Below are 72,089 nucleotides of genomic sequence, written 5' to 3' on the forward strand. Positions count from 1 at the left end.
TGTTGAGGAGATCTTAAATACAGAACAAAAAAGGCCAACCGGACACCAGTGGGATCCGAACCCACAACATCCTGATTTCGCGTCGGTTGCACTACCAATTGAGCTATGGTGGCCTAGGCCTTCTTTGTTCAGTTGGGTTCGGATCCCACTGGTGTCCTGTTGGCCATTTTTGTTTTGTACTTAACATCTCCTCAACACGTACTAAATGTACGTAACACGACCTAATAGGTTGAAAGTCGGTTTCGGATAATGGAATTGTTTGGTGAAAATCTCAAAAGGTCCCGTGGTATTGGCTGGAGTAACGCCACGGTAGTTAATGAGGTAGGGGTAGTTTGTCTAGCACCCAGGAGATTGTACAGCTTGCGCCAGAATTTAGTGGGAGGGGTGTGGACGGAGTTGAGGTTGGTACAGATTTGAGCCCAGGTGCGACGGAAGTGGGCTGCAAGGTAGTTCCTGATAGTGCCCAAATTTTGGCGGTGGAGGCGAAGGATTAAGAATCACGGGATGGCATGAATTCTCGGAGATAGGATTGAGAACCTACCCTGCGAACCATGTGACCTTGCAGCGGTAGGAAAGCTTGCGTGTCCCAATGAAGCAGACAGCCAAGCAGCAGGCACAACCATATTGGATGGGTATCTGTCGAGAGACCATACTAACGAATGGCTCATCACAAGGGGGTAGCAGCCTTTCGGAAATTACAAGGGTGATAGTCTAGACGATTGACGGTATGGCCTTGTTATAATACACAACATGCGTTGCTACTGCTACATGGCTGAAAGCAACGCGAAATTACAGCCGTAAGTAACTCCCGACTACATGCTGCTCTCTCTGTATGCATGATGTACGGACGATGGCTTCTTCCCGGGTAAAATATTCCGGAGGTAAAATAGTCCCCAATTCGGATCTCCGGGTGGGGACTACACGAGAGGGAGCAATCATGAGGAAGATGGATACTGACATTCTGCGAGTCGTAGCATGGAATGTTAGAAGTTCGAATCGTTGTGGTAGGTTAGAGAATCAGAAAATGGAGTTATTAGGCTATAGATAGATAGACTAGGCAGAATAAAGATGGATAGACTAAAGTTAAATTTAGTTAGTATAAGTGAAGTACGTTGGCAGGAAGAGCAGCATTTTTGGTCAGGCGACTACAGAATTATCAACACAAAATCGAACTGGAGAAATGTAGGAGATGGCTTAATAATGAATAAGAAAATAGGGCATCGGGTAAGCTACAACGACTAGAACAGTGAATGCATTATTGTTTTCAAGATAGACACAAACCAATGCCCACCACAGCAGGTGATGAATAACTAGAAAGCATATATGAAGAGATAGAAGATTTAGTACAATATGTGAAAGGTGACGAGAATCTAACTGTGATGGTAGACTGGAATGCAGTGGTTGGCCAAGGAAGAGAAGGTAATACAGCAGGAGAATTCGGATTGGGACAAATAAATGAAAGAGGAACTCGTCTGGTTGAATTCTGCACCGATCATAATTTAGTCCTTGTTAATACTTGGTTCAAACACCACAAACGACCGCTGTATACGTGGACGAGACCTGAAGGCACTGAAAGGTATCAAATAGCCTTCATTATGATTAGGCAGAGATTCACAAACCAGATGTTGGACTGCAAAACTTCCCCAGGCACAGACGTTGACTGCGACCACAACTTGTTCGTCGTGAAATGCCGGCGTCTCTGAAGTCCGTAAAAGGAGTTAGTGGGACGTAAAGCAATTAACATTATTATTTATTATAAATTTGGTTAAAATTGACGGGAACAAGATATAGAATGATAGGACGCACTTTAAGTCACCCAGGACTTATTTAGTTGGTTTTTAGAGGAAGTGTAGGCGGCATGAACGGTAGGGGTAGACCAAGGTATGAATATGACAACCAGATTGGAGCAGATGTAGGATGCAGCAGTTAATAAAAAATTTAAAATATTAGCACAGGATAGAGTGACAAGGAGAGCTGCATCAAACCAGTCCTTGGACTGATGACGCAAACAACAACAGGATTGGGGAAGAGTCTGGAGTTGAACAAAGAGAGGAGGGATTCTAGGTTGTGATGGTGAGTGGAGGGTTCTAGGAATGCTGCAATCTGAAGCGGACTAAATAGCGGAGGGGGTGAATGTGTTGAGGGAATATACGGAAGCATGGTTAGAAAGAGGGAGAGTAGGGTTCTTTAGGGTTAGGGACAGTTGGGTACGATGGGAGGGCCAGTCGGCTTTGGAGAATTTGAAGAATGGTATAGGTGGTGAAAGAGGAGGCGAGGGTTGTTGTCACTACCTATACCAGGATATGGATGAGTTGGGGAAGGTAAATGGGGGCGTTGGTGGCGTCTGGAGTGCTATTGACAGCGCTTCGAGTGCGGGCATGAGGGATCAGTCTCTGTCACTGAGGAGGGTTTGCAGGTTGCTCATCTCTCGACCGGAGCGGAAGGTAAGGTTAAGATCGGCTTGGAGAAGGAAGTGAGAAAGTACATCGCCAAGATGGGAAACGAACTTCAAGATTAGGGAGACGTGGGAGCGAAAATAGACTGTTGTGATTACGGATTCGGGGAAGGAAAGCGGGTGGGGTGTGGGTGTGGACGGGGAGACTGGATAGGGTGGCTATCGATGAGCCCCAATGGCCTACGTCATGGGGGTGATCATTGCGGTAGAAGGTAAAGCCGGGAAGGTGGGCATGCTGGTGAGGACCTAACAGGTTTTCATTGAGAAGAAGGAAATGGAAGGTGTACTGGGTGGTAAGGGCTTGGAAGTGGAGGTATTTGGTGCGGAGGGATTGACTGTTTAAGGAAAGGGGGAGTAGAAGACCTGTTTCTGGATCGGACCTGGGACCCCATTTCAAGAGGGGTGAAGTGGAAGTGGGTGTTAAGTCTGGAGTGGGAGGTTTGAATGTGAAAGTTTTTGCTTTGTTTGGCAGCCGTTTGAAGTTGGTATAGGACCATGGGATGGTGGTAGGGGAGGAAGTTTAGGAGAGAGGTGTTCAAAAAACAGAATTCGAGAGGGGAAAGAGAGCGTGGAGCTGGTAAGGGAGTACCGATGGTGCGGACTGGGGCGACTAGGTCAGGGTGGTTCTATGGAGGGGTGGGCTTTACACTGGTGGCAGTATGCTGGGTGAGGATCACCTCAGTTGTTACAAGTAGTATAAATGGAGAGTTCGGCGGCCGCCACCGCAGGCTCTCGGGAAAGACCTCATCCTCACGCTGGCTAAGAGCACGACCCTAAAATCACCTCCACCACCTTGGAGGGGCTTAACCTAACACTTTATGCGTAAGAGAGCTACCCTAACCTCAAGGAAGGGCCTAACCTCAGTTTTACGGCCGGATGCCCTTACTGACGCCTAAGAAAGTGAGCCTAAACTTACAGCCGCCATCTTAGAGGGGCTTAACCTAACTTTTGACGCCCAAGACAGCAAGCCTAACTTCATGGAAGGGCCTAACCTCAGTTTTACGGCCGAATGCCCTTTCCGACGCCAATTGCACGAGATGGCGGATAAACATGACTCCTTACGCGATTCCTTAAGGGTGCTTGCGCAAGAACGTTTGATGCGCAAGACAGCAAGCCTAACGTCATGGAAGGACCTAACCTCAGTTTTACGGCCGGATGCCTTTCCCGACGCTAGTTGCAGAAGGTGGCGGCTATACATGGCTCCTTATGAGACGACTTAAGGGTGCTTGCGCAAGATGGTTGTTGCAAGATGGCTGCTATACATAGGCTCTTATGAGACTCCCCTGGGATGCTTGCGCAAAATGGCGGCTACAAGATGGCGGCTATACATGGCTCCTTATGAGACGGCCTACGGGTGCTCACACAAAATGGCTATTATTCACTGACGCTTACGAAGAAGAAAGCTAGCTTAGAGGCTACTGCGCAAGATGATGACTGCAGTTATGCATGCGGTGGAGGGCAATTTGAAATTCCACGTGCTCTTCGAAGCTACGTTCTTTTTGACAGCAGCCATCTTTATTTAACAGAGCACCGTGCTGCCATCTTTAGCTACTACCTTTGAAATGTGGTGACGGCAATTTGAAAAATTCCACGTGGTTTTGATAGATGTCAGCCGCCATCTTTAAACAACAACGCATCGTGCTGCTATCTTTACAGCACTAAACCTCATACCTCTGAAATGTGGAGGTGGGTAATTTAAAAAATTCCGTTAGCTATTATCTTTAAACAGTAAACCTTTAGTGCATTCGCGAACCTAACCTCTCATCTACTATCTTGAATGAGACTATCCTTAGTTTACGATAAGATGCCCTTCCCGACGCTGATTAGCTCTTAGAGGTTACTACACAAGATGGTGGCTGCTGTTATGACCTTCTCCTCTGTTAAGGTACAAGTTTAAACATGCATCGCGAAGGCTAGAGTGAGCACGTGCTGCAGCAATGACGTTCTTGTGCATGTTTAGACTTGATTGTTTTTTCAAGAGTAAGGTGGCAAAGGAATGCAATAAGTATGCATCATGGAAGGAAGAGTGTGCATGTGCTGCTGTGATGACGTCATCATAGTTGTGCATGTTTAGATTTGCAGATTACAAAAGAAGTGAATGAAACATAACAAAACTAGAATCGAACACTGTACTCGATGTCGTTAACTTCAACATGAGTTTAGAACATTGTTTGATGTGTTCAGATCACTAAATAAGTAATAACAAGACTAGAATCGAACACTGTACTCGACACAGCATGTGTTTAGAACATGTCAGGATACCTTTGTTCTATGAAGAACAGATTACCGCACATTTTTGTAGGGCTAATAGGCTAAAGGGCTAAAGGGCTAATGGGCTAGAAGGCTAATGGGCTAAAGGCCTAATGGGCTAGGGTGCCTCTCCTCTCTTTATCCGGGCTTGAGACCAGCTCTGCATCTAGAGGCGGAGTTAACACCCTAAGGAAGGGAGAATGTTGGAAAATAATCTATACGAATATAGCTACTCGATCGACTATATACTACAGAAGGATGACTTATGTGACGGTAAGCGCTGGGATTGTAGGAAGGGGTTTAAGCTGTTGTACTGTCCAGAAGGAGTTATTACTTAATAATACCTACACGACGTAATTCTTGCTCTATTTCAAAACTATCTGCTTTGTACCCTGTGCAACCAGCATCATGATAGGCTCTTAGCAGTTGCAAAGGTTTTACGAGTAGGTTGGGGTCCTTACAGTATCTTATGTCTACATGGGGTAACAGAGGCTTGTTGTGAATTTTGAGCCTTTATGCAGACAGTTGATGTCTAGGGACTTGTTTTGATGTAATACGTGCTTTAGCAGAGCGTTTCTAGGTACAAACTTAACTTGTTTCGTTAGCAATGAAGCGTTGACATTTTCCTCTTCTTCTTCTTGCATGTCTTCTTGAGATGTGTGCACTGCGACAGAACGTGTAGTAGGCTTAGAAAATGAAGTAAAATCATCAAGCTGTAATGACAATGAATCATTGAGATCTTCTTTTCCTTCTCTTATTCTACTTTCCCTTTACTACTGTTTTGATCAACATCATTATCCTTATTATCATAATCATGATCTTGCCTCTCTTTATCTTGAAGTTTGTGCTTAGTAACAGAACTTGTAGCAGGCGTAGACAACAAGGGAGAAATAAAAATTTCTCGCAGAGGTGTACTTTTTAAAAATAAATCATTGTTCGCTTGACTACGGCTGATCTCTTTGTAATTTCTTCTCAATGAAGCTACATTACACGCGGCTTCATGACGTTGAGCGTTGTATGCGTTCTTGAACTCTCTTCTACCATGTTTATTGAAAAATTGTCCTACATGATATCTCATGACGTCCCTTGTGATAGCTTCGGGAAAATGCTTTTCCGCACTCTTTGCAAATATACCTAGAAATAGTTTCTTCCATGACGGACTTTTATCTTCTGCTAAGAGATTCTTCTTTAAATCTGCTAGACACTTGTTACTCACTTCTTCGATGAAGAACCAGCACGGCACGTTAGCCTCTAAGCTAGCTTTCTAAGGCGTCTCATAAGGAGCCGTGTATAGCCGCCATATTGTGTCCGCCATCTTGCGCAAGCATCCTTAGGACGTCTCATAAGAGCAGCAGCCATCTTGTGCAAGCACTCTTAAGCCATCTCATAAGAGCAGCTGCCATCTTCCGCAAGCACCATTATGCGTCTCATAAGGAGCCATGTTTAGCCGCCATCTTGCGCAAGCACCCCAAGGGAGTCTCATAAGAGCCTATCTATAGCAGCCATCTTGCGACCACCATCTTGCGCAAGCACCCTTAAATCGTCTCATAAGGAGCCATGTATAGCAGCCATCTTGTGCAACTAGCGTCGGGAAAGGCATCCGGCCGTAAAACTGAGGTTAGGCCCTTCCTTGAGGTTAGTCTAGCTCTCTTACGCATAAAGTGTTAGGTTAAGCCCCTCCAAGATGGCGGATGTGAGGTTAGGGTCGCGCTCTTAGGCATCAGGAAGGGCATCCGGCGTTTATAACTGAGGTTAGGCCCTTCCATGAGGTTAGGCTAGCTCTCTTACGCATAAAAGGTTAGGTTAAGCCCCTCCAAGGTGGCAGATGTGAGGTTAGGGTCGCGCTCTTAGCCAGCGTGAGGAGGAGGCCTATCCCGAGAGCCTGCGGTGGCGGTGGTGGTGGCCGCCGAACTCTCCAGTTATACTACTGTTACAGTTCGGAGGGAGTTGGGCATTACGGCAGAGGGAAGTGGGATGAGTCTGTGAACAGTGACCACACACCGGATGTTCGGCGTTGCAGTGAGAGGAACGGAACTGTGTTGATTGTAAGCCAAGCACCGTTCACAGCGGGGGAGCTGTGGAACGGGGACGCGAGATGGTTCCATCGTATGTTGGTGTCTGAAGTTTGAAACTCCATTTGCAACAACACGATCATAGCCGGTCCGGAGGGTTTCCTGATACGAAAAGCCTTCCTAGAGGGAACGCCTTCTGTGTTTAGTTCTTGTAGTATGATTTCTTCGGGGATGTCCGAGTCCACCCCACGGATTACGCGACTGATATGGATACGACAAGGGGGGCGGGGGGGAGAGGAGGAGTGCTTTGGTTACGGGGGAGGAGAGAGGTTTGAGCGGCGAAGAGAAGCCTAATTGATATGCTCCTATGGTGTGGGTGCGACGGTGTGCGGCTTCCTTCCCCGTTAACTTTGATGATCACACCGTTCGATGTAGGAAGAATGTCGGTGACTTCGTGACATTGCGGGTGAGTGTGGTGAATATGATCCATGGTGAGCGGTGAGGAAGGTGTGGGTACAGACTGCGTCACGAATTAAACGTGCACTACTCTATCGCGAAGGCAATTCGTACGGACGTTTTACTTTTAACTTGAGCTGCAATGCCAAACTTACCCTTAGCTTCTTAATTTTCTGTGCTGAACTCTGGTGACGAAAATTTCGTACACTTAGTACAGTATTTGATACTGGAAGCACATCATACCAAGTACCTAGGGTTTTAAGTAATGTAGCCAAGATTGTCAATACTGAAAGTGTGTAACGTCGGGCTCTTGACGTGCCTTGCAGGTTCACGGTGCCGAATGCTTCGTCAGTGAACTGGTTGCAGGCTTTTGAAGTATGTTTAGGAGTTTCTTCGTGGTGCTGAGAAATTATTTGGAGTCTTAATCCTCGCAGGAAACCAACGTATTTCTGTCTCATCTTTTGAAATATCGTATCTCTATCACACAGTTTAGTTTTTAGGTCTAAGGTCCACTACACGGCCATATGTATTATCTTCAAACAAGAAATATATGGTTTCTTCATTAAATAACGAGAGAAAAATAAATGTTTGTGGCTGTGTCAGTTCTGTAGAGAACTGTTTATTTAATGAACAGTCATGAATTTGCCCTCGGTGAAATGGCCTTTTCACAAACAGTAACGTCAGATATTGACACGGAATGTAAAACATACAAGGGATATCTGACAGATTGTTTCAAATGTCCATCAAGTCAGCTTATGCACTTTTTACTGCAGTCTAGGTCTCATTTCATATCGGGCGCTTTATCCTGAAGAGCTTCGTTCGACCAATGGCGTCAACACCAGTGTGGTCCTTTACTACATATACATTCTCCAAATGCGAAGTAGGCGTACAGCCATTCTATTACGTTGATATGGTGTCTGTATTGGCCTGAGTTTGTCCTTAGCGCGAGCAATATTATGCTCCACTGAGCGATGCGGTCACGTGTGAACTGAGAAGGAAAATGACAATTTGTAATAGTTTTCGTCCAAGTGAACGATTAGAAATAATAACACAAGATTTAGTTGGGTTTATGATTGTACTTTAGCCTAAAATTCAGACATATTATCATATGTAATGGCAGCTCTGAAAGCCTGAATCATATATTACCCTGTTTTACACTTGTTAAATGCACGGTACTTATTTATTTTAATGTTTATACTTTGAGCAGGAACTGGTCACGTTGAGCGGCAAAGCCGTGGCGCACAAGAAATGAGGGACGCCCTAGGCCTCGCAAATCTAATACCGTCGGGGTCGGAAGAAAACGAATGTTGGCCAAGAAAGGTCAGATAGTCAAGTTGAAAGGGATGAGACTGGAACAATTTTAGACTCAGCTATGTTCCCCGTGGTCCCTAAGCCAGGCTTCACACTTTAGAACCCACGCGATTCCCTTTCCGTTGCCTCTTACGACAGCCAGGGGATACCGTAGATGTATTGTACCGCACAGGAGTTCCCAAACCACTGACACACATAGTGTGGTAGTAACGGGACAGCGAGCTGACGCCACCAGCCGGGATGATTACGATTTCATTCGTGTTTTACTTCCTTATGACAGGACGATGAAAATCCACGATGTGATTGAGAATGGGGACACTCAAGATGGGTCTTTATCCCGTATACTCTAGTGTGGAATAACAGAAACCTCTCTGTTTTTTTCTTCAAAGTGTTCAGTTACCTACTGAAACAATCCCTAGCCTACCAACATACACTTTCATAAAACACCGAAACTAATTTATAAGAAGAGACAATATTACTCCTGTGACCTGTATTTCTTTCATTTTGTGGCAAGCAGAACCTGGATGCATTTTATACACTAAGTTGCAGTTTTACATGTGATCTCCGCCACAGTGATAAATGATTTCTACAGATGGAATGAACCGTTTACATCAAATGGGGAGGCGTTGGAGAATTTCAAGGGAGGGGTGATGAGAAATGGAAAACACACATGAATCTGCTAAACAGTGACAAGACGTAACAATGGAAAGAATCTACTACAAAAAATTGTCTTCGCCACCGCTAAATCGTACACGAATAAACAAGTTTATATTAAAATTATTATACTTAACGAGCTTCTTGATGACACAAAGTCTTCCATTAAATTTAAAAAGTGAACTGAAGAGCTTGATTTCAGAACATTTGTCATCCTTGATAACCGAAGTTGGACGCTATTTTCCAGAAATTTCTTCACACAGCTGGCATTATCAGTTGACACAAAATAGAACTGGACTTGATTCCTAATTCCGTTCAGGAGCAGGCAACCGACCTCCAATGTGATTCCGTAGCAAAAGATGAGTTTCCGAATTTGACTGTTCAAGAATTTTGCTTAAACTATTTTTCAGTATACCCACAAGTTGCTATTGAAGCTGCAAGTTTGTTGATTCATTTTCCATCAATCTATCTGGGTTTTCTACCGAGCGCAGTTAGATGTTGAAAATGATCTTAGGTGTGCACTGTCACAGTTGGAACTGTACCGGGAGATACACCTCAACGACGCGCATTCAAATAAGCGCCTTAATGAACTCCTCTATCGGTCAAAAAGTGAAACTGATAACACAAAAATTTGGAACTATAATGAGAAGATGTCTCCACAGAAATATTAAGCAATTTTGTTATTGTGGAGTTTCCTAAACTGACTGAATTTCTCCTTGTTTTGTTGGCTATACATCAAGACGTTTTAACAGTTTTCTACAGATGACACTACTAAAAACTACGATCATGCACATGGAGCAAAGTGAAAGGACTTATAATTTAAAGAAGTTTTGTATTTCTAGGTTGTCCATAACTGACCTATGTCCATTTATTTTTGGGTTGGCAATACTTCCTTTTCTTTCCGCCAGATTTGAATCTAGCCAATCACTAATTTTTGTAATTAATTTTCAACCAATCCCGCATTTCTTGTTGACTTTGAATCGGCCAATAAAATTAAGAGGGTGTGTCCTGATTAGTCTTGCATGATCTCGAACCTTCCATGAGGGTTCATAAACTGTGGCTTTTCACGTTTTCTCGCCAATTGCTCATCGACTTTCTGAGTGTGTGTGTTTAAGCAGGAGGCGGGCGGCCTCCTTCGTCGGCAGCTAGAACATCTACAACGTAAGGGACACAGAAATCTATCTTTCTTGCTGTATCCGCAAATTATTCCGAGGGGAAGGACCGAATCTTTAGTTATGTAACAAACTTTTCTAAAATGTAAATCTTCATTCGACCAATGTAAAAATTTCATAAAGCTTTAACTGTAAATCTGGGATAGAGAGTGAGTTACCCTCTAGAGCTCCCCTTCATCTTGGTTTGAGCTGACTACGTTTTTGTAACTGTTTTTATTCCTTTCCGTAATGCATTAATTTAACCTTTACTCATGTCATCTCAGTAACTTGGGATTAGCCCCTGTATCTCTGGGCAAAGAGCCCCATTAGGATTTTATTCTTCATTATCTGGGAGTGCAAGTGTACGCCTCCATTCATTTTGTGTTTGGGCCAGTTATCTAACCTGTTATTTTTCCATGAAGGCTCAGTAGGTTGGGTAATAAATAGCCCTGTAAAGTTAATTTCAATGGTAAATTGTGCCTAGAGAGGCCAGAGAGTGCAAGAGTTGGATGAATGTTGGAGAACCTGTAAGCTCTTTTCTAAGTTTGCTGTAATTTTGAGGAGTGCCTCTGGAAGGCCGTAAATTGGTTCGAACAAAGTGATCTTGAATTGGGGGGTATCTGCCTAAGTTATACCACTTTGAAATTGTAAATTTGTAAATTAAAGGCTTGAAGCCTGGAATCTGTAAAATTCACTAATCTCGGATTTTCCTAGTTTTGTTTCAAGATTGCTATTTGTACCTGTCATGTTGTTATGTTCACTCAGTGAAAAAGATTGTTAAGTTTGTTTTCGGAATAGAAATATAACCTTTTAAAGTTTTAATTCAATTTTGATATCGTAGTTAGATCCATTGAAGCTCACACTTCCCTTCATCGCTTTCTTCTCCACGGTAAACTCGGAACAAGAGGGAGCAGAGCGTGGTTGAATGGGTTTAAAGTAAGCCCTTTTGTCGGCTAGAATTGTGACAATAATTTACGATACCTTCATTTGTTGAACATATGTATTTGTGTATGGGGACCTTACCTGCAATTCTCGGCCATTGTTTGCATTGCCGTTAATTTATGTGCTGGAACTGTGGCAAATTAAAAAGCTTATTATGCCCATTGTTACGTCGGTTGCTTCGAAATTCTGATTGGCTCAATAAGCAAAATTTTGACTTGAGCGTGCGCAGTGTCGATCTTCAACTGAGCGACGCGCGGCTTGACTTGACTGAACGCCAGTCTGTTCCCGGCAGCTCGCCATGATGGATACGTTTGGAGGAGTTGTGTACAAAATGCGATTAAAAGTTGTTGGAGTGGAGTTTGATAAACTAGGCTAATAGCCTCGTTAATTAAGGCATTGCCTTAATTGTAGCGCAATAATTTTGTGTGTTTCATATTTACAGTTTTTTTAAAATTAGTGTGACCGAACTATCTGAAGGAGGGTTCTTCATTACAAAATGGGCTAGAACGTAAGCTATTGGATTACAGTATATTAAATTGGACACCCAAAAATGTAAGTACAAGTATCTACTTAATTGTTTCGAAACTGTTCTGCTGTGGATTATTTGGAGAAGAACGTGTGTATCAAGCTATCTGCGACAACTATTATATTAGAAGAAATGTTTTGGCAACGCTGTTAATATTACTTCGTCTCTACTCCGCTACTGTAATTGAAATTAGGCCTATAGTTTATGGACCTGGCGACCACCGTTTATTCATTAAATTAAGCTGGAATTTCTTCTTCATGGACATTTTAATGATATAAATTGTATCTGCTAAATATTATAATGTAACTGAACGTGATTTTGGTAATGTTCTATATCCAAATTATTATAACGGAGTAATTCTGGAACATGGTATATGCGCAGCTGAGAGACCTATTATTCCATTACTTTAATTTAACTGAGATTATCGTTGTGCTGCTTTTTCTGATTCTTATTATTATTATTAATAATTTTGTTTGTGGATTTCTTTCTCCTTTTCTTGGTTCATATTTGTGGCATCCGATGGACTGTTGACAATGTTTTCAAAGACGTTATGTACTAGTATTGTTTTCGTAATGCCTCATTGTTTAATTACTTAATGGGATGGTTTATTTCCGGTCTTATTCGGCCATTACCGTTTTCCAAGGCCTCCTAAAATGAAAATTGTGTAACCGGCATTTAAATCCTTTATTCATATTTTGGTTGGAAGAAATGTTAAATTTAAAAGACTATACATAATTATGGTAATATTCTGGTTATAATAAACTGGAATTTGTTCCCTATTTCTTGGTGATACTTTTGCCCTCCTCAGTTTATTCGCGTCCGTTTTTCTTTCCTTCTTCTTTCATTATTGCGTGCCATGTTTTTATATTATCTCCAGTACGCTAATTTTGTGGGGGCTTCGCCTATTGTCTCTTTAAGTCGGATGTTGGCTTCGGTTTTGGGAAGCTGTATGCTTTGTGTGTACAATTGTTTGTTTTCGGTGGAATTTTAAGTGTTTCCCTTCGTAATTTGTAGTTTATTTGAGACATATTTTTATTCGGGTTCGTGCGATTTTCTCTTGTGTCCTTTCAATTATTTACGTGTGGTACTTTTTGGGGTCTGCTATCGTTGCCTTAAATATTGAGTGTCTTCCCGTGTTTCGGGGTGATTGAAATCCTTGTGTACAGGTTCCGGAAGCAAATTCCAGTTTATTGTGATTAATTGTAGCATACTTACTCACAAAGGAAAGCTGGCCAGTTATGTAATTAATATTTAATGCACGGATCCGTTTTAACATTTGTCATTCATTGATTCTAAGGCAAGCTGTAGCTTGTAATCTGAGTGTGTTTTCACTATTTTAATTATCCTAAAAATAGAAATTTCTCTCCTAATTTAATGAGTTGAATTATTACAATTTTTATCTTTCTTCTATTTATTTATTTATTTATTACTACATAAAAAATATTTTACGTTGTTATCCGAGTGCGCACTCATAGTATATTTTGCTTTAAAAATTGATTTTAATCTATAATTTAAAGACATAATTTACAAATTTATTATTTGTTCTACAGTTTTCATTCCTAAATTCTGTTTAAATTTTTCCTAATTTTAAGTAAAGTTCAAGTTATTTAAACATTAATCTTGCTTTCATTTAGCAATCTTGACCTGGCAACCCCTCAAGTAGTTAGCTCGATCCAGTCCTTTCCCTTATGTTCTGTGCCCTCCACGCTGGTTTTTTTAATACTGCTCCTGCTCGATGGTAAGTATTTTGCTTCTTGTGCTCATTTGGTTATATTTATGGGGTTTTATTATCATTCCTGTTTTTATCTTTGTCGGGTTGCAGTAGTGTTTTGGTAGCAGAGCGTGGTTGTTGTTGTTGTTCTAACAACTTGATAAGTTGCCCGGGTCAATGTTGCTAGCTGCCAAAAGAGACCAACCTTTTAAACTTAAAAATTGTGTTTCATGTGTTTCATGTCTGATCGAGACTTCGTTGTCGCTGCCGTCTTGGTCTTGGAGTATGGCGTGGCCTGTATCTGTGCACTTGCTGCTGGTTTTATTTACTATGTTCCGTGGTCATGGAATCCTGTTGGTTTAGGGGTCTGCTTATACTGTACCTGCCATGTAGGGGTAAGTCGAGACCATTCTCACCTTTATTAATAATTAATTTGAAATATTTACTTGATCTGCTTTCAGATTTGAATAATTGAATATTTCTTCCACATTTTACCTTAATGATGTGAAGTTATTTGATCTTGTTATCTGCAGCTGCTTGGTATACTATAGATCTTGCTGAATTGCTGTACCTGTTCTTGGTGGGATTTACTTGGATTAACTTGTGTTGGGTTTTGGAACTGCTGTTGTGACTCTGATTTAATTTCTAAGTGATGTTTTTATTCCAGCTTCATTCGTGGTCCAGATGGAGCGTTACAATTTGTATTGTAATTACATTTTCTCTTCCAGCGACTGCGTACCCACCTCACTGTTTGGCCTGAACATGTGAAAATGATTTACAATTTTGACCCATAGTGACTCTCTCCTTTCACCTTAATTTTTTTTTCCGGTCCTGCCTTGTCTAGGTTGCTACGTACCTTGTGTTATTGTTGTGAGTTTTAAGTGATGTGGTGAGTTCTCATGTTGTTGATTTTTGCTTGTGTAGGCGGATATTGGTTCATATCTGGGGCATGTGCTGTGGGATTTTCTTCCTATTTTGCCTTATGTGGTCTTGTGCATGTCCCGTTCTTGGTATGGTGTTGTTGTAGTTCTGTATTGAACTCGTGAATGAGTATGTCATATGATTATGCTGTGTTGATGAGAATCTCACTTGGATTTGTTGTGTTTAATGCTATTAGTGTAACCTTGGGCAGTGTTCTTGTTGTCATGTGCTCTGAAATGAGTGTCCTGGTTGAACGGTGATAGGCTACGTCTGTATGGTTCATCTGAGATTATATTATCTTTTTAATTTGATGTGTCCATGTCAGGTAGTTCCGTCAGTTCTGTTGTGGAGTGAATTTCTGTACCTGATGTTATTCATGTCTTAGTCCTCTCGGTACTACTCATCACCTTTTATTCACCTTTTTCTGCTGTGTGCATGTTCTTCACTCATGTGGTCTTAATTTATTTGTAAATTTGTGATTTCCTTGACCTGGTTAATTGTAGTTATTGTGTATCAGATTCTTCCCCTTGCATATTTTCTGTCAGGTGGCTGTATACTAAATTCTTACTCTGTGTTTCATTCTCTGCTGCTTATGAGGTATGACTAGTGTCACCCATGTGTGTGATTTTCTGGTGCTGGTTAATGATGTCAGTTTTGGCCATGTGCTTGAGTGAATTTTTCATTCTTCCTAATTTTTCATTGCTAGTCCTGGTGGGTTACTGCATGTGTTGATTCTTGGTCATCCTAATCTCTTGTTGCTCATCCTATGTGTAGTTACTGGTGCTTCATGGTTGTTGTGTGGATTCATTTCTGAGTTCTGGTGTGAAGTACAGCTGGCTTATCGCTTAAACGACCCCTAGTTTTTATTGTGTCTTCATGTTTTGAGTTTGGTTATGAGTCTCGCAATTGTTGTGTGGTTACTGGTGGTGTTCATTACCTAATAATTGTAGAATTTGTTATGAAGTTAACCTTCTGCATTCAATCTTCCTTCTTGTTCATTTTCTATGGGTTATGGGAGTGTATTTGGTAAATGTTGTCATTTCGTGAAAGTATACTGACCTGATCATGTCTACGTTTGATGTCCAGCGATATGAGAGCTTATGTCTCTTTTGATTTGTATCTGTGGATCAGATGTTGTGTGTGATCTGGGATTATTATGAAAAATTTGTGTACGAGAAATTTGTCTTGCACTTGGTGGTTGTCTTTGTGTAACCTCTTCCGGTTAAGCTCATTTACATAAGGTATTCCTTAGTTGGTGCTTTTGCTAGTTTCCCATCTGGTTTTGTAACCTAAACTCTTGTAATTCAGTTGTTTCTGGCTCTATCCTGCATGTTTTCGCAACTCTATATTGTTGCCTGGTTGTCATCTGACTGTTCTGGGTTCTATTCCAATGAGTATGGGATCATTTGGGGTAATTCCGGAACTGTCGCTAAAATTCCTTGTCTGTCGTTGGTAGAATGGGACCCAACTGATGGATTGGAGGTTCTTCTCCATCAACTCATGCGCTTTGTCATCGTGTAATTTATCATTTCTTCATCGTTTATGTTTTATTATATCCCGTGTATTCCGACTGGATGGCAGGGTGTCTGTGGTGATTGGCATAATCACACCGGGTGGACTGTTGTTTTGCCACCATATTATTAGTCCTGGGATACCCAGAGGTTCTTCTGAACACTTGATGGTTGTGATAATACACCTGTGTTCAGTATATTAAAAATATTTATATTGAGATGTAATTTTCCCTGAATTTTGGCCCTTGTTATGCTGCGTAGAGCTGGTTCTGGTTGATGTAATGTCATTTCCATGTCTTGTCAGTTGTTCCCTACTGTCTTGATTGTAATTGTTAGTTGTCGTGTGGTTTTTGACCTTGGTAATGGTTGCATGGTAATCTCTTGCGGACACACTTTGAGATCTCCCCACCAACTATTATTATTCATGCACAGTCTCCAGTTATTGCCATTGCTTGCTTCTTATTCTGGGTCGATTATCCATGTGATTGCTATGTTATGGTTGCGGATGGTTGTGTATACTGTAATTTTTCTGCCTCTTCGTTACCTGTTTTCCTAATTTTGTGATCTGGGTTATCTGATTTCTGTAGATGGTTTTCATGTAGGTGTATCGCTAGGTACCTCTAGCATATACTTTTGCTTTGTAACCCCTTGTACCCCTTGGTCTTTTATCTTTCCTGTTCATTATCTTGGGACCCTTCTGGTATCTGTACTCTCCTGTAGAATTATGTAATGTGTGGAAGAATGCTAGTATTTCATGTAAATGAATGTGTAAACTATAATGGTCTTCGACCTATCAATTTGTTGAGTCTATCAAATTTTACTTAACTTGCTGGGACTAAAACCACTGTAACTTGCCACTGGATTCCATGAGCCACCTTAAATATTCAAAATTATTTTTTCTGATCTGTCTGGGTTAGTCTCGATACTTGTATGTTGAAGTCTTGGAATATTTCAGTGAAGTTTTTTCCATTTTCTTAATATGCAATTCTTACTTGAAGGTTGGGTTGTTAATACTGTAGCACATAAATTTGTACTTCAAGAAAATTAGTGTATATTAGCATACTAGGCAACTAAATAATGTAAAGTCACTTCATTATTTTGGTAATCCTTCTGATGCCAATACCGACAATGTGGTCTGACATAGTTACGTAAACGATGTTACATCTGCGTTTAACTTCAGCTCAAAATTGGAGGAATCATCTCTGGTAATTTTAGGTATGTGGAACTTGCATTATCCCTCGAAACATACTGAAACATAACAAAAGTGTCTTGGAAACCTAGCTGGAAAATTTTTGTGGTCCCTAACATGTGTGGTTGAACCATTTTGGTTCATTGCGGTCTGTAAATATGCGCTTGGTCTCTCGCTTTTGCTCCTGTGTGTGGTGTTTCAGTTTTAATCGCGCGGCGTTACACCCATGCATCTGCTGAACGGAGAACTAGTGTGTTGAACACCTATGGTTGCTTACTACGCTATGTGCTGGTGTGATTGAACTACGTTATGTACTGTCAACTTGTGTGGTGTGTGATGTGACGCTGGCCCCGTTGTATCTCTTCTGGTCACACTTAACGTGTTTATCTATTGGTATTTGGTGAAGTACTGCTATGCTTCAACCAAGTAAGACCTTTCCATGTTTACTTTACTTAATATGTTGGACTATCACCTTCTGTAATCAACGTGAGATGATGTACTTTGGACATTGAAATTCTACCATGTAATATTGTATCCCAACGTCTTGACCCTTCGCCTCCCCGTGTCTTGGTGCCTCCAAAACACTACTGCAACCCGACAAAGATAAAAACAGGAATGATAATAAAACCCCATAAATATAACCAAATGAGCACAAGAAGCAAAATACTTACCATCGAGCAGGAGCAGTATTAACAAAACCAGCGTGAAGGGCACAGAACATAAGGGAAAGGACTGGATCGAGCTAACTACTTGAGGGGTTGCCAGGTCAAGATTGCTAAATGAAAGCAAGATTACTGTTTAAATACCTTGAACTTTACTTAAAATTAGGAAAAATTTAAACAGAATTTAGGAATGAAAACTGTAGAACAAATAATAAATTTGTAAATTATGTCTTTAAATTGTAGATTAAAATCAATTTTTAAAGCAAAATATACTATGAGTGCGCACTCGGATAACAACGTAAAATAATTTTTATGTAGTAATAAATAAGTAAATAGAAGAAAGATAAAAATTGTAATAATTCAACTTATTAAATTAGGAGAGAAATTTCTATTTTTAGGATAATTAAAATAGTGAAAACACACTCAGATTACAAGCTACAACTTGCCTTAGAATCAATGAATGACAAATGTTAAAACGGATCCGTGCATTAAATATTAATTACATAACTGGCCAGCTTTTCTTTGTGAGTAAGTATACTACAATTAATCACAATAAACTGGAATTTGCTTCCGGAACCTGTACACAAGGATTTCAATCACCCCGAAACACGGGAAGACACTCAATATTTAAGGCAACGATAGCAGACCCCAAAAAGTACCACACGTAAATAATTGAAAGGACACAAGAGAAAATCGCACGAACCCGAATAAAAATATGTCTCAAATAAACTACAAATTACGAAGGGAAACACTTAAAATTCCACCGAAAACAAACAATGGTACACACAAAGCATACAGCTTCCCAAAACCGAAGCCAACATCCGACTTAAAGAGACAATAGGCGAAGCCCCCACAAAATTAGCGTACTGGAGATAATATAAAAACATGGCACGCAATAATGAAAGAAGAAGGAAAGAAAAACGGACGCGAATAAACTGAGGAGGGCAAAAGTATCACCAAGAAATAGGGAACAAATTCCAGTTTATTATAACCAGAATATTACCATAATTATGTATAGTCTTTTAAATTTAACATTTCTTCCAACCAAAATATGAATAAAGGATTTAAATGCCGGTTACACAATTTTCATTTTAGGAGGCCTTGGAAAACGGTAATGGCCGAATAAGACCGGAAATAAACCATCCCATTAAGTAATTAAACAATGAGGCATTACGAAAACAATACTAGTACATAACGTCTTTGAAAACATTGTCAACAGTCCATCGGATGCCACAAATATGAACCAAGAAAAGTAGAAAGAAATCCACAAACAAAATTATTAATAATAATAATAAGAATCAGAAAAAGCAGCACAACGATAATCTCAGTTAAATTAAAGTAATGGAATAATAGGTCTCTCAGCCGCGCATATACCATGTTCCAGAATTACTCCATTATAATAATTTGGATATAGAACATTACCAAAATCACGTTCAGTTACATTATAATATTTAGCAGATACAATTTATATCATAAAATGTCTGATGGAGAAGAAATTCCAGCTTAATTTAATGAATAAACGGTGGTCGCTATGTCCATAAACTACAGGCCTAATTTCAATTACAGTAGCGGAGTAGAGACGAAGTAATATTAACAGCGTTGCCAAAACATTTCTTCTAATATAATAGTTGTCGCAGATAGCTTGATACACACGTTCTTCTCCAAATAATCCGGCAGCAGAACAGTTTCGAAACAATTAAGTAGATACTTGTACTTACATTTTTGGGTGTCCAATTTAATATACTGTAATCCAATAGCTTACGTTCTAGCCCATTTTGTAATGAAGAACCCCCCTTCAGATAGTTCGGTCACACTAATTTTAAAAAAACTGTAAATATGAAACACACAAAATTATTGCGCTACAATTAAGGCAATGCCTTAATTAACGAGGCTATTAGCCTAGTTTATCAAACTCCACTCCAACAACTTTTAATCGCATTTTGTACACAACTCCTCCAAACGTATCCATCATGGCGAGCTGCCGGGAACAGACTGGCGTTCAGTCAAGTCAAGCCGCGCGTCGCTCAGTTGAAGATCGACACTGCGCACGCTCAAGTCAAAATTTTGCTTATTGAGCCAATCAGAATTTCGAAGCAACCGACGTAATTATGAGCAAAATAAGCTTTTTAAATAGCCACAGTTCCGGCACATAAATTAACGGCAATGCAAACAATGGCCGAGAATTGCAGATAAGGTCTCCATACACAAATACATATGTTCAACAAATGAAGGTATCGTAAATTATTGTCACAAGAATTGAAACCAATCCGAACTCTAAGAATTTTCTCGGTCGCTGGATTTTTTCCTAAATTTGTAAGTTCTCTATCATCTTGTCTGGCCCTCGCGAAGTCCTCATCCCGGGTACTTGCGCAAGGAGGAATTAATTTATGAATTACTCATTAGAAATGTTCAATCTGGTGGCACGGTTGCGGCAGATACCACGAAACTTAAAGAGACATTAGAATTACCAATTTGAATCCCAATTTAGGGGGGAGAAGGAAATTGATGAGGCTCTCTCCACTATCACCGACAAAACCACCGAGCTAGCATCTGTAGTAAGTTATTTTGAAGTAAGCGATCCATCTCCTAATCAGCTTAAAAGAGTACAGGAAGGATTGTTCCATTTTTATAGGTTTAGAGACCTATTGTCGCTCAAGTTAAAGAAGATCACGCTCAGGAGGCTAGTAATCTCGTTGAACACCTTTCAAAAATGTCAAAAATGACTGGGCTAGCTGCTTCCAAAACCGATCAAGGCCCTTTAGTCAACTTGCCTGCTGAAAAGGATTCCTCCAAAGGTGTAGAAAGTAGGAAATCTGTGGCAACTCAACAAAATTCTGCCCCGTTTGAAAATGAGTCTGATTGTCGTACACAAATTCCCCCTTTCTTTTTAAATAATGCGGTGTTAGAGACCTCTCAACCTTCTAGGCCGTTACCTATTATGTCACCTGGGTTTAGTAGTTTGCCTCATCCATTGGCTATGTTGTTCAGGGGAATTTAAAAGTTGTTTTATAAACTCTATTAACGATGTCCTTTCATTTCTAAGGTTCTTATCTGAATTTCAAATCACGCTCTAGCGTTTTCTCTCTCTCATTCTCAAATTCTTAAATTTATTTACCCTTACTGTATAGGTGTCCTCTCGGACAAAATATTCAAAGCTATAGCTGACCAATCTTCCATAGAAGACTTCCACGCCCATCTATTAGCTAACTTCACTTCGATTCGAGCCATGTCTTCATTAATCCAAAATTACTATTTCAGAATACAGCGGCTGGATGAAAATCTTGCAGACTTCATCCAAGATATTAAGTTTTACACCAGGGTATTTGCTCTTTATTTCTCTGAAGATCAAATTGTGCAGACGATTGTTGAAGGCATTTCCCCGCCCTGTATGTCGTATCTGTGTTTCGCGCCGCGTCCTCAAAACTTTGCATCATTGGAGGCTATGGCGGCTTCAGCCGAAGGAGTTAGGTATGCCGACACCTTACGAGTCGCTAAGGAACCCCCTCCATCTTCTAGTAGTCTTCGGCCTCCTCCTCGCCGAACTTTTTCCACCCGCAAATGCTATGCTTGTGGGTCTACGGAGCATCTCGGTAACAAGTGCCCATTGATCAAATCCAGTGGGACAAAGAATGGGGCAGGGTCATCTCAAGGATATTTCAAATGTGGTTCGTTTACCTACCTCGCCAAAAATTTCCCTAATGCTAATAGCACCCCCTCCTTCTCAAATTTTGGTGCAACCTCCGCGAACTCCAATAATCTAAAGTGACTAGTGTCATCGGATGAGTCGGCATGTTCATATTCCCATGGCTCAGCCCTTGTTAAACCCAACTATAGCTTGGATCAGTGTAAAACATCTTCTAATCTATCATTTGAAGGTCCTAAAGAATGACTCAGGTTTGCGGCGGAGACCCCTGCACTTGTACCTTATCTTAAAATTGAATTGCTATATTAGACTATGGGAGTGTTTGTTCTATTACACTGACTGACAGAGCAAATGCAACACCAAGAAGGAGTGGTCATAACTTTATGCCAATTGCAGGGTAGACTGACGTCACTGAGGTACGCTCATGATGTGAAATGCGCCGCTGTGCTGCGCACGTAGCGAACGATAAATGGGACACGGCGTTGGCGAATGGCCCACTTCGTACCGTGATTTCTCAGCCGACAGTCATTGTAGAACGTGTTGTCGTGTGCCACAGGACACGTGTATAGCTACGAATGTCAGGCCGCCGTCAACGGAGGCATTTCAAGCAGACAGACGACTTTACGAGGGGTATGGTGATCGGGCTGAGAAGGGCAGGTTGGTCGATTCGTCAAATTGCAGCCGATACCCATAGGGATGTGTCCACGGTGCAGCGCCTGTGGCGAAGATGGTTGGCGCAGGGACATGTGGCACGTGCGAGGGGTCCAGGCGCAGCCCGAGTGACGTCAGCACGCGAGGATCGGCGCATCCGCCGCCAAGCGGTGGCAGCCCCGCACGCCACGTCAACCGCCATTCTTCAGCATGTGCAAGACACCCTGGCTGTTCCAATATCGACCAGAACAATTTCCCGTCGATTGGTTGAAGGAGGCCTGCACTCCCGGCGTCCGCTCAGAAGACTACCATTGACTCCACAGCATAGACGTGCACGCCTGGCATGGTGGCGGGCTAGAGTGACTTGGATGAGGGAATGGCGGAACGTCGTGTTCTCCGATGAGTCACGCTTCTGTTCTGTCAGTGATAGTCACCGCAGACGAGTGTGGCGTCGGCGTGGAGAAAGGTCAAATCCGGCAATAACTGTGGAGCACCCTACCGCTAGACAACGCGGCATCATGGTTTGGGGCGCTATTGCGTATGATTCCACGTTACCTCTAGTGCGTATTCAAGGCACGTTAAATGCCCACCGCTACGTACAGAATGTGCTGCTGCCGCTGGCACTCCCGTACCTTCAGGGGCTGCCCAATGCTCTGTTTCAGCAGGATAATGCCCGCCCGCACACTGCTCGCATCTCCCAACAGGCTCTACGAGGAGTACAGATGCTTCCGTGGCCAGCGTACTCTCCGGATCTCTCACCAATCGAACACGTGTGGGATCTCATTGGACGCCGTTTGCAAACTCTGCCCCAGCCTCGTACGGACGACCAACTGTGGCAAATGGTTGACAGAGAATGGAGAACCATCCCTCAGGACTCCATCCGCACTCTTATTGACTCTGTACCTCGACGTGTTTCTGCGTGCATCGCCGCTCGCGGTGGTCCTACATCCTACTAAGTCGATGCCGTGCGCATTGTGTAACCTGCATATCGGTTTGAAATAAACATCAATTATTCTTCCGTGCCGTCTCTGTTTTTTCCCCAACTTTCATCCCTTTCGAACCACTCCTCCTTGGTGTTTCATTTGCTCTGTCAGTCAGTGTATTTTGGCTGAATGGTATTCCAAATTAAAGACTGTTTGTAAGTCTCTTGAATGTCGTTTATCTTCGGTACAATGCGTTTCGGCTAATTCCTCTCCATTAGAACTTTTAGGTTTCATACTTGCCAAAATTCTTATTTCTAAATGTACCTGGAAAATAAATTGTTTGTGGCTAAGCACTTGTCTTGCTCCGTAATATTGGGAGCGGATTTCATGTCTTCTACTGGTCTGGTGCTCGACATCCAGAGCAAGTCGTGCACCTTCGAATTTGCTAATGATTGTAAAATTCCTTGCTAAAATGTGATTCGGTCTCATGTTCATCTGTTTCGCCTACACAGGATAAGATGTTGTTAGACCTTAGACTTCTACCTGAGGAGCAGGCTGAAAGTATTCGTAAATTGTGTCAGTCATTTCCCGATGTGTTTTCCGATACTCTTGGCGTTACTGATCTTATCGAGTACAAGATTGAGGTTACGGATTCGATCCCAGTTGGATTTCCACCATATAGGTTATCTCCACCTAAAATGAAGGCTCTCAAGGAGATCATCGACCAGATGTCAAAGGACGGTATTATTCGACCCTCTAAGTCGGCGTATTCATCGCCTATTTTTCTGATGCCGAAACCCCAAGGTGGCCTCAGGCCTGTGTTTGATTATAGGGCTTTAAATCGGAAGGTGGTGCTACAATCTGTGCCCCTTCCTTATCTTCATTCTTGTTTTTCATGGTTTCGAAAAGCCAAGTTCTTTACCATGCTAGACCTTAATCAGGCGTACAACCAGATCCATCTAGCTGAAGAATCGAAATATCTAACTGCTTTTGCCACGGCTTGGAACTTGTATGACTACAACCGTGTGTATTTCGGGCTCCCCATGGGGCAGCTGTGCTCACTAGACTGCTAGATAGGGTCTTCTCCGACATCAAATTTGAATACTTGTATCACTATCTTGATGATGCCGTCGTATTTTCTAAGACCTTTGAAGAACATATAAATCAACTAAAGGAGGTACTCAATCGCCTTCGTAAGGCTTGGTTGACTGTCAAGTTATCCAAGGTAGCGTTTGCTAAACCTTCTATGTCATTCCTAGGACATATTGTCTCTCGCGATGGGGTTTCTATTGATAATAATAATAATAATAATAATAATAATAATAATAATAATAATAATAATAATAATAATAATAATAATAATAATAATAATAATAATAATAATAATAATCGTATGTCCTCAGCTACCGTGTGCAGACATTTCAATTTGACGCCATCTGGCTGTCTGCTCGTCAATTTCGACGTTCCGTTTTACTCTAGGCCCCCACTAGATGGCAGACCGAGTAAACCGAAACTCTCTTGGGCGTCTATGGCTGAGATGTAATGCATTTTGTCGGGTAAACACCGAATGTGTCACCAGAGATCTTTTACATGATCACAGCCCATAAGCATCAGCAAGCAAGCAAGCAAGCAATCTTTTACATGCCGACAGCGTACAACATGGAGTGTCGATGGACTTTTCTCCGCCCTTCAAAAATCCGACTACCTCTGCCGGGTTTGAACCCGCTATCTTGGGATCCGGAGGCCGACACTCTACCGCTGATCCACAGAGGCAGCTATTTCTATTGATCATTCTAGAACACAGGCCATCCGTGATATCAGACCCCACAAGGATATCAAAGGTATTGCCAGGTTCATCGGCATTGTGAATTTCTTCAGAATTTTTTTTCCTAAATTCGCTAACAGAGCGGCGCCCTTGATCTTACTCCGTAGGAAAGGCTTCAAATTCGACTGGGGACCGTCTCAACAAGCCGCTTTTCAAGATCTGAAATTAGCTCTATATAACGCCCCGGTTCTTGCAAAGCCTGATTTTTCCAAGAAATTCATTCTTCGAACCGACGCCCCATCATCGGCGGAGGTTGCTGTCTTTCTTCAGGAGACTGAACTAGGAAGACGACCCATAGCTTATGCGTCTAGGACATTATCGGCTCAAGAGTCCAAATATTCCATCTATGAACTTGAGGGTTTGGCAGTCTTATTTGCACTAGAGAATTTCCGACTCTATCTGGAACATGTTAATTTCGACTTGTAAACAGATAATTAAGCTTTAAGCTGGGTATTAGCTAGGCCGCGTCGTACTGGTCGTATAGCCCGCTGGGACATCAGGATTTCTGCATTCCAGTTTGATGTTAAGCATATCAGAGGATCTGAAAATGTCGTGGCGGATGTACTAAGCCACATATTCTCTCAGGATGTGGAGACCACTGAACAGGAAGATAATTCTTCTCTGCCCACGCCCATAACTTCGGGCGTTAATGCCATTCTAACTGGTGTCCCCATGTTGTTTAGGGATATTGAAAAATATCAACGTGAAGATCCCATGCTGGCTCCTATTTTTGAAGCCCTTTCTTCTGGGGAACATGTCGTCCCTTATGTATTGAGGAACGGGGTTTTGTGTTGCCCGTCGAGGAATCACCAAAAGATGAATGTAGTGGTTCCAGCTCTTCATGTGCCTATGATCTTCAAATATTATAATGAGACCCCGTTAGGGGTGCATTTAGGCATATTCAAGACTAGAGAAAAGATCCGAGAGATGTTCATTTGGAAAGGTATGGACGGCGAAATTCGAGAAATAGTAAAAGCTTGTAAATCTTGTTTGCTTAGTAAACCCACCTTGTCCACTAAGCTAGATCTATTATCATTTCATCAAGCGTCGCGCCCCATTGAACGCCTCTATATAGGCTACGGTGGACCCTTCCCCCAATCAAAGGGGAACGCCAATAAATTCATTCTAGTGTGTGTAGATGGTTTCACGAGATTTTCCTCGCTATTTCCGACTAAGCTGGCAACCGCTCAAGTAGGTATAATCGATGGTTCTAGCGCCTCGTCCTCCTCCGGCTCCCAGAGGCAAGCTCCTCCGCCGCCACCCTGGAGGCCTTCCCAGAGGCCCGCTCCTCCACCCGCGGGAAATTTGAATTTTGTAAACAAAGCCACGTGCTTTTTGGCAGCTGTCATCGATAAGAACGCATCGCTAACCTCACTGCTGCCATCTTGACGGGCCTAAATCTCAGTGGTGCCAACTAAACCTTACTAGCGCGAGATTTGAATAGGTAAACAAAGCCACGTGCTTTTTTGACAGCCACGTGCGTTTTGACAGCTGTCATCAACAACAACAACAACGCATCGCTAACCTCAGTGCTGCCATTTTGACGGGCCTAAACCTTAATGATATCAACTTAACCTGACTAGCGCGAGATTTGAATCGGTAAACAAAGCCACGTGCTTTTTTGACAGCTGTCGTCCGCCATCTTTAATCAAGAGAGCACCGCGCTGCCTCTTTAGGTACATACCTTGGAAATGTGGTGGCGGATAATTTGAAAAATGCTTTTTGACAAGCTGCCATCTTTAATCAACAGAGCACCGAGCTAACAATTACGGCATGATGCCTGGTGCAGATCTTTCGAGCCCTACCTTTGATGAATTAGCACACCCACCCAACCCCCTAGCCATCACTATTAACCACCAAGTGATGACACCTCCCACACACCCGGTACCCTACTGTTTTAGCCATGGAGTCGGACAATACTAAACTGAAAGTTTTATTCCCTGAATAGGGATCATTAGACAGTCTACTCTTCCGTCAAGAAAAATTTTGCAGATCTCCTGATATTATTAGATAAGCAGGTGAATCACGTCCAGTGCGATGTTCGTATTGAAGAACTACAGTATGATGTGTACACTAATTGTTGATTTGCTTGAGCGACGCAGTAGGCTCCACGGGCATCCTCTGGACATCGTATTTTACTTAGATTTCCAGTTTTAAGGTTAAGAATAATTTATTGTGAATTTTAATCAATGAATTTTTTCATTTCATTTCATTAAAAATTTTATCAGCTACCAGAGAAGTATTGTCTACACGAGGCATAACACTAATTAATCCTGGCATCTATCGACCGCAATAGCAATGACCTCCAGTTAAACTACATTATTGTTTTACTGCATATGTAGCAGGACCCCTCACCTTGCAGCAACCAACAACCTACGGGATATTTTATTGATAAATTATGAAATTTTGATGCTCACTAAAACTATGGGAGTTTTACTCGGTGAAGAAATGATGTTCTGCTTCTGAACCCCAAATTTAAATCCCCTAGCTTGTACCCTCTGTTAGTTCACGAATTTTTGCGTTTGCTACGGGTCTTGGTGATACCAAATTATCTAAAAGCAAGTTTCTATGGTTCCCCGAACTTCCTCATCATTGAATAACAACTTGTGTACGTGGCTACACTTCATGTAGCCTACTACTGGCCATAGGAACACTGCTGGCAACAATAATGAGGAAAGGGAACCATGGTAGAGGAATTAGGTTAAGACAGATGTAGAAAAAATGAAAACGAAGGAGGAAGCCTATATCATAAGTATGGGCTGTGAAAGCATCAATGGCAATAGGAAGGAGAAGGTGGTAATTTTCGACGTTGGTACCAACTACGCAAGGCAAGCAGTAATAGCTTCTAACATACTGGAGGATGTGTGGGGGCTGCTTACGACAGCACAACAGCAGAGGCTCTTGTCAGTGGAATACTGTTAGAACGGATACTGACTGGAGGGTGATGGGAGATTTAAATAGGACTATGGAGGAGGTATGTGAGAAATTGGGAGTAACAGTTGTAGATCCTAATTGGTGGGTACGCGATAGGGTCTACGTCCAGACGGCCTTCACTTGAACCGCAATGGGATCACAAGACGTGACTATGGTAGCTGAGTCAAAGCACATGGCGCCATCACAAGTTGCCGCCGAATTAACGTATCACTCGGCATTCGAAGGTCACTTGCGGCGTGGTGTAGCTGGGCGTCCAGATGTTGCACAGAAGGAAATGAAGTGTATTTTAAGTTGAATCGACGAAATCAATCAGAACAATTAAAATGTGACCATAAATAAAGAAAATATTGAAGATTTTGTAACTGAAAATTGATTGAATTTGGCAGAATTCACAAGAGAAAAAAGCAAACCCCATACAGCTCCGAAGAGCCATAGTCTACCGAGCCAGAAGGCCTGCAAATTATGTGGTGTCGTGTGGTCAGCACGACGAATCCTCTCTGCCGTTACTCTGGCTTCCTAAATCGGGGCCGCCATCTCACCATCAGAGAGCTCCTCAATTGGTATCACGTAGGTTGAGGGAACCTCGAATCAGCCCTCGGGTTCAGATAAAATTCCTTCACCTGGTCGAGAATCGAACCCGGGGCCTCCGGGAAAGAGGCAGGCGTGGGGTCGGTGGCAAAATTCACAAAATGCCCAAATATAAGAGTAATAAATGGAAAGAGAGTAGACTCAATAAGATGTGAGGTAACGTCGCAAACCTTAACCTTGTAAATCCAACGATATCTCTTATTCCTCACATCATTCGTTATTCATCAATGACCTTTTAAAAACTGGGCAAAGGAAACTTTAAATAAACAATATTACGTCTAAAATTCAACTCGTTTATCATTACATCCGGCTACAAGGCTAAGTGATTACGTGTAGGCCTGTGGTTCAATTGCTCCCGGGTTCGGTTCCCGGCCGAGTCGGGTATTTTAACCTTCATTACTTAGATGCGATGGCTCTGGGTCTGGGTATGTAAACCATCTTCAGCATTAGAATCCGTCATAGGTAGGGCTTGGTAGTGATGCTGATTCCTCCTCGTGGTGCCTCTGGATAGGTACAGGTAACTGTGTTGCCAGTACTGAACTGAACGTCAGCTTTTGGTAGCCAGACTCTCACTTGTGATCTCCTGGCTAATGGTACACGAAACGAACGATACTAGCTCTTTTCAGATCCAATCTGCAAAGCCTTTGGGAACTGTTCTGAGAGTCCTTCAAATCAACATCGAAGGAATCAGTAGATCTAAAAGTGACTACCTTTCCAAACTGGCATTGGAAAATAATGTTGATGTAATATGCATTCAGGAAACTCATGCCTCTGATCAATCTCAGCTTCGTTCAAGAGGAAACATTCCTGGATACAAGTTACTGGGAGCTACTTATCATCAGTCTTATGGAACTGCAACCTTTGTTCGAACTTCCATCACCTGCACTTATTTAGTCTTTGCTAATTCTGATGCAAGCATTTTCAACATCACTACAAAAGTTAAAGATGTATCGATCATAAATACTTTTAAACCTCCAGGAATTCAGTGGCCTAACAATGTTCTTCAAACAATCTCTCACCCATCCATCTATTTGGGTGATTTCAATAGTCATCATACTCCTTGGGGTTATAGATATAGTGGTCAGTGTGGAGAAAAACTTATAGAGTGGGTAGAGCTTTGTAATATGCAAATGATTTTCAATCCAAAAGACAAACCTACATTCAAGTCAGGAAGATGGGACTCAGAAACCAATCCTGACTTGTACTTTGCTTCATGTGATCAGGGATCAAGCATACGTGTGTTTCGTAAAGTTCTTATGAACTTTCCACATAGTCAACATCGACCTGTCCTTCTGGAAATTGGAATGCAGATTCCTGTTATAAGATCTTCTCCACTCCCTCGCTGGAACTTTAGTAAAGCTAGTTGGGAGAGCTATTCAGCTGATCTTGACAGTACCATACGATGGATTCCTCCTGAGGTTAGTAACTACTCTAGGTTTGTGAAAGCTACTCTAACATGCGCTAAAAGACATATTCCCCGCGGAGTGAGAAAGGACTTTATTCCAGGGTGGGATGAGGCTTGTGAAGTACTTTATGAGGATTTCCAGGAGAGTGGTGAAAAAGATGTAGCTGACGAGCTCCTTCATAAACTAGATTAAGCTAGACGAAGCAGAGGGAAGGAAACAATGGATACACTAGACTTCAGACACTCAAGTCGAAAAGCTTGGAGCCTTCTGAAGAAGCTAGGAAGAATACCTCACAGTCCCCAGCTGAAACCAGAGGTTTCACCTAATCATATTGCCAGTCGCATTGCCAGTTTTTCCAAATCCAAGCCAGACAAATTACACAAAAGGTTGATTAAAAATGAACTGTCTCATTTGAGAAAACAGTATACTACTTCTTCCAACATTTCTGCTCCTTTTACTGAGCAAGAGCTTTTGCTTGCCCTAAATGAAATGAAAATTGGAAAGACCCCAAGTTTTGCTGGTATACACCCAGAATTTTTGAAGCACTGTGGAAAAAATGTAAGGAACTGGCTAGTGCAGTTTTTCTCTAACATAATCCGAACAAGTCAACTCCCTTCAGAGTTTAAACGAACTAAGACACTAGCTATCTTAAAACCTGGTAAACCTACGGATTCTGTTGAAAGCTACAGACCAATTGCCTTAATGAGTGTCTGCTTTAAGCTCTTGGAACGGCTTATCTACAATAGAATAAGCCCTCTAATTTTTAGAATCATTCCAATCGAACAAGCTGGTTTTAGACCTCAACGCAGTTGTGAAGACCAGGTGCTTGCTCTGACAACACATATTGAGACAGGTTTTGAAAAGCAATTAAAGAGTGGAGCAGTGTTTATTGATCTAACAGCTGCATATGATACAGTGTGGAGAGAATGTATTGTGTATAAGTTCTTTAAACTGACAAAGTGTGGTCAAATGTCGCGTCTGATTAACAATATGCTCTCAAATAGAATTATCCAGGTAGTCCTGCATACAAATCACAGCAAAATAAAGGTACTTAACAATGGTCTACCTCAAGGATCTGTTCTCTCTCCATTACTGTTTAACCTGTATATTACAGACATACCTGCCACGAGCTCTCGTCAATTTGCTTATGCCGACGATCTGGCAATAATTAGTCAGCATGTGGATGCTAATGTGATAGAGGGAACTTTAAATGCAGACCTGGATGTTCTGTGTGCATACTTCAAAACGTGGTGCTTGAAACCAAGCCCTAGTAAAACGGAAACCTGCTTCTTCCATTTAAATAACCGACAAGCGAATATCACCTTGAAAGTGACACTTAATGGAAGTCTTCTCCCTCACAATGCCAACCCCAAATATCTTGGAGTTGCTCTCGACCGAACGCTATTATACAGGAAACATCTAACCAACCTAGCAGCCAAATTAAGGTCACGCAACATCATCCACAAGCTTGCTGGCTCCACATGGGGAGCTTCTGCATCTACTTTGCGTACTTCAGCTATGGCGTTGGTGTTTCCCACAGCTGAGTACTGTTCTTCAGTTTGGATCAACAGCTCTCATACTAAAAAGGTGGACTCGATCTTGAATGAAACAATGCGTGTCATAAGTGGCACAGTAAAATCTACTCCTCTTTTCTGGTTGCCAGTGCTCAGCCACATAGAACCTCCTAGAATTAGAAGATTGAACAATTTGTATAGAGAATACAATAAGATATTAACCGATCCTGATCTCCCTATCCATAAACATGTTAACGTCAGATTCAGTCGCCTCAAATCAAGATCTCCTCCTATTCAAACAGCACAGGAACTTGTTAGGAGGGATTTCAATTCAAAAACTGATTGGCAACAAGAGTGGAACAGCGTAGCTCCGATTCAATGGCAGACACTGTTCAATTATAAGAATCTTCCAGCTGGCTTTGATTTGCCCCGTAAAACATGGGTAGCCCTCAACAGAGTACGTACTAAACACGGGAGATGTGGTTCAATGTTGTTTAAATGGGGTATGAGATCATCTCCAGCCTCTGACTGTGGTGCAGTTAAGCAGACCATCAACCATATTGTCACCGAATGCATTGGAAGGGCTTTCGGCGGATCCAGCCAGGACTTTGTGGTGGCTTCTTCTGAGGCCATACAATGGCTAAAGAACTTATATCTAATCCTTTGAACCCTTTTGCTTGCACGATTGTTTCAATGTTATGTGTTTACCTTGTAATTATGTATATAATATTTTGTGCTGTATATTTAATCTTTGTATTGTTTTGTGTACGTTACCATACGCTAATAATAATAATAGGTAGGGCTCCATTCTCACACCCGCAGGTCGCATGAGACGTGTCACGGGGCGAGCTGGCCGTGCGGTTATGGGCCCGCGGCTGTTAGCTTGCATCTGGGAGATAGTGGGTTTCGAATTCCACTGTCGGCTGCCTTGAAGATGGTTTTCCGTGGTTTCCCAGTTTCACACCAGGCAAATGCTGGGGCTGTAGCGTAATTAAGGCCACGGCCACTTCCTTCCCACTCCCAGGCCTTTCCTATCCCATCGTCGCCATAAGACCTATTTATGTCGGTGCGACGTAAAGCAACTAGCCAAAAAAAAAAAAAAAAACACAACTAAAAGTCAGAAAGAACTGAAAACTTATTAGAGTTAATATGTTGAGGGCTCCGCAGCATTCCCTGTCTGCCTGGTTTTATGAACATTTGATAAGAAGCGGGTTATGGTATGCCGCAGCTCGTACTCAGAATTCATCAATTCTGACATCCTGACATCATTATGCCGTCTGATTGGTAAAACATCTATCCGTATATTCGCTTTTTATCCCGCAGTTCTCCATGTAGAGCTTAATATTGTGTCGTAGAAGGCAATAGAAATTTTAATCGCAGTTCTGTCCGCCTCCATGGCTAAATGTTTAGCGTGCTGCCCTTTGGTCACAGGGGTTCTGGGTTCGATTCCCGGCAGAATCGGGAATTTTAACCATCATTGATTAATTTTGCATGCACGGGGGCTGTGTGTATGTATGTGTGTTGTCTTCGTCATAATTTCATCCTCATCACGACGTGCAGTTCGCCTACAGGAGTCAAATCAAAAGACCTGCACCTGGCGAGCCGAACATGTCCTCGGACACTCCCGGCACTAAAAGCCATAAGACATTTCCATTGCCATAGCAGTTCTGAATAGAATGGTTGTTTTGTGAGCTCACACGTTAGTCTCGAAGAAGCGTTTTTAGCCAGGCAGAGAACTTTTTTAACATACACAACCTTCACACTCACCCCTGCGAACCATGTGACCTTACCGCGGTGCGAGGCTTGCGTGTCCCAATGAAGCAGATAGCCGAGCCGCAGGTGCAACCATATCGGATGGGTATCTGTTGAGAGACCAGAGTAAGGCATGGTTCATCGAAAGGGGGGTAGCAGCCTTTCGGAAGTTGCAACGGCCTTGTAATAATACTCGACATGGCTTAGCTGTGTTGATACAGCTACACGGCTGAAAGCAACGGGAAACTACAGCCGTAACTAACTCCCGAGGACATGCAGCTCTCTCTGTATGAATGATGTACTGATGATGGCTTCCTCCCGGGTAAAATATTCCGGAGGTAAACTAGTCCCCCATTCGGATCTCCGGGTGGGGACTACACGAGAGGGGGCGATCATCAGGAAGATGGATACTGACATTCTGCGAGTCGGAGCATGGAATGTTAGAAGTTTGAATCGTTGTGGTAGGTTAGGGAATCTGAAAAGGGAGATGGATAGACTAAAGTTAGATGTACTTGGTATAAGTGAAGTACGTTGGCAGGAAGAACAGGATTTTTCGTCAGGCGACTACCGAATTATCAACGCAAAATCAAACTGGGGAAATGCAGGAGTTTGTTTAACAATGAATAAGAAAATAGGGTGAGCTACTACGACCAACATAGTGAAAGAATTATTGTTTTCAAGATAGACACCAAACCAATGCCCACCACAATAGTGCAGGTATACATGCCTACTAGTTCACTGGATGATGAGGATAACGAAAGAGAATATGAAGAGATGGAAGACTTAATACAATATGTAGAAGGTGACGAGAATCTAATTGTGATGGGGGAGTAGAATGCAGTGGTAGGCCAAGGAAGAGAAGGTAATACAGTAGGAGAATTCGAACTGGGACAAAGGAACGAAAGAGTAAGCCGGCTGGTTGAATTCTGCACCGATCATAATTTAGTCCTTGCCAATACTTAGTTCAAACATCACAAACGACGGCTGTGTGCGTGGACGAGACCTGGAGATACTGCAAAGTATAAAATAGATTCCATTATGATAAAGCAGACATTCAGAAACCAGGTGTTAGTTTGCAAAACTTTCCCACGAACAGACGCGGATTCTGACCACAACTTGTTGCTCTTGAAATGCCATCTGAAGTTGAAGAATTTGAAGAAAGGAAGGAATGCAAGGAGATGGGACTTAGACAATTTGAAAGAAAAGGATGTGAGGGATTGTTTCAAAGAACATGTTGCACGAGGACTCAATGAGAAGGCTGAGGGAAACACAATAGACGGAGAGTGGATAGTCATGAAAATGAAGTCAGAAGGGCTACTAAAGAAATGTTAGGAAGGAAGAAAAGATCAGCTAAGGATTAGTGGATAACTCAGGCGAAACTAGACCTGATTGATAAACGACGAAAATACAAGAATTCTAGAAATGAAGCGGGCAGAAAAGAATACAGGCGATTAAAGAATTAAGTGGATAGAAAGTGCTAGGTAGCTAAGGAAGAATGACTGAAGGAGAGGTGTAAAGATGTTGAAGGTTGTATTGTCGTAGGTGAGGTAGATGCTGCATACAAGAAAATCAAGGAAACCTTTGGAGAAAGGAAATCTAGGTGTGTGAGTACTAAAAACTCAGATGGAAAGCCACTTCTTTGCAAAGACTGAGAAGGAAGATGGCAGGAAAGTATCCAACAGTTGTATCAAGGTAAAGGTGTAGGCGATTAGGTTCTGGAACAACGAGAGCTGTTGATACTTATGAAGTGGCAGACCAAATTTTGAGGTCAGAGTTTGACAGAGCTTTGATATATATAATTAGGAACAAGGCACCCGGAATTGATGACATTCCCTCCGAATTACTGACTGCCTTAGGAGAAGCCAGCATGGCAAGGTTATTCCATTTAATGTGTGAGGTGTATGAGACAGGAGAAGTCCCATCCGATTTTCGGCAGAATCTCGTTATACCTATTCCCAAGAAAGGCGGTGTTGACAAGTGTGAAAATTACCGTGCCATTAGTTTATTATCTCACACCTGCAAAATTTTAACACGTATTGTTTAGAGAAGAATGGAAAGACAAGTTGAAGGTGAGTTGGGAGAATATCATTTTGGCTTAAGAAGAAATGTAGGAGCACTTGAAGCAATCCTTACTTTACGTCTGATCATAGAGGATCGAATTAAGAAGGACAAGCCCACGTACATGGCCTTCGTAGATACAGAAAAGGCATTTGATGATGTTGGTTAAACCAAGATATTTAAGATTCTGAAGGTGACTGGGATCGGGTACTGAGAACGAAGAAGAACTGTATAGAAATCAGTGTGCAATCATAAGAATCGAGAGCTTTGAAAAATAAGCAGCAATCCAGAAGGAGTGAGGGAAAGCTGCAGTTTGTCCACCTCATTTTTAGTGTTCATATAGAACAGACAGTAAAGGAATTCAAAGAGGAATTTGGAAAGAGAATCATAATCCAAGGAGAAGAAACAAAACCTTGATATTCGCGGATGATATTGTTATTTTATCTGAGACTGCAGAAGATTTCGAGGAATTGTTGAATAGTATGGACGAAGTCTTGGGTAAGGAGTACAAGATGAAAATAAGTAAGTCTAAAACAAAAGTAATGGAGTGCAGTCGAACGAAGGCAGGTGATGCAGGACATATTAGATTAGGAAATGAAGTTTTAAAGGAAGTAGATGAATATTGTTACTTGGGTAGTAAAATAACTAGTGACGGCAGAAGTAAGGAGGACATAAAATTCACACTAGCACAAGTAAGGAAGAGATTTCTTAAGGAAATGAATTTGCTCACTTCAAACATTGATACAAGAATTAGAACGATATTTCCGAAGACTTTCATCTGGAGAGTGGCATTGAATGGAATTGAAATATGGACGACAACTAGCTCAGAAGGAAAGAGAATGGAAACTTTGTTAATGTGAGGTTACAGAAGAATACTGGAGGTAAGATGGAGAGATCGAATGACGAATGTAGAGGTACTGAATCGAATTCGTGAGATGAAATCGATTTGGATAAATTTGACGAGAAGAAGAGATAGATTGATAGGACACATCTTAAGACACCCAGGACTTGTTCAGCTTGTTTTTGAAGGAAGTGTAGGTGGTAAGAACCGTTGGGGTAGAATATGACAAGCAGATTAGAGTAGATGTAGTGTGCAATATTTACATAGAAATGGAAAGGTTAGCACAGGATAGGGTGGCATGGAATGCTGAATCAAACCAGTCTATGGAATGATGACTCAAACAGAACAACCTTCACTTTTTCAGTGGAACTAGCTTAACCTTCGATAGGCGTTTCTAGATAATGTCTAAGGGATATGTCATGATGGGGCCTGTTTGTTCGTAGACTTTTTCTCTTAGCAGTATGCTAGTTACTAGGAACGCTCTGCCATCTGTTGAATAAATCTGGAAGCTGGGAAAGGTTAGAGAATCAAAAAGTTTCTAGAAGGGAGTAGTATTCTACCCCTGATCTGAGGAAGTGGCTTGACAGGTAGTAATCTACCATGGTTTCATGCAATGACATTAATGAGGATGAAAGTCACATAATACATCAGAATATTAATGAAAGTGTTAGTCGCTTTGCAACCTGCCAAGTAGAGTATGTATTGCGGGTTAGGGCAAACCTTTGCCTGCAATTATTGGTGTGATCGTTTAATGAAGTGGGCTGAATGTAGAGACCTCTCACTCATCGGCAGGTAGTTTCGGAGAGAATGAAACTAAAATGAAGCAAAACGGTCCAGGACAGACTTGCCAAGACTCCTTTCATATATAGAGTGCTGTCTTGCAGACACCACCTGGTCCTCTTCTCAAGAGTTATTATAAAACCTATTCTGTTTCTTTTTCACTTCACCGATCTGACGTGTACGAACAAACGCAGAAACTATTGGCATTGGAGACTGCGGACTGTTTGGAATGTTTTGAGTATCAAACGTTCGTCCACGTCAATACGAATGCTAATGCGATCTGATGTTGCGGGTGTGTGGCTTTGACAGCCGGCTACTGCTAATTACATCATCATCATCATCAGAGTGTCTGATGAGCCTGCAGCTGTTGAACTCACTGCCACACGGACTAGTAGTTATTAAATCAAATAGCAGGTTGTTTAAAGAAAGAAGGGCAAGTCAGGAAAATTCTGCATCCAGGACCCTGAGAATTTAATACACTACCGGAACTGTGCATGGAACCCAATGAGAAGAGACTTGTGTAAGTGATCCATTACCATATTCTAAATGTAATGGTGATAATTAGCAGAGCAGCTGACGCCGTGTGGCCTCCGGAGGGGCAGGTGACCGCACATTACCCACTCGTGTCGAATAACACCAGCTTCACGCGTCCATCTGACGGACGATTTTTCGTCAACAGCGTCATAAGAACTATCTGTGCCGACGCGACGTAAAATAAATAGCTAAAATGAAGAATAATTTTAAATAAAAATTCAGTGAGAGAGAAGTATTTTGAGTAAATAAATTATAAACGCTTCCTTGTACGTTGGCCTTGCCGTCATAACAGTAGTGATTCCTACATGTCAGTGTTTAAATGTTGAAGTTCAGATTATCTCGGATAAACATGTGTTGCTGTCATGTGGCAAATATGCCCTTAAAGAATTATTCAATTAAAGAAAATTTAGGGGTAACAGATACCTGATTAGCGTGATTAGCTTCTTCCCCCGGAGGTCCGGCTCTGCCACGAAATTTTAAAAGTGGTACGAGGGCTGTAACGGGGTCCACTAAGGCTCGGGAGGTCAATTGAGTGGAAGGGGGTTCGATTCGCACCTCGGCTATCCTCGAAGTGGTTTTTCATAGTTTCCCACCTCTCCTCCCGGCAAATACGGGGATGGTACCTAACTTAAGGCCACGGCCGCTTCCTTCCCTCTTCCTTGACTTCTCTTCCAATCTTCCCATCCCCAATACAAGGCCCCCGTTCAGCATAGCAGTTGCGGTCACCTGGGCGAGGTACTGGTCCTCCTTCCCAGTTTTATTACCTAACCGAAGTCCTGAGGTGGTAGAAGTGGGATGCTTCGCTGAGTCGGAGGGAAAAACCAACCCTGGAGGGGTTAACAGATTACTGTAAGAAATAAAGGAGATAAATACCCGAAATAGAAACGTAAAACTAAGATGAAAGTGCTAATTGCTTTGGGCCACTCCCTAGTTTTGTCCTGGTCTAGACTGAATTCGTGAAATGATAGTGCCCCTTTGCACTTTTTTCCTGTTCGAAGTACAAAACGGCACACAGCAATAGATATTCAAATATTTCCAAACACAGTTAAATTAAACCAAATCACCACACAATTAAAAACACGAATTAGCGAATAAATTAAAAATTCTTGTGTAGGACGAAGTTACGGCGAGATGTCACTTTGAGCCACCCATTATATTTGTTTTTGTTTGCAGAAAATTTCTGTTCGAAGTATAAAATGGTGCACAATAGTGTCACATGTTCCAAGATTGGTAAATACAATTTACAAAATCAAGTTACCACACTACACAATAAAAAAATAAACTGATTGGCGCATAACAATCAGCTCTAGTAGTAGGGCTAGGCCGGTTCTAAAACACCGTATTAGCATTTTTTGCTGAGTCAGCAGGTCATGGAAACCTAGGTCATTAACCACTAATACCACGTGCTCTTGTTTACAAACGACCACGTATGAGGCGCGGACTTTAAATAAGAGAGCAAGGCTAACCTCACAGTAGGAGGGGATGGGCTAGGTTAGAGAACCGAGGTTTTGCTTTGTTTTTCGGGGGGGAGGGTTGAGAGGTAGTTCTCTCCTCCCAGCCCCCTTACCAAAAAAAAGGGTGAGTGTGAGATTTGCTCTCTCTCGCTAGATGTCCATCAACTTGGCGATGAGTCCTCTACCAAGAACATTGCCCCGGCTAAGAAGCCAGGCCATGGTCTCCTCTCTCGAGTGATAAAGTGTTTTCGCCTTGTGCATCACTATTTATTGCATTGTTGAGGGGGTGGGTTGCACCGTGAAGCGGAAGATCCGCGAGTAGTGGAGAGGGTATTGTGCGCGCATCTGCGTTACGGATATTAGCGCTCTCTTGAGAGAGAGATTTTAAAGTCATCTCGAATTGCGATTGTCATGTTGAAATACAAAAATATCGATCAAGGATGGTGTGCGGGCGCAGCATGTGAAGTTATCCACACGATTATCAGCGCAGTCTTTTGGGAGACATGCGAAGTCATATCGAAATTTGCGATACTCGCAAAATCCTTGATCAGTTCACACAAACTGCGCTGTCGTGCGCGTGCGCAAACCATGCCTGCGGATAACAGCGCTGTTATGTGAGAGAGTTAGTACTGAATAGGTTGAACCTTATAAATAACACATCTCTGTATTCACCGCACTGAGTAAGGTGCGTACTAGCCGCCATCTTGACAGATCTCTCTCCCGTTGTCTTCTGCCTACATGTAACTATCTAACCTTCTTAGATCTAGTAAGGTGTCGTTGTGTTGGTGTAAGAAAGTAAAGACGGACAAATCTGCATATCCTCTTAGATGTGTGAATAATAATAATAATAATAATAATAATAATAATAATAATAATAATAATAATAATAATAATAATAATCATATGGGCGTTTCGTCAAGGTGACGGCCTTCCACCGCTCTAGACAACGATACAATTGAAGAGCTATCTGATGTCGATCGCGGTCTAGATTTGCTGTGATGATCTGACATGCTGACTACAAGTTACAGGGATAGAAATAACTTCGCGTATAGTTGAGATGCAAATCGAACCCACATCTACTCAGTTGACTACACGATGCTGTGCGGAAACCGTTCCAAACGATGTTCTATTTTAGAAATTTTGTGGCAGAGCCGGGATTCGAACCAGGATCTCTGGTAGTAGCAGATAATCATTGCTAAGTATCGAGCTCCTATATGAGTTTCAGTTTTTGTGTCGGATGATGAAACTGGGGAGGAGAATGACCCAGACGGTTACACCTGCTACGTAAAGAGATAGGAAGATTAGAAAGGAATAGGCAAAGAAGCAGGTATATTCCATAAGTTAGGTAACATCACGACATTTCCCGTTGAGAAGTAGAAAATTACGAAAAACCACTTCGTGGATAGCTGAGGTGGGAATCGAAACCACATCCACTCATTTGACTACCCGAAGCTGTGCGGACTCCGTTCCAACCCATGTACTACCTTTACAATTTTTTGTGTCAGAGCCTGGATTCGAATCCGGGCCTCTAGTAGGAGTTGGAAGGAATCGGCTCTAACAATGCGATTCGAACCTACTATCCCTCGGATGCAAGCTCTTTTACAAGGAGTTAGAAGGAATTAGCCGTGCCCGTATTTAAGGTACAGCCCCAATATTTGCTAGTTAGTAAAAATGGATATCGCACATCCCACAGTCATTTTCATTTTGTTATTGCCAAGAATCCAACTTCGGGAGTTCCTTCCTTAATAGTGTTATTTTAATCCTCATCTCAATATTAAATATTATGGACACAGATCTGAAACAGGAACAGTGCGTGTTTGTGCGTTAGACGGTGATGAGAAAAATGTGCGTGCGTCTGCAAAGTAGCAGTTTGTCACGTCACCGGATGTGTGTCAGGGCTGACCGAAGTTTGATGCTTCTTGACAATATAGACTTACGATCTTACATACAGTACAGCATTATAGGCCCTAATTAAATAATAAAAATAATTAACAGTTTAATGTTTTTAAAATGTTTCAGCAATTATTATCATTGCATCAACTCCTTAGTGAATGATTTCTGTCTCCTCGGCTGAATGGTCACTGTTGTGCTGGGGGAGGCTGTCTAGGGCCTTCCCAAATAGTGACAGGAGAAACAACAAACCGTAAAACTTGGACCAAGATGGCGATTGTGTAGTTAGGTGCATGACTGGGCGAGTTGGCGATGTGGTTAGGGGGCGCGCAGCTGTAAGCTTGCATCGGAGTTTGAACCCTACTGTAGAAAGTCCTGATGATAATTTTCCGTATTCTCCCAATTTCACACCAGGCATATGTTGAGGCTGTACCTTAATTAAGGTCACAGCCCCTTCCATTCTACCCCTTGGCCATTCCTATCCCATTCTCGCTTTAAGACCTCTCTTTGCAACGTAAATAACTTTATAAGATAGTAATAACAATAATAGCATGTAGCCTTCGGGAGAGGCCCATGCAGGTCTTTCGATTTGATGCCCGTAGGCGACCTGAGTGTCGTGTTGAGTATGACCCGGGACCGTGGTCTTCTGTTAAGTACAATCCCGACATTTGCTTGGAGAATAAGCGGGGAATCCACTTCGCGGATAGCAGAGGTGCGAATCGATCTTACCTCCACTCAGAAAATTTCCCGACCTAACCGGGAATCGAACCCGGCTATAAACTAACTAATGTATGGTGCGTAGACTACGAACTACCCTTAGATGCAGGTAACCTAGATAGGAATCGAACCCGCCCGGGCCGCGAAATCGCCTTAGTAAATACCAAGCAAGTGCTGAGATTGTATGACATAGCCCTGACAATATTGACCCGTCCCCTCGGTTACAAAGCAAATGCTGGGGAGGCTGTATTTCTCAAGTAATGAACAGTTTACTATTTAAAATGCTTCAACAATATTATTATTATTATTATTATTATTATTATTATTATTATTATTATTATTATTATTATTATTATTATTATTATTATTATTATTATTGTCCAACTTCTTGGTGAATGATTCTCCGTCTCCTCGGCTGAATAGTTCGCACTACTTATTACCGATTACGGTATCCCCTGCCTGTCGTAAGAGTATACTAAAAGGGACACTCATATGTTCTCAAACAAGCGTACGTTGTTAAAAAAATGAATGAACAAATAATAGTAATTGTTTTTAGAATCGAAGCAGTTACCATGACTCGCTACTAAAGTGAAGGTTTTCAACACGTCTGCAGAAATAATAATAATTGTATTGATTATTTATATCTTGGTAACAAACTCGTCTCCTCTGGCCACCCCTGTCTCACGTGTATAGCTTATTGTTTCGTTTGTGAGAACAAAAGACTGCAGCGCAGTACATGAGTAGTACTGCATAGTCTCTTGCTCTGTTCAGTTGTGTATGAGTGTATTTTATTTAACACTCGCTGATGTACCCGTGCTTCACCACGGGATTCTCAGAAAGACTGTCTTTGTGGTTTTCCTACCTGTAGTCGTCAGGAATGTAGTGATTAAAAGCAATGTTATATAAAATACTCGATCAAATTAATAAACCGCACATTTTCTCACTTTTAACGAACAGTACTACGGTGCCGATCTAACAGTCCAAAGTTCCATGCTGCAATGACCAGACCGCAGACAGCCGTGAACACTTCTCTGCCATTATTCCGTTAAATATGAACACTGCTCATTCCAATCAGTGCCTCAGAGTAGGAATTGAATAGCTCGAATGCTATGATGAACCAGTTTGTTACGTATCAGTAGTATCAGAAATTTATCTAACTCCGCAGCTACTTTCCGCCAATTTTCATGCAGGCTGTTATACTCGGTACGACCGGTTGAGTTGGCTGTGCGGTTAGGGGCGTATATCTGTGAGCTCGAATCCGGGAGATAGTGGGTTCGAACTCCACTGTCGACAGCCCTGAAAATGGTTTTCCGTGGTCTCTAATTTTCACACCAGGAAACTGCTGGGGCTGTAACGTAATTAACGTAGGGGGTGCTACCTTCCCACTCCTAGCCCTTTCGTATCCCATCGTCGCCATAAGTCCTATCTGTGTCGTAGAGCAAATTTAGAAACAAACTCGGTATACAGCAGTAATCTCGCCATTCGGAGATGAATGGCAACAGAGACACAAAGCAAAACACAACAAACAATGGTCAATGTAATGTTGTTGTTGATCAAAGTTATGAGCTTTGTAGGCCTTCACATTCAGTTTTCTTTCGACTCTGTAATATAAGGCCGTCTTATAAAATTAATTATAGCGTAGACTGTAGTACCTTATTCCCCGACTTTACATACCGACTTTCATTAAATTCTGTTTACCCATTTTATCGGGACGGCGCTGATATGATCTTAGCAACAAAAATTCATATTAATGAATATCTCCGTTAACATAGCCGGTACGGTCAAAATGTTTAAGACATAAATGATCGGAAATTTAATACTACGTAACTTTATTTATATAGTATTTGTCAATAAGACCACTAATAACACAAATATTCCAGAATTACGTTTTGGGCCTTCCCCTAAAGTACCATTTCGCTCAGCGTGAGTAAAGTTATTCATGGCCTAGATTGTAGCGACTTATTCCCGGACTTTATATACCGATTTTCATTAAATTCTCTTCAGCCGTTTTCTCGTGATGCGTGTACATACATACATACATACATACAGACAGACAGACAGACAGACAGACAGACAGACAGACAGACAGACAGACAGACAGACAGACAGACAGACAGACAGACAGACAGACAGACAGACAGACATTACGGAAAATTAAAAAATGCATTTCCTTGTTACTATGGACATGACTGATACAGAAATACCATCCTTTTTAAATTTTGAGCAATGTACAGACACAACTCTTATTTTATGTATATAGATATTATTATTGATTTAAGCCCACTAAGGAGCGCTGATGACTAGTTCTTCCTCGATGCTCTTCTTTGTTTCCAATATCTCTTGAGCCCTGCTGATAATTTCTCCTTTCTCTCCTCTGAAAGGGGCTTCCGACTTCTAGGAACTCTAGGTGGTGGGGTCCAAGAATGTACCATAGCACAAAATTTGGTACGATCTTCTATATCATTGTCTGAAATCCCAGCTGAATCCAAGTCCTTCTGTACTTAAGCCACAAACTTCCAGTTTTGTAGCTTTTAACAAAAGAGAAGATTTTCTTGGTAAGCCTGTTGCTGTCCATTAGTTGTAGGTGTCCGTAGAACTTAAGCCTCCTACGTCGCATGCTGGTATTGGCTGATTCTAACTGTCGATACAGCTCAGAGTTCGATTTAAGTCTGTAGGTTCCATCTGGGAGCAATCTCGGTCCATGAATTTTCCTGAGGATACGTCTTTCGGCTTTCTCTAGATCATCCATGGTGCCTTTTTTGTTCATCAGGAGGGCCTCTGAGGTGTACAAAAACTGTGGTCTGACAACAGTTTTGTAAAGATAGATCTTAGCATTTTTCGAAATGCACCGGTTGTGGGATAGTTGGTACGCTGCATTGAGTTTGTTACAGCTTTCTATGATGGATGTACCGTCTCTACCATTGGGGTGGACCTATTCACCAAGTTAGCGGAAACGATTGACTCTCCAAATCGTTCCATGTATGGTCGTCAAAGGGGGGTTTCCGGGATACCGAGTCTCAAAGTACTTAGTTTTGTCGTACGATATGTGTAATCCTGCCTTCACCGCTATCTCGTGCAGGGCTTCGATAGCAATGACAGCATCCTTAGAGTTGTTGGTTAGGATTGCAATGTCATCTGCGAATGCTAGACACCTGATTTCAATCTTTCGGTTCCCGGCTCCAATGGTAACTGGTTTGATTTCTAGATTCCTCAGTGTACATTCCCAGTTCTTGATGACTTTATCGAGCACTAGATTAAACAGAATGGGTGAGAGGCCGTCACCCTGTCGTACTCCAGCTTTTATCTTAAACTCCGAGATAGTTCTCGCCTGAACTTCACCTTAGATGTTGTATCCGTAAGAGTCTGTTGGATGAGGGCGCGTGTGTTGTAATCAACACCTCGTTCTTGCAATACGGAGAAGAGTGTCTGGCGGTCGATGGAATCATAAGCTTTTTTAAAGTCGACGAAAACCACAGCGATGGTCATACTCCTTACTTGTTTTAGTTGGAGAATGATTTTTAGGTTGAAGATCTGCTCGGTACAGGACCGTCCCCGCCGAAATCCTCCTTGATATTCACCAATCGTTCGATCACATTGGCTTTCTACATTGTCCAGTAAAATCCTTGACAGCACTTTGTATGCTACTGACAGCAGAGATATCCCTCGGTAGTTGTTGACATCACTGCGATCACCTTTTTTTATGTAAAGGGTGTATGACAGCTGATTTCGTATTTCCACCTACTTTTAGAACTTCCGCAATAATGCCATATTCCCCGGGTGCCTTGCAGTTCTTAAGATGTCCGATGGCATTAGCAACTTGCTGCATTGTTGGTGGGTTAGATGGGAGGTGTATCTCTGGAGGATCTTCAACAGGTATTCTTTCCGTGGGCTCTTCGCAATTGAGCAGCTGCTCAAAGTAGTTTGCCAAACGTTCCACGTTCCGGTGGTTACAGGTGACCAACTCTCCGTCTATATTCTTAAAGTGAAGACATTGTGGTTTATAACCCTAGAGTTCCTTTTGAAGGCCCGATAAATGTTTCTGGTGTTGTACGTTTTGAATTCTTCACCTAACTTCTCCAGTCTTGACCGATCTTAAGATCTTTTCACACGTCTGATGGTCTTACTCGACAGTTTCCGCATCATTCTGAAATTTTCCCAGTCTTCCTTTCGTTTAGTCGAGTACCACTTCGTCCACGCTGCGGCGCGCTCATCAACTACAAGATCGCATTCAGTATTCCACCATCCATGCCGTCTCTTCCTTCGGGGTTGTCCGAGGTTACTGGTTGTTTTGCATATGGTGGACTTCAGTTGGTTCCAGTCTTTCATATCTTTTTGCAAGCTGTCAGTTGCAAAACGTTCTTTATTCCACGACAGGAATTGGGGATCAATCCTTGGTGGAACTGTGGTAGAAGGAATCTTTCGTTTGGGCAGTAATCTGGTCTTTATTTGTGTGAAGAAATGGTCAGAATCAGCATTCCAACCTTTACGAACTCTGACATTCACGATCTCTTTCCTGCATTTTACACCGATTGCAACATGATCGATTTGAAATGATCCTATAGCTGCGTTCGGTTATTGCCAGGTGGTCTGGTATTTTGCCTTTCTGGGGAAAACTGTGGACATGATCTTCAACTGATATAATCTACACAGTTCAATCAAGCGCTTGCCGTTGGTGTTTGTTCGTCTATGTGCTGTGTAAGGCCCCAGCATATCTTGGTACTGTCGTTCTTTTCCCAGTTGAGCGTTGAAGTCACCTACGGGTATTTTGACATGGTGACCGGGGATCTTACCGATCTCGTCTTCTAGCATCTGCCAGAAACTTTGGACATTTTCAGGGTTATTCTTATTGTCATCATTAACTGGAGCATGTGTATTTACAATAGAGTATCCCTTGTTGCCACATCTTAGAGATAACACAGAGATGCGTTCGCTAGCTGATGTAAATCCGATGACAGAATCCATTATATTTCGTCGTACAAAAATGTGTACCGAAAACGCTGGAGCCACGTGTGTTCTTAGACGCTGCTTTCCCTTTGATTACTCTATAACCTTCTGACTCAAAAGCCACATCATCAGTAAATCGGGTTTCTTGGACTGCTGTTATTGCAACTTTGCGCTTATGCAGGATGTCGGTAAATTGCTTGAGTTTTCCGGTCTTACAGAGGGTTTGAATATTGATGGTTCCAAAGTGTGTGACAGTTTTGGGTCTCAATAGGTTGGTGATATTGGGGAATTCCGACTTCCCAGCACGATGAGATCAGGCTCCCCAGAAACCGAAGGCCTGAATGCGCCACCATTGGTGACGGGAGGTTGGGTACTCCCTGGCGTAGTGACATCTGCGTCGTTGTTTATCATCGTATGCGAACTAGTAAAGAAATTTACTAGGGGTGAAGACTAAACGCCTTCAGGGTTGGCCACTCCGAATCTTATTCAGGAGTGTTGATTACAATGGGGTCGCCACTCCCAAAGGCATTTTAGAGCTACTGCCAGCAATTATTTAGGCCGCCCTTTACAGGGAGAACAGACGCCCTTGCAGCCGCCCCTGACATGGGAAACAGACGCTGCTGATGCCAAGCGTACTTATATTATTCCCTAAGCACTGGGCTGCCTCTTCCGCAATCTCCACCATTCAGAAGTCCATCTTCTCTGCTGTAGATTCCGTTGAGGGCTACCTCGTAACCCTGAGCTGGGACCCTTACCAGATGCTACACACCGGGTCAGTGTGCTCTGGGACTCACATAGGCAGGGGCGCCAATCCCTGGGCAGGGCTACCATCGAAGAGGGTCCCTACCTGCTATATAGATATAGTATTGTTGAATTCAGTAATTATCATTTTCGTTGATCGTTAACAGCAGTGTACAACCATAATGTCTGTGTAAACGCGGACCCAATCCAGTGTTCTCATCGTTTAAAGAAAATGCTGATTGATGATGAACTTTGATCGATACGTGCATATATAACGGCATTCAATCAATTACCCCCCTCTCTCTCTTATCGGGCAGCTTACGACAAGTTCAGAAAAGATAAGCACGTGCACTGTATGCGAAAGAATATATATTCATATTAGAAGTAAAATGACTTAATAATACGAGGTTTGTCCGGAAAATACGTATAAATCCGTCGGGGTGACGTATCACGTATCACGCACTGCTGTTGTCGCCAATCTTCTCAACGCTCAGTTCGAGTCGGAGAGCTCTGCGTGTCAGTCGCAGTGTGCGGCTGCTTGTTGAAAGTTACCCGTTTTCACCTGCCGTCGGTATGGAGCTCTCTCTGATTGAGGAACAGCGCATCAACATCAAGTCTACCGAGCTCGTGTGGCCCGAGTTCGACCGGATTTGGCACAAGGGGGCAGGTGGATCCTTCATCACGACAATGCGTCCGCTCACACGTCGCTCGTTGTGCGTGAGTTTTTGGCCCGAAGCTCAATCACCGTGACAGACCACCCGCCTTATTCACCCGATTTAGCCCCTTGTGACTTCTTCCTGTTCCCGAAATGAAAAATGGTGCTTCGGGGGCGGCACTTGGGTGGTGTGGAAGCCATCAAGGGAGAAACGACACGGCAACTGAACAGCATCACAACTGAAGACTTTCAACAATGTTATCAACAGTGGAAACGGCGTTGGCAGAAGTGCATCTTGTCTCAGGGAGAGTACTTTGAAGGAGACCATATTGTAATACCTGAATAATTGTCAAATAAAGTTATTATTCAACTTTTATACGTATTTTCCGGACAAACCTCCTATTATACCTTTACGATGTTTTTCTTTTTCGAAAAATCATCATCACCGTCATCATCACCAGTGATTTTTTATCTGATGTCTACTCTTATCATCAAAAATTCTGTGACTTAATTTTCTACATTCATCTCAAAAAGTTAGTTGATTATGAAATTTATGAATTATTATTATTATTATTATTATTATTATTATTATTATTATTATTATTATTATTATTATTATTATTATTGTACTGGAATATACACCCCTGTTCATTCAAATCAAGCGCCTTGGAGAATGCCATCTATAAGCTAAAATGCGCAACAACTAATAAAATAAGTTTGGACATATCCCTACAGATGTCTCTACTACAATCTTGTGTTATGCTCTCTGGTGTGAAGATTGACTATTAAAACTCTAAAGTAATTTGATATTTTAAAGCTTACTGAACTGAATTGATTATTCTCTCTTTTGGTGTGTTAAAGTTTGCAACACTTCTATCTCTTCCAGCCAACTTAAAATGTTGTCCAATCAACTGTGTCTTGTATTTATTAAATTAGCAAATCAAAATTGGGGGTGTGACGGGCCTTAGCCCATAGTTTTCTGGAACTTTCACCTCGAGTATAAAAGCTGAACATTTCCGGTCCAGGTTGTCTTATTGATAGTTCCAGTCTGCAGAGAGTGTGCTAATAAAGGAGGCAGGGGCGCCTCGTCCATCGTCGAGAAGTCCACCAGCTCAAGGTAATGGCAGTCCGGTATTAACTAGGGGATAGTCTTTGAAAGCTAGCCCGAGGGGAACGTTTCCAATTTCTAACAATGTAACTTTAATTTTCTAAAATGTAAATTCCAAAATCCTAATGTATATTTCAAACAGGCCAAAGGAACTTCACCGAAATCAGCGAATAGAGATTGAGCAACCCTCTCGTGTTCCCTATCATCTTAATTTCGAGGTGACCATGATTTTGTAAACTTTTTCAGTTTGTAATCTTTGTAACTTAAATATTTTCTCCTCTAGTCACCTCAGTAGTATAGGCTCAGCCTCTGTAACTTCGAGTCATAAGCCCAAGTTGGGTTTTAAAATTTATATTTCAATTTTCATGGAGCGCAAGAGTCCGCATCCTCACCATTTTCATTTTTGGTCCAGTTACTTAACCTGTTGTTTTCCACAAAGGCCTGGTAGAATGGGTACTCGATACCCCTGTTTAAACTCTATTTCATTCCTTTTATGAATATATAAGACAGTGAATACTGCTTGAAATTATATAATGTAGGTCTTGCCTTTGATAGGCCTGGACGTTTCTAGAAATAGTTTCCTGAGTTAAAATTTTACAGAGCATAGATGCTCTTTCTATTAAGGTAAAGGTGTTAATGTAAATGTTGAATGGTGCCTTTGGAAGGCTGAAATGGTGTAATGTTTGGAGAATATCCTCCTAGAAAATTTTCCTCTAGCAAAGGTGCTCTTGCCATTTATTATATTATTTCTATATCTCATTATTGTACCTGAAATATTGTTTTCACTTAGAGTATTCTTTGTTAAAATTTAACATCCGAAAAGAACACGTAAACTAGGAGGAACGAAATATAGCTCTAACTTTAAAATTTTAAATTAATATTCTGATTGTCTTATATCGACACATTCACCTCTGTCCAATACGGAATCACGGTAACAAGTGGTAGCAGAGCGTGTTTGAATGGGTCTGGACAAAGTCCCTTTGACGGCTACTAATAGAAATCGATACCGAACTCTAAGAATTTATTGGATGCTGGAACGTTTTAAATTTTGTTAGATTTTCTATCACTATACCTGGTCTTCGTGAAGTCCTTGCACCTGGGTCCCTGCGCAAGGAAGAATTCATTTATGTAACTCCTAATTAGGAAGGTTCAGTCTGGACGGACGTTTGTGGCAGATATTGCCAAACTTAAGCAATATTTAGAATTTCCCATTTTGTATTCCGGCATTTGGAGACAAAGAAATTGATGAGACTCTATCCACTATCACGGATAATAACACCGAGCTAGCTTCTGTTGTTAGTTTCTTTGAAGTAAATGATCCTTCTGCTAATCGACTTAAAAAGAGTTCAGCCTAGACTTTTTCATTTCTACAATAGGGCGAGGGACCTATTGTCTCTAAAATTAGAGGATGATTATGCTAAGGAAGCTAGTAACTTGGTCGAACACCTGTCTGACATGTCTAATAGGGTTAGTCAATTATTGTCCAGGGCCGCTAGTGCTAGAAGCGGCCATGTTCCTATTGTAAACATGTCTGCGGAAGAGGACTCTAGCAGGTCTATTGGAGTAGGAAATTATTGGCTACTCAACAAACATCTGACCCATCGGCACAAGTGTCTGATCATCTAAGAAAGCTTCCACCTTTATGGGTAATGGAGTGTTTGAAACTTCTCAACCTCCAATGCCGTCCCCTATTATGTCGCCCGGTTTCAGCAGCTTGCCCCACCCATTAGCCATGTTGCTTAAACGCATATCCAATTTTTAATTAATTCATCTAATGAGGTAATTTCATTTCTAGGATTCTTAGTCGAATAATTTCAAGGTGATGCTTTAATATTTGCCCTCTCTCAATCTCAAATTTTACAAAATTGTTCACCCCTATTCTGTAGGCGTTCTCTCGGACAAAATCGCAAAACAATAGCTGATAGATCTTCGATAGAAGACTTCCACGCACGCATTTTGGCTAACTTTATTGCTGCTAGAGCAATTTCATCCCTAATAGAGAAGTACTACTTCCGAGTACAAAGGTTGGACAAAAACTTGGTTGGTTTCATCCAAGACATTAAATTTTATAGTAGCATATTCGGTCTTCATTTTCCAGAGATCAAATCGTGCAAACCATTGTAGAAGGAATCTCTCCGCCTTATAGTTCGTACTTATGTTTAGCCTCTAGACCCCAAACGTTTTCGGAACTCGAAGCGATGGCAGCGTCAGCCGAAAGATTAAGGTACGCTGACACTTCACGAGTCGCCAGGGAGTCCCCTCCGTCATCTAACAGTTCTCGGCCACCACCTCGCCGAACATTGACCACACGCAAGTGTTTTGCATGTGGATCGACTGAACACTTTAGAAATAAATGCCCCTTGGTGAAATCTAGTGGAACTGGGAAGGGGGAACGTCCGACCCAAGGCTGTTTCAAGTGCGGGTCGTTTTCCCATCTACCAAAAATTGAATTTCACTTAAGAGCACACCGTCCTGTTCAACTTCTGGCACTGCCTCAAGTGACTAGTGTCATCGGCTGAGTCACAATGTTCACCTTCCCCAGGCTCAGCCCCGTTAAATTAGGCAACAAATCATTTAACGAACCAACTACCTCTAATTTGTTATTTGAAGACCCTAGGGAATGCCTTAAAATTGCTTCTGAGACCCCAGGTTTCGTGCCATTTCTGAAAATTGAAGTGAATAACGAAGCCGCCACGGCGTTGTTAGATTCAGGGAGCGTTAGCCCTATTATTTCCGACGGGTGGTACTATAAATTGAAAGCCTGTTGTAAATTTCCGGACTGTTGTTTGTCTTCTATTAAATGTGCTTCGGCAAACTCGTCACCATTAGAAATTTTAGGTTTCATTTTAGGCTTAAAATTTACTTGGAAAATTAAGTTATTTGTGGCTAAACAGTATTCTTGCCCTGTAATATTGGGGCCCGACTTTATATCTCATTTAGGTCTTGTGCTCGACATACGGAGCAAAACGTGCACATTCAAGTTCACTAGTAATATTAATATTCCTGTGTTGAAATGTAATCCTGTGTCATTTTTATGTATTTCGCCTACCCAGAGTGAGAAGTGAGCCACACCCCCTTGCATCGCGGAAACAATCCCACTACCAATAAATACAAAACGAAGGTTGAGGCGAAGATCGCGACTAGAAGAAGCCTAAATGCAAACAGCCTTAAACTGGAAACTAGCCTCTTGACAATAATAGTAAGAAACTAAATCTATAAGTAAAGGAAAGGAAAATAATCGAAATGAAAAGGATAAAGAACGGGTACATACATAATCTGTCCAGGCCGAGTTGTTGGCACGACATTATTCCGTGAGCATCAAGTCACAAAAATATTTAAACATTCGGCGGGCTCACTCAGTTAAGTACAGCACCTTTCAAAAGGTGCCAGTATTTGTATATCTCAAATGGCGCAATAGATAAAAAGAGAGATCGTTCTCTCCAACGGGTATATTTCATATCATTTCCACTCAAAAACGTTCAGACACCACTCGCATTAATAACAACCACCCCAGATCTTCCAACTCCCACGCATAGACGAGAAAACCCCGAGTTGAAAAGAAATAAAATACCTAGGATTTCAGTACGGGATAAAAGAGAAATGACTCTGGACCGAGGGGATAATATACACTGACTGACAGAGCAAATGCAACACCAAGAAGGAGTGGTCAGAACTTTATGCCAATTACAGGGTAGACTGACGTCACTGAGGTATGCTCATGATGTGAAATGCGCCGCTGTGCTGCGCACATAGCGAACGATAAATGGGACACGGCGTTGGCGAATGGCCCACTTCGTACCGTGATTTCTCAGCCGACAGTCATTGTAGAACGTGTTGTCGTGTGCCACAGGACACGTGTATAGCTAAGAATGCCAGGCCGCCGTCAATGGAGGTATTTCCAGCAGACAGACGACTTTACGAGGGGTATGGTGATCGGGCTGAGAAGGGCAGGTTGGTCGCTTCGTCAAATCGCAGCCGATACCCATAGGGATGTGTCCACAGTGCAGCGCCTGTGGCGAAGATGGTTGGCGCAGGGACATGTGGCACGTGCGAGGGGTCCAGGCGCAGCCCGAGTGACGTCAGCACGCGAGGATCGGCGCATGCGCCGCCACGCGTAGGCAGCCCCGCACGCCACGTCAACCGCCATTCTTCAGCATGTGCAAGACACCCTGGCTCTTCCAATATCGACCAGAACAGTTTCCCGTCGATTGGTTGAAGGAGGCCTGCACTCCCGGCGTCCGCTCAGAAGACTACCATTGACTCCACAGCATAGACGTGCACGCCTGGCATGGTGCCGGGCTAGAGCGACTTGGATGAGGGAATGGCGGAACGTCGTGTTCTCCGATGAGTCACGCTTCTGTTCTGTCAGTGATAGTCACCGCAGACGAGTGTGGCGTCGGCGTGGAGAAAGGTCAAATCCGGCAGTAACTGTGGAGCGCCCTACGCCCTACCGCTAGACAACGCGGCATCATGGTTTGGGGCGCTATTGCGTATGATTTCACGTCACCTCTAGTGCGTATTCAAGGCACGTTAAATGCCCACCGCTACGTGCAGCATGTGCTGCGGCCGGTGGCACTCCCGTACCTTCAGGGGCTGCCCAATGCTCTGTTTCAGCAGGATAATGCCCGCCCACACACTGCTCGCATCTCCCAACAGGCTCTACGAGGTGTACAGATGCTTCCGTGGCCAGCGTACTCTCCGGATCTCTCGCCAATCGAACATGTGTGGGATCTCATTAGACGCCGTTTGCAAACTCTGCCCCAGCCACGTACGGACGACCAACTGTGGCAAATGGTTGACAGAGAATGGAGAACCATCCCTCAGGACACCATCCGCACTCTTATTGACTCTGTACCTCGACGTGTTTCTGCGTGCATCGCCGCTCGCGGTGGTCCTACATCCTACTGAGTCGATGCCGTGCGCATTGTGTAACCTGCATATCGGTTTGAAATAAACATCAATTATTCTTCCGTGCCGTCTCTGTTTTTTTCCCAACTTTCATCCCTTTCGAACCACTCCTTCTTGGTGTTGCATTTGCTCTGTCAGTCAGTGTATAACAAAAGGGGAAAATCCCAGGCATGCAATATCCTAAATGAACGAAACATAAAACATGGCGGCAAAATAGGAAAATGAGCGGCCAAGGTAGGTGCAAAGGCAAAAGAAATAGCACCATACGAAAATGCATGAATAAAATACTGAAACAAGAGAAAAGTACAAATTCAACTGATTGATACGTCTTTGTTACACTCCCCTCTCTTACTAACACTCGTGCACACATTCAGATACAGACAGGTTCAGAGAGCAATACGAGCAGCAGCGTCAGTTAAATGACGAACTCAAATTCATATAACATGACCCCAAGGCCACAAACGAGGTCTCATTTATTCCAGAAGTTGCATGCATAGGTCAAAACGAATTCAGCTGTGGGATCAGAGAAATCCTGCAGTCATGCACAAATCCATCAAGGTTCGCACTTCGTACGACACGAGTGGAACTCGCGTCGACACAAAGGGCAAACAGTCATCAGATGGCGAATTACATAAAAATGCAGCGCACATACACAGTATTAATATGAGACCGTACCATCAAACATATCGTAATCCTAACAACCACAAGAAAAAACATGCAGTCCATTCACACTGTGGTGCGAACAACACACATCAGTCACCTATATATCATTGAACAAATATTATGAAAGAATACCCATACCTGGTGTATATTAACTGTCAAAGAAAGGAGAAGGATGGTAGTACAGGGTAAGTTTGAAGCGTTTAAAGACTTTTCTGTACGTCAAATACGCTACTCCGATATGCGTGGAGTCCATCTTTTATATATTTCTCTCAAAGCAAAAACCAACGATTCGAGTCAAGGAGATAAAATTAACATCTCGTCAGAAAAATACGACCATAAGTGCCCAACATCGAGGGAGCTGTCCTCTCTAGTATAATCATTGAAGTTGTCAAGCCATCCAAGGTGAGGCCGGAAGAGGCCATTAGCAATAACCGAACAGTAATATGCAGATATGGCTCAGATGTCGTTATGTCTTAGGCATCTACCTGAGGACAAGGCTGAGAGTATTCGAAAGTTGAGTCAGTCTTTTCCGGATGTATTTTCGGAAACCCTTGGCGTCACTCACCTCATTGAGTACAAGATTGAGCTAACCAATTCTATTCCAGTTAGGTTTCCTACTTACAGGCTATCTCCACCTAAAAGTAAGGCTCTTAATCAAATCATTGATCATATGTTAAAAGGTGGTATTATTCGACCTTCAAAATTGGCGTATTCATCGCCCATGTTTCTTGTACCGAAACCCCAAGGTGGTTTCAGGCCTATCATTGATTACGGAGCTTTGAACCGTAAGGTCGTGTTACAATCTGTGCCTCTCCCTGATATTCATTCTTGTTTTTCATGGTTTCGCGAGGTTAAGTTTTTAACCATCTTAGATTTTAACCAGAAATATAACCAGATACCTCTGGCAGAAGAATCCAAACATCGGATGGCTTTCTCCACTGACTAAAATTTGTATGAAAAAACCACGTGCTTTTCGGGCTCCCCATGGGCACGGCTGTCCGTAGTAGACTGCTGGATAGAGTCTTTTCCGACGTGAAGTTTGAACACCTTTATCATTACCTCGGTGATGTTGCTGTGTTTTCGGAGACATCTGAAGAACACTTATATCACCTGAATGAAGTCCTCAATCGCCTTCGTAAGGGCGGATTGACTGTCATATTATCTATGGTAGCTTTTGCTAAGTCTTCTATGTCATTCCTAGGGCATATTGTGTTGCCCGATGGTGTTTCTATCGACTATTCCAGAACACAGGCTATTCGTGACTTCAAGCCTTCTAAGGACGTCGAAGAAATTGCTACGTTCATAAGCATGGTGTATCCCTTCAGGAAATTTATTCGTAACTTCGCTAATAGAGCGGTGCCCCTAAATCAACTTCGTACGAAAGGTGTCAAATTTTAATGGGGGCCGTCGCAGCAAGCCGCTTTTGAAGAGCTTAAGTTAGCTCCCTGTAACGACCCAGTATTAGCTATGCCAGATTTTTCCAAGAAATTTATAGCTCAAACCGATGCCTCTCCTTCTGCTGTTGCCGCTGTCCTTCTTCAAGAAACAGAACTCGGAATGCGGCCCATCGCCTATGCATCTACGACTTTATAGGCTCAAGAGTCCAAGTACTCCATCTATGAATTTGAAGTTTTGGCAGTCCTCTTTGCCTTGGAGAAGTTACGCCTCTATCTGGAGCATATCAAATTCGAATTAGAAACAGACAATCACTATTAAAGTTGGGTTTTAGCTAGGCCTCGTCGTACGGGACGTATCGCCCGCTAGGCTATCAGAATTTGAGCCTTTCCATTCGACGTGTGACACATTAGAGGATCTGAAAATGTTGTTGCGGTTAGACTAAGCCACATGTTTTATTATGAAGTGGACCCGATCGAACAGGAAGATAGTTCTTCTCTTTCCACGCCCGTACCTTGGGTTATTAATGCTATTCTAACTACACCCCTAGGCCTATGCTATTTCGGGATATTGTAAAGTATCAACGTGATGATCTTGTGCCCACTCTTGTTATGGAAACCCTTTATTCTGGGGAACATGTCGTCCCTTATGTGTTGAGAAACGGGGTTTTGTGTTGCCCTTCGGGGCACGATCAAAAGATGAAAGTAGTAGCTCCAGCTGTGCTTGTGCCTATGATCTTCAACTCCTATCATAAGACCACATTATGGGGGCATTTAGGCATCTTCAAAACTCGGGACAAGATCAGAGAGATGTTTATTTGGAAAGGGATGGACGGTGAAATTCGTGAATTGGTAAAAGCTTGTAAACTTTGCTTGCCTTGTCCATTAAGCTAGGGTTCTTGTCATCGTATCAAGCGTCGCGCCCCATGGAACATCTATATTTAGACTTCGTCGGACCTTTCCCACAATCAAAGGGGAACGCAAATAAATTTATTCTGGTGTGTACGTGGTTTCACTAGATTTTCATGGTTATTTCCGACTAAGCTGGCAACCGCTCAGTGTACAATATCTTGTTTGAGTACTATTTTTTCTTTCTTTTTCTCCTTGTCAATATATAGTTTCTGATAATGCTAAGGCATTTACGTCTAACTTATTTCGTAAATTCTGTTTTGACCTATGTCACACGTAATAACTTCTGCTTATTACCCTCAACCATTTCTGGCTGAGCGAGTCAATCGTAATCTTAGATCGGCTTTTTTTTGCATTTCATCATGAAGATCATTCCAGGTGGGATACTTCCCTGCATAGGTTGACTTTTGCTTTAAATTTGGCGGTTCATGAGTCGCACCAGTTCACTCCAGCATCTCTTATATTCAGGTTTGTACCTAACACGCCGCTCTCTAATCTTTGGTCACTTAATCATATCTTATCAGAGACAATAAATCCCGATAATATTAGAGATCTATGGAAGAAGTCTAAAAGCAACTTAAAGGCTTCCAATGAAAAGTTTAGAGAAAAATACGATCGTGGACGCAGGCCTACCAATTTAAAAGTCGGAGATGAAGTCATGGTTAAAAATTTTGTTCCTGTGGGCAAGCTTGCCCCCAAATTCCACGGGCCGTGCTTAATTTTAGATTGTCTAACTGCGGTTACATTGTTGGTCAGTAACCCAGCCACGGAGAGGATATTTAGGTTTCACCTCTCTCAGGTGAAACCTGTGTAAATGCAGAGTTGTTTTTAATTCGCCACTAAACATTGGCAGTAGTCGAAGGTTATCTTTCTTTTTAAGAAGCGTAGTTCTGCCCTTATTATATTAAGTATGTAGTGAGATTTTCTGCTGTAAAACCTTCTCCTCTGATTATTTTTGTTGTCTACTCCCTGGTGTCCCTTATGTCCCTTACCTAGCCCCGCCTCCTTCATCCACGCTTTGCTGTCACACACTAAAAATCCGCGCTGCCCGCCCCTCCAAGCAATAAAAATTATACTCCAGCAATACAATCTCTGTCGCCCAGATATTATTGTTTCAGTACTCCCTCAGCCGGCGACGGCCGTGTTTCAACATCTGGTGAGCGATACCAGAGTGGGGAATTATTACTATTACTATTATTATTATTATTATTATTATTATTATTATTATTATTATTATTATTATTATTATTATTATTATTATTATTATTATTATTATTATTATTATTGTCGATGTTTTCTAAAGGTGATTACCAATAGAAATATGACACTCGGTTGTGTTTTCAGCCTATTATAGAGATTTTATTTAGCTTATTCTGAAATGTACTATTTGCTTAAAAGTTTTAACTTGTAATATGATTTCTGTTAATGGAAAGGGAGAGTGGTAAATTATACGATTGAAGAGAACTGAAAAAATACTTACAATATTTTTACAATTTGCTTTACATCGCACCGACACAGATAGGCCTTACGGCGACGATGGGAAGGAAAGGGTTAGGAGTAGGAAGGAAACGCCTGTCGACTTTATTAAGGTACAGTCTGGTGTAAACACTGGAAACAGTCTTCGGGGCTGCCGAGAGTGGGGTTCAAGCCGGCAGCTACCTGACCTACCTCGCTCTGTATTATGCATATGATTCTTCTGGATATTGGCTTTCAAAGGCAGGGTCATTCAGTGATAGGAAAATGTCATCCCTTATATTTCCTAAAACATTCATTTCAGTCTTCAAGGAAAGATCCAAAGAAGCTCATTCACGCCGACAGGGGAATCCGTCGAGAAGTCAGCCCAAGTAGGCCAATTCACTTGACAATAAGTATTATTTTATACGCATGGAAATGAATTTCAAAGAAACATACGTGTGAAATTATACGCCATTGTCCTGTATGAACCTCTCCTCTGCACAGGAGACTGGCATTTTCGTTCAGAGAAGTATATACTTCAATTTATCGGGAAGCTCCAGTAGTGACAGTGCCAAACAATCCAACTTTTGCCAAACAGCGCACGCGACTGCAGCGCCAGTGCTACCTCTAGTGTATTATTTACTAACTCTATGGTACCAGTAGGAGTACGCAAATAAATCGTAGATCCTAACTGTTTTCTAAAACGTGTGCCACTTTGTAGCTCTCTTTTGTTCTTAACAAACTTGTAAATTTTCTTGGTATGTGGAGACTTAAATGACCCATCCCCAACCCTTCCTTGGGGCCAAGAATATTGCTCAAGTAAATCTTCAAAAAAGCACGCCCACGCAGTCATTGACTAGGTATGTAAAATGCTGCACTGTTCCTTAAAGAAATGCTTCGAAATCTACTGATTCGTTTGAACTTTTCTTCAGTAACTGGCTATATAATACAAATAATGGTAATAGTTGCTTTAATAATACTCGGCTATATATTGTTGCTAGGCACCGAAACCCTCGCATTCCCACTCGTGTGAAAAGCATTTTTCATCATTTGCCTGGTGAAGGCCCGCTGAAGACTGTCGTTACGCAGGAACATTGCTCACCGCTCCTTCTCTAAACTTTACTCCGAAGCAGTTACGAGGTTTCCTTTGCCCGGTGACCCCACTGATGCTGGGGTGGGATGTGGTGTGGGGAAGGGCATCCCTCGTCTGTGTCTCAGTGCAAGCAGCGAAAGATGAGGATGATGATATTATAGTTAATATTATTGTCATGCAGCAACAATCATTTTTTTTCTGATATAATAGCAATATACTCGTATTTCGTGGGTACGAAGCTAAAATAATTACATTTTGGGGGTTCGCCAACCAAAACGTCGAATTCCACTTCCCTATATTACGTCAGCCTCTGCAGTCATTTTCTTGTGGTGATCCTCCGCATAGACCTAGCGGTATTCTTAAACCGCTTGTACAGTTCTTTCTTGCGCCTACACTCTCACCCCCCGCCCGCACCTTCCGGTCACTGTGTTGTAGCCGGAGAGTATGTTTTCCTTGAAGTGCATTAAATCGCTCTTTAAGCGTTCGTGCAGTTGCCCACGCCTCACAGTACTACCTCCATCTTTCCCTGGGCACCATACGTGACGTACAGAGCTGGTTTGGATTATCAAAAGCACGATTCACATTTTTATTTATCGTACCTCCTTTTTGATCTCACTTTTATTTCACAATACTGATCCCAGGTACTGGAAAGTTTCGACTCCAGCACCCAAATCAGTTATACTCTGCTTTCGCGTCATTGCCCGACAGCTCTGCCTTGCTGTGTCTCCCATCACCTCGTTCAGCGTCTCGGACTCAACCAATCCCATCTCCCAGTGGCACGTCTAACTTTACCTAGAAAGTGAGACTAGACAAATTTATGTAAAATAAAATAATATCTAAATAATTTCAAATATTTGGTTTATTAATTTTTGAAGTCACAGGGTTGATATGAAATAAAAGAGATTATTTTCAGGTTTAACTTGAGAACGTTTTGGTACAATAGGGCTTTTTGTTTACTGAGACAGAAACACCGAATCTTGGATATTGTACATGCTTTAGGTTTAACCTGTTTGTATGTTTTCACAGAACATTTACTTCATGTGCAGTACGCCCTTTCAAAAATTCGATTCAGTTGTTTGAATATAAATACTTACCTAGCTTCGATATTTTTAGATTTACTTTTCGCCAGATCCCCTGACTTCAGTGTTCATTAAATAATAAGTAGCACACGCTACCAATATTACACAATCCAGGAGGTGATTCTTGTTTTAAGGACGAAACAACAAGATGTTACATCGCACCGACACAGATAAATATATAAGTGGTAAAAGGCAAATGATGAGTTTCATTCTGTTCTGTTCCAAACCTGAGAGATTCTGCCAAGAATCATCAAATATTGTGGCCGTTCATGGACGCGTATGGTTCGGAAAATGATAATCTTCTTCGTTTACTCCTCGGCTAGAATTCAGCGGTTCGCGTGAAAATCCACTCAAGGGCATGGCCCTTCGACGAGTACCGGTCACATCCCATCAAATGTTAATTGAGAGCTAATGACTCTACGTCCTACCTAATTATATCTAGGCTCTTAAGTATCAATCAAGAAATGACCACCACAATAAAAGTTTGGAAGGACATTAAATCTAATGAAATTCTAAGGAGATATAATAATAACAACTTGAATAAGCAACATAACGGAGAGATATCATTATACAAATACTATCACACTCTGTTGGTTCTGAAATCCATCTTTAAAACATTATTTAACATTAGGTCCAAATATTAGAATAATTCGTGATAGTCTTTTAAATGCTTTCATTATGAAGAAAATTATTAATCACTCGAGAAAAACTGTCAATTATAAGTCTTTCACTTTTTTAGTTTGTTCATTCATCTTTAAATCACTTTTACCCGTCGCTTGCCTTCCCTGTTCTATCTATTCTGTCATTCAAATATCTACCTAGCTAATGAACAACTTGAATTCCCTTAACGGTCATTTCTCTAACATAATACGGAATCATATCTACTGATCAACCATGACACAAATAATTCCATAAATAAATTATCACAGGCCGTTATTCTCATCTGGATACTCAGCATTACCGCACCTGGAAAATAACATCTACCAACTACTGACATTATCAAATAATACAATGTTAGAAGGTCTGCGCTGCATCAGCTTCCTCTCCATATTTGCTGAAAATAATTCTAATTTTCAAATAACTACATCAAGCAATACTTCGAGTGCAAACATACAATAGCAGGTGACATCGACCCCAAAATACATTTGTCTACTGTTCGGATGTGTTAATTACCGAGGATCCTATCTGTTCGTCCGCTCGTCTGTTCATTTACTTTATGCTGTGCCATAATTCATATCATGATAAATCCTATTCGATCGACATTAATTTCTTCGAAATATCTTCAAATTCTAGCGTTATATTACATCGCTTGTCTATCCAATACTTAAAAATCCGCGGCGAACATTTCATTCAACAACATTATCCTGACTCATTGATCATCTTGAAGATTAAACATACCACCGTAGCATGCAATTCAATAAATCTCATTCACAATCATTACCGCACCAAATCATAACATCTGACGACTCTACGCTCGCCATATTTCATCAAAATGTGCACCACATCAACATTACTACTCGAATAAAACAAGCATAGGCATCGAAGAGCCTCAATTCCACGCATATGAACATCACACAATTCCTACTGAATAAACACTTCATCAACGTTCTGCGGAACAAGTCATACAAGAGGATCACAACATTAATAATATTACACACACACAAACATTCAGAGAACTTACCTGCAATACTCGATATCATCTTACCACGATTAACTTCCACAATTAGTTCACTAGTATAAGAGCAACGAATGAAACATAATCGCGCCTAACCCTATTAAACGCTGACGGTAAGCTGAAATCCTATCTCATAAACGGTCAGACCAACACTTCATAAAATAAAGACAACCGACCCGTTAGGTTATTCAAGTCGTTTCTTAAAAGTCACTGTATGTGATGACAGAATCTAACTCTACAATAAGCTGCTACAAATAGGACAAGGAAAACAATACATGTGTACTTAACGTTGAAGACACAGACGTTCATCCAATCCTTCAGGTTGTAGTATTTCTGGACATCTGTTTTATGTTATTTCGGTCATTCCAGCAGAGTTCGGATCCATCAGGGATCCAGTTATTTTAAGCAAACATCTCCATCCTATTGATGTTCTGGATCATAATTATCAATAAATTTGCTGGCTTCCAACCCTGAAACTTGTACAAAGTTTATTAGACAGAGTTTAAAACAGACTTTATATCCACACTTTCATTTACTGACACTCGCCTGCATGTATCGGTTCCGTATAATCAATTATTAATTTTATTTAAACTATATGATCTCTCAAAATCCTACATATTTCCTCTCCGTTTTTAGCATACATCAGAGCTGATGTCAATGTCGACCTACTATCTGCTTTTTCTTCATACATTGTCAAAAAATTTCGATTTTAATTATCTCACAATAATAATTGGTTCGCATTTCATGATTCATAAAACTACCACATTAAGATCTCCATTACACATGTTTCTGACATTTGAGGAATTTTGATATTACAGTCACTCTATTCACTCGCAGAACTTCGCAAAGGAAGATATACTACCATTTATTTACTCTTCCAATACTTATGAAACGTCACTTCGCACACGCCTTCTTGATGGTTAACTATGCATGATAAGTTATTCCATGGCCTCCGCTACGACGTTTCCCGGACTAAATGTTATGTATGACCTTTTCTCTTCACAACTGTTGACATTATTTCTCTTTACTGATCTCTGCTTTGTATCTGAATTATTCTTAACTCAATCTGTATACCACGGGATTCTGAGTTTGATTTTTCTACTGCATTCCGTAAGATTCTTCATAAATATGCGAGTTGTATCGGTTTTTATACGTGATTGAACGCATAAGCTGGCCGTATTTTGGCCATTCTCGTACTTCTGTGCCGTTTCCATTGATCTGTTTATTCTATAACTTTCAATAAATCCTTCGCTCTCGACCTCGACATCATTGAAAGGTTATATTCCTCCCTTGCTTGGAAAGAAATTTCGAGCATCGAGAGAAATTTCTCCTTATGTATGATTCTAGATAACAGGATTCCTTCTTCCTCTTCTTTCACAAAGTGATGTTAATGTCAGACTTCATCTCCGAACAACTCGCAATTTATTTTCTTCAGATCGAGACTTGTCAACTTCTCCATAGTATCTCAACATCCTTACTTTCGCTGGTATATTTCACAGTGAGTTCCACAGCTGTCTTCTTCTCCTTCTGTAAGATTATCTTCACTCAGTCCATCACCCGTTGTATAATCTTCGTGAATGATGTTGGCTTCTTCTTCACTGGTAATAGGGGTATAGTATTGCCTTAAGTTTGTCGAGTTGTATATAGATACATTCTTGGAGTCCAGACTTTGAATCTTGTAAGCATTATTGCCTAGAACTTCTATAATCTTGAATGGCCCAATATATTGAACCCTTGAACTTACCATTCCATCGTTGGTCGGCCACGGCTGCTACAGTAAAACAATATAGAACTCTTAAATCATGGGTCGTTGCGGGAAAAAATTCGGTCACGATCTTAACCAAACGATGGGGTTCAGAAGAGAGCCTAACTACTTGAAATGAGGAGCAAATATGTGCTTACTAACTTTTATTAAATCGAAATAGCACGACAACATTATTATTTTAATATAAATCCTTGAAATAAAAAATTATAAATTATTTATTATTGAATGTTTCAAACGCAGTCACATTGCATAGCGTTGATTTATTTCTCACAATATCGAAGAGTTGCTTCGGAGAAATTAATACATTAGTGGACAGCGAAACTGAAAAACTGAGAAAGGAAATATCAGAAAACCGGGCACCTATTACTCCAAACGAGAACTGAAAGTTAATCCACACGATCCGTGGAAAATCTGACTTTCAACAAGTAGAACGCCTGATTTCCTCTCAATTAAGGTTATCCACCAGTCGAATACCATTTACGGATACGGAACACCCGCCGAATGGACCCTTAATCGAACCAAATTGACTATCAGTTGCTTTGGATAGGTTGCGAAATATTATGGGAAAGCACGGTGTTCACTACGAGTTAACAGCATCATTCACAATTAAAATAAAATTCCACCATGTATTTGTCATTCATGACACCCTTAAGTGATAAGGTAATCCCGATGCTAAATGTGCATCACCCAAACAGCTGTTCGGAAGGAACCAACAACAACATGATCCGCGAGGATCTTACGTTACGTCGTTCTAAAGGAACAAAACTGCGAAATGCAGGGAACACTTATTCATCACGCATTTAGGAGAAATGCCAAACACTGAAGTTAATTAAAAAGTGGTAAATCACTTGAAAGGTATTATTATTGAACCGATTTTCAGGTTAGAAATGGTTATGGTACGTTTATTAAATTACCAGTCCACATTGAAAAATATTACAACTTTAAGGAATTCTTTCCTTTGAAAAACAATGACTACCATTACAGATCCATCTACTTATTGTTTGTCCCAACACACTACCTATAAAGTGATTACTTAATCGAATTCAACTGCGAACAAAATGAAAGTACGACAAAGATTGAAAATAAAATAATATTACTGGCTGACGAATCGAAACCGCATTCGAAACTCAAGTCTCACACTAATACACTGAGTGTCAATATGCACACTATCAAAACAAAACGGACGTCAGAACGACAAAACAATTAAGTCCGTAAAATAAAATAACATATCGAAGTCATTAAAACTCAACACGCATGGAGAATTACAGTAAAAATATTTAATCTCCATCAGGTCGATATCCAATATTTGGGCAACCCTCATTCACCGATAGCGGCCCCGTTATCTTAGGGAACACCTTCCAGCTGTTGGAGCTACGCACTAGTTGGCCTCATTATTATCGATCTAACCCTCTTCATATTTCATATTTTACTGCAGATGCTACCTTCGCCCAGGTCACTTCGCAAAAACAAAAGGAAACATCTAATCTGAGACTTGAGTATGTACAGCTGACATCCCAGACCTATCGTCGGGCTCACTTAAAATCTGTATATCCTAACACTAATCTCTATGTACACGATACCTTCCAAATTCTTTCGTCGGGCGTGAACTAGCACGTCTCATCATCAGTAACTCCAAGGATAACATGTGACGTCCTAAATCTATGGTCGGGCGTAAAAAAATGGGTCGTAATACGCATCCCCTAGCATATCAGGCGAACTAACAATTTCAAACCAACTCTGACATTTCAATACACATGGAACCACGTCTCTTACTATTAAACGAATGCAAGTCGGAAAATGCAGTAAGTCTCCATCTCGTTACAATACGTGAACTCGAAAATAAATATACGTGACGAACACAATCTCAGCCTTGCAATGAAGTTTTTAGGGAAGCAATGATAATTCCCAACACACGTCTACCATTTAGTGGATGTATTCAAAATAATAATCATCACTACCGCATTAGAAACTCTCAAATCGCCTACCGTCAATTCCAAATATTTATATCAATGACATATCCAGTGAAACGAAATTCAACACAACACCAACCATGTATTCTAAATGCTCTTTTATCCTTGAGGTCACATTATCTTAATATTCATACGGGCTTTACGTAATTAGTCACCTGACTTTTACTACCAAGATTTTTAACCTTTTACTAGAGTCGTTTTCACTTGGGATCTTACAAGAAATCTGCGATGCCTCACAGAGTAGTCGTCTCAAATTTCGGATTGGTAGCGGAATACATTACAGCCTGTCACAATACAGCCTGTCTCACAACTCATTCTCCTCGCCTTATCCCAGCGGTATCACTTAAAATCCAGGCTCCCTTTCTCCATCAATATTCCTATCCCACTTATCTCCACATATACACTGACTGACAGTGACAATGCAACACCAAGGAGGAGTGGTTCGAAAGGGATGAAAGTTAGGGAAAAAGCAGAGACGGCACGGATGAATAATTGATGTTTACTTCAAACCGATATGCAGGTTACACAATGCGCACGGCATCGACTCAGTAGGATATAGGACCACCGCGAGCGGCGATGCACGCAGAAACACGTCGAGGTACAGAGTCAATAAGAGTGCGGATGGTGTCCTGAGGGATGGTTCTCCATTCTCTGTCAACCATTTGCCACAGTTGGTCGTCCGTACGAGGCTGGGGCAGAGTTTGCAAACGGCATTAAATGAGATCCCACACGTGTTCGATTGGTGAGAGATCCGGAGAGTACGCTGGCCACGGAAGCATCTGTACACCTCGTAGAGCCTGTTGGGAGATGCGAGCAGTGTGTGGGCGGGCATTATCCTGCTGAAACAGAGCATTGGGCAGCCCCTGAAGGTACGGGAGTGCCACCGGCCGCAGCACATGCTGCACGTAGCGGTGGGCATTTAACGTGCCTTGAATACGCACTAGATGTGACGTGGAATCGTACGCAATAGCGCCCCAAACCATGATGCCGCGTTGTCTAGCGGTAGGGCGCTCTACAGTTACTGCCGGATTTGACCTTTCTCCACGCCGACGCCACACTCGTCTGCGGTGACTATCACTGACAGAACAGAAGCGTGACCCATCGGAGAACACGACGCTCCGCCATTCCCTCATCCAAGTCGCTCTAGCCCGGCACCATGCCAGGCGTGCACGTCTATGCTGTGGAGTCAATGGTAGTCTTCTGAGCGGACGCCGGGAGTGCAGGCCTCCTTCAACCAATCGACGGGAAATTGTTCTGGTCGATATTGGAACAGCCAGGGTGTCTTGCACATGCTGAAGAATGGCGGTTGACGTGGCGTGCGGGGCTGCCACCGCTTGGCGGCGGATGCGCCGATCCTCGCGTGCTGACGTCACTCGGGCTGCGCCTGGACCCCTGGCACGTGCCACATGTCCCTGCGCCAACCATCTTCGCCACAGGCGCTGCACCGTGGACACATCCCTATGGGTATCGGCTGCGATTTGACGAAGCGACCAAACTGCCCTTCTCAGCCCGATCACCATACCCCTCGTAAAGTCGTCTGTCTGCTGGAAATGCCTCCGTTGACGGCGGCCTGGCATTTTTAGCTATACATGTGTCCTGTGGCACACGACAACACGTTCTACAATGACTGTCGGCTGAGAAATTACGGTACGAAGTGGGCCATTCGCCAACGCCGTGTCCCATTTATCGTTCGCTACGTGCGCAGCACAGCGGCGCATTTCACATCATGAGCATACCTCAGTGACGTCAGTCTACCCTGCAATTGGTCTAAAGTTCTGACCACTCCTTCTTGGTGTTGCATTTGCTCTGTCAGTCAGTGTATAAATTCTTCGCTCTCAATCCATTTTTCTTATATTTCCAAGACCCTTTTCATATTTCAATCCTCTAGTGAAAACAACAACCATTATAAAATACACCTCTTTACTTAACTGTTACTACACTTTCGGACCTCAAGAATCCAAGAACACACCGCGATTTTCCGTATCATTGATATACACGATGTCCCAAAATTTTAATTCCCATGAATAAATATAACTCTATCGAATTTCACTGAAATTTTCTAAATATCTGCGATCCTTGTAAAATATCCTGGTTAAATGCACTTTTAATATAGAAAAATTTCTTTATCCCGCGGTAGACACTATTATTATTATTATTATTATTATTATTATTATTATTATTGACCAACATTTCTGAATTCAACTGACATTTGAAATTAAAACATTCGCCACGACTATTTTACCATTATAGCTTTCCTAATTTTGCTCACTTTGGAGAATATTAAATAAAACATTAACACCAGATTTAAACGTCGCATTTTACAGTTTTTTGACGTGAAATTTACAAACTAAAATTTTCACACGCTGACCAAAATTATAACTCTTTTCGCCTGATAATTGCAAATATCAACCCGACAATCATCTTGAAAAAATTGTTGGGACAGACAATGAAATCTAACTACAACATAATACAAATATAGACAGACCTGCAAATGGAGTCATCCTCAGTATTCTGGCTACATTGTCGCCAGATGACCTCGTGCCTTTAGCCGTACATTGGTACAAATAACATCATCTTCTTCAACATATCAATCTTACAAACACTGCCTTTTTCACACGATATTAAATTACAACACAAATCACGCATTTTCCTCGTTATAATTTGTACCACGAACCTCCCTTGTTCTGCAGTCAACTGCGACTGTTTGCTTTTTTCCCAGAGTTGTCTCTCTCTGTCACCCACATATATAACAGGTGTTCAACAGTTAACGAAATCAGAACTACTCTGACTAGCTTTCCAACTCTCTTACCACTTTCAAACGCACATGAGGTGATACAATAAAATTTTGCTGTGTACTTTAACAGACGCCTATACTTTCACAGTTTGTCGGCAAAAGTTCAGAAATTTTCTGTCACCATCCCTTTCTAACCGAATATGTGGACCTCAGCCACGAAGATGTACTAAGTTGTTTGTAGATCAATCTGGTACAATTTTCTGCTGACGACGGGCGTAAGCTACCGCCGCTTCAAAAACCAGATCGACACTGAAAAATATGCAGTGGGGGGTTCCTTTTATAGTCTTATGAGGGACGCTACACACACTACTAAGCTTCATTGCGTAATCTGCTAATTTCACGTCCAATAGACCGATTTTTATGAGACTTGTCCCAGAATTCCGGACAGACTTGTAATTATTTTAGATGTGAATCTCATAATTTTACCACACTCGCAACAGGTGAAATAAATAATTTCTGCCCGGGCGTTTCGCGGGTTATCTTCATCCATTGACCTTGGCGCGTGGAGCTAGTCAACTGATCTGACGCTGACTTGTACTTAGGTTTAACTGCATTTATAATTTACCCTGGGGGTTCTGTCTTCACGTAGGGTTTAAGAATAATTTAGATTATTAATTCTTTATTTACTGTATTGCCAAAATCTCTCGTCACGCAGAATTCCGTGAATTTAAAGAATTATCGGGCACTCGAAGTCCGCCGAGGTGTCACGGTATTTCACGAGCTTGCCGCGGGTGAGATCATTCCCACGCGACATCGAGGCTCTTAGGAGCGCAACATGACTGTAGCTTGTTATTTGAAATAAATATTGAGAAAAATAAAAAATATTTTTCTCATCGTAGAATTATGGGTTCAATATAAATGTGCAAACTTAGAAAATAATCTTGTCTTAGGGTCAGAAATAGCAGGTTTCTTTATTAAAACGTAAGTTCCAATTTCTAGTGGTTTTCGAAATCTTCTATATCTTAATTTCTTCGTTCGCTTTTCTGCTTGCTTTATCATGCACAACCGAGCTTGTCGAACGTTTTCTTCGGCATCAGGTAATTCATCCTCAGCTCTATGAATAATATCGTTCCAAGGACGTTTAGGATGACGATTCATATGAATTACACTGGGGATATTGTCTATGGACTCGTGCCAAGTGTTATTTATACACTCTGCAATCATCGTCAGAAATGTTGCCCATGCCCAATGACGTTCCGGACAAAAGATCCTACAATGTTTTGATATCACCCGCATAATTCTTTCAGCAGCATTCGATTCCGGATGCCGTATTGAACTGAACCTATGCTGTATGTTCATTCTCTTTAGCGCTTCGGAAAACTCTTTCGATGTAAATTGAGTTCCGTGGTCAATAATAATGCAGTTCGGCTTTCCTATCTCCGGTATTACATGTCTCTCCAAACTTCTGATAATGGATTTTGAATTGGCCTTTCTAATCGGCTGCAGAGACACAAATTTTGACATGAGATCTAAAACCACAAGAATGAACCGGTTCCCACGTTTCCTGACAGGTAACATTCCGTACAAATCTATTGCGAATATCTCTTTCGGTTTTTCTGGTATTATGGGGATTGGTTGCTGATAAAGAAGTATGGATCTATGCTTTACACGTTGAAAATGTCACACGTTTAACTATCTTCCTGATGGATCTTCTGATTCAAACCCACGTGAACGTCTCTCCAACAGTTGCTGTCAGCTTATCTACTCCTCCGTGACCAATCATACGATGCACGTACCACATCAGTCTACATCTTAGTTTACGCGGGACGAATACTCTCAGTTTCTTCCTCTCTTTATCCACCAATTTATACAACAGGTTATTGTCATAAATATACTCAGCTGTTGGCGTATTTATCTCTTGATTTTCCGGATCATTATCGGCTCCTTGACATTTCTCAATTATTGCTCTCAAAGATTGGTCATCCAACTGTAACTCCGACAAACGTTTCAAATCTTGGAGACACTCCTCTTCCTCAGCTCTCAACTCTATAACATTTATTTCCCGTACGTCTTCTGGCGGGTTCCTACTCAAGCTATCAGCTAGTACGTTAGATTTTCCAGTACAATACTCTATCTGGAGATCAAACTTTTGCGCATATAACGCCCATCTGGAGACCCCTTCACTTGATAACGAGGATTTCAACACAAATGTCAGAGCTTTATGGTCGGTTCTTATAACAATCGGATACCCATAAATTATTTTCTTCCATGTTTGTAATGCATAGATGATTGCCAACATTTCCAGCTCCGTAGTGGTATATTTCATTTCATGGGAACGTAGCTTTCGGCTCACAAATGCTAAATATGTCTTTGCACCATTCTCAACTTCGTCTTCTTGAAATAAAGCGGCTCCCACTCAAAAAAGCGTACGCCCGACTGTATATTAAATTTCAGATTAAATTTTGGATAGCCTAATTTGATACTATTGACCATTAGATCCTTTGTCTTAGTGAAAGCGTCGTGATGGCGTTCACTCCAATGTCATCGGTTATTGGTTTTTAATAAGTCCTGCAACGGTGTCACAGTATCAGTATAGCCTGGACAGTGGTTAGCAAAAAAGTTCGTCATACCCAGGAATTGTCGAATGTGTTTGATTCTCCTTGATACTGGGAATTCGTATACGGCTTGAATTTTCAAGGGATTCGGTTTAACACCGGTTCCATCTATCACGTGTCCGACAAAGAGAATCTCTGGTTGGCAAAACTAGGACATGGTCCTGTTAATCTTAAATCCTGCTTCGTTTAAGTTAGCCAACAGACGTTCCAGTTTCCCTACGTGCTCTTCGAATGTCGCAGTCGCTAGGACAATGCCATCGACATACATAGTAATGAACTCTTTGACTTCAGGGTCCAAGTTCCTGTCCAAAGCTCGGATCAACATTGCCCCAGAGTTGCGGATCCCGAACGGAAGCCTTTCAAATACGTACGTCTGATTATCAAATAAAAATCCGATGAATAGCTTGGACTTTCTTTCCAAAATTATATGATAGTATGATGATGTTAGGTCTAATAATGTGAAGAATCTCATTCCCTTCAATCTTTTGATAATCTGTTTGATTAGTGGGGCTTTATCATATTCCGGTATCACTCTCAAGTTCAGCTGTCGCACATCCAGGCACACACGAATCGATCCATTACTTTTCCTTACTATTACTAACGGACTGATGTAGGGAGAATGCATTTTCGAAATAATCCCATTCTCAATCATTTCCTGGATGACTTTTTTTAGCTTCTGGCATATACTTGTCAGGTACCGGGTATGGCTTTGATATGAATGGTCCACATTCACCAACAGATTATACTCACAATTCTCTATTGCACCTGGTTGTTTTTTAAACGCGATATCATATTTGTTCAGTAAACTTATTATCTTCCTTTGTTCGGCAGTACCTCCTATTCCTTCCTCGGTCGCAACTTCTTGGGAGTCTTCTTGATCATACCTCTCCATGATCTCTTCCGTTAATTGCATCACCCTTTGTACCGAGATATTCATAGTCTTGTGCATTCCATACATCATTTTATTTTCAACCTTAGCCGTAACATGCATTTGTTCCCCATTATTGTTCCTAATTCGAATTTCCTCTCTACTTAAGTCGATAATAATATTATTTTCTCTTATAAAATCCGAGCCAATGATTAAATTATGTTGAATTTTGTCCATCCCTAAAAAGGATGT

Source organism: Anabrus simplex, chromosome 7 (genome assembly GCF_040414725.1).
Source record: "Anabrus simplex isolate iqAnaSimp1 chromosome 7, ASM4041472v1, whole genome shotgun sequence".
NCBI lineage: Eukaryota > Metazoa > Arthropoda > Insecta > Orthoptera > Tettigoniidae > Anabrus > Anabrus simplex.